At 44.7% G+C, this 72,089-nt stretch overlaps 2 pseudogenes; both read right to left on the minus strand.

Annotated features, from left to right (window-relative positions):
* Nucleotides 1-16,271: 16,271 nt before the first annotated feature.
* LOC132763927 (small ribosomal subunit protein uS19 pseudogene) lies at nucleotides 16,272-16,727 on the minus strand (annotated as a pseudogene).
* A 229-nt stretch (nucleotides 16,728-16,956) lies between these two features.
* On the minus strand, nucleotides 16,957-17,572 carry LOC132763926 (small ribosomal subunit protein uS19-like; annotated as a pseudogene).
* Nucleotides 17,573-72,089: the final 54,517 nt, after the last annotated feature.

The following is a 72,089-nucleotide window of genomic DNA, read 5'->3' on the forward strand; positions in this document are numbered from 1 at the left end:
CAGGGGGAACTTCTGAAGCTTCCTTCTCCCTCTGTTGTTGACTGTTGGTGTGATATTTATAATTTTTTTTCACTGATTAAACAAACAACAACTATACAACTTGCCCCAGACATGCGGAAATAATAACAAAACAATTTCAAAACAATAACAAAACGAATACAAAACGAATCCGAAGCAATTACGAAACGAATTTAAAAATTCGTTTCGTTTTTTAGATGCTCCTGAATGGTTCGTTATCGCTTCGTTATTAAAAAAAATAACAAATTTTTAACGAATTACGAAATTACGAAATGAAACCGCCCAGCCCTAGTATATAAGTCTTCAAAAACAGATCTTTGCCTGACGATGAAAGGAGAGTAGGACAGCCATGGAAAGGAGCTCCAAAGAGTGGGAGAAGACACCAAGAAGGCCCTCTTTCTTTTGTCCTTACCAAGTAAGACTGTAGTTGGATCCACACTGCTGTATAATGTAGTTTGAACTGCATGGAACTGCATTATATGAATCCACACTGACCCATAATCCAATGGCATTATATTTATATATTTATTTGTTTGTTTGTTTACATTTATATGCCTCCCTTCTCACTCCGAAGGGGACTCAGAGTGGTTTACAAGATATTTTTAAGGAAGGATTCAAAAGTCTCAGAAGTTTCGAAAAGTTTAGAACAATTTTTTTTGTGAAAATCGGAATTGACTTCCGAATTGAACCACCAGCGCCCCCTACATCCGAAACGAATTTTGAACCATTTTTTTATTGAACAAACCTAGTACACCCTCACCAGTAAAAGCTATTTTCAAACTATGTACATCAGATACATTCTCTGTAACTTATTCTGAGGTTATGGCTGTTAGTGCATCAACAGAATATGTCAAGATGTTTTGGAACATGGCACAGAGTGTTTATACATGTTTATTTCGGAACCACTAGAAGCTTACCACAGTTTTTATGTGCAAGCAAACTGTTTTCTTTCGGCCTTATGGTCACTTTATGAGTTTTCCCCATTCAGCAACTCTTCTAAGTAAAAAATAGAACAGATTCACAGGATTTTTATTTGTTGAAGAAGTGAAGAGGTTATGATCTTTCTACAACAGAGGCTGGGAGCCCATATGTCGGTGGGAATGATGACTCTTCTCTAGGTTCTAGGTCACACTTTAAAGGAGCTATCCAAAGTCATGGGTAATTTTTGACAGTCAACAATTTTGAGTTGATGGATTGGTATTATTAACACCAAACTTTCAAAACTCTGGATGCCAGTAAGATCCTGTTAGCATCTGGAGTTAAATAGGGTTTTCTATGTGTGCATGTTGTGTGCTTTCAAGTCATTTTCAGTTTATGGTGAGCCTAATGCTTTTAATAATATAATATATTATATTATAATACTAGCCATCCCCTGCCACGCATTGCTGTGGCCCACATGGGGATTCTGTGTGGGTTGTTGTTGTTCATTCGTTCAATCATCTCCAACTCTTCGTGACCTCATGGACCAGCCCACGCCAGAGCTCCCTGTCGGCCGTCACCACCCCCAGCTCCTTCAAGGTCAGTCCAGTCACTTCAAGGATGCCAGTCACTTCTGTGTGGGTGGTTTGTCCCAATTCTATCGTTGGTGGGGTTCGGAATGCTCTGTGATTGTAGGTGAACTATAAATCCCAAGAACTACAACTCCCAAATGTCAAGATTCTATTTTCCCCAAACTCCACTAGTGTTTACATTTCGGCATATTGAGTATTCGGGTAGAGTTTGGTCCAGATCCATCATTGTTTGAGTCCGCAGTCATCTTTGGATGTAGGTGAACTACAACTCCAAAACCAAAGGACACTACCCACCAAACCCTTCCAGCACTCAGAGAGAAATTTCAAGAATAATCGGCATTTCACAAGGACGTGTGGGTCACATTATTGCTTTGCTTGGCTATTGGAAGATCTGTGCACAATGGGTACCCAGGATGCTGATGCCTGAAATGGAACTTCATAGACTGGATCTCACCACCATATGACATCCTCCATACAGTCCAGATTTAGCACCGTCTGACTTCCATTTGTTCCCGATAATGAAAGAAGACCTGTGGGGGCTTCTTCTTTCTTAACTTAGGCGATCCCTCGTTGGACGAGTAAGATGGTCTTCCTTGATGACTATTTTTGTGGGTTTGTAGGTGGCTGTGGAGCCCTATTCTTGACCCGCATCTTCTCACACAGTGAAGGCATTGGTTTCCAGGTGGAAGGTGGTCCCGGTCGGGGTTGGCTTGACGTGCCTTCCTCCTGGCACGTTTCTCTCTTTCACCCTCCACTCATGCATCCTCGAATTCTGCAGCACTGCTGGTCACAGCTAACCTCCAGCTGGAGCGGTCAAGGGCCAGGGCTTCCCAGTTCTCAGTGTCTATGCCAGAGTTTTTAAGGTTGGCTTTGAGCCCATCTTTCAATCTCTTTTCCTGTCCACCAACATTCTGTTTTCCGTTCTTAAGTTCAGAGTAGAGCAACTGCTTTGGGAGACAGTGGTCAGGCATCCGGACAACGTGGCTGGTCCAGCGGAGTTGATGGCAGAGGACCATCGCTTCAGTGCTGGTGGTCTTTGCTTCTTCCAGCACGCTGACATTTGCCCGCTTGTCTTCCCAAGATATTTGCAGGATTTTCCGGAGGCAGCGCTGATGGAAACGTTCCAGGAGTTGCATGTGACGTCTGTAGACAGTCCACGTTTTGCAAGCATAGAGCAGGGTTGGGAGGACAATAGCTTTATAGACAAGCACCTTGTTATCCCTACGGATGTCCCGGTCCTCAAACACTCTCTGCTTCATTCGGGAAAATGCTGCACTCTCAGAGCTCAGGCGGTGTTGTATTTCGGTGTCGATGTTGATTTTGGTGGAGAGGTGGCTGCCAAGGTAGCGGAAATGGTCAACATTTTTAATGTTACACCATTAAGTTGTATCTCTGGCATTGGGGAGGGGATGGCTGGTGACTGCTGGAACAGCACTTTGGTTTTCCCGATGTTCAGAGACAGGCCAAGCTTCGTGTATGCTTCTGCGAAGGTGTTTAGAGTGGCTTGTAGATCTTCTTCTGAATGCGCACAGACAACATTGTTATCAGCATACTTGAGTTCTATAACAGATGTTGTAACCTTGATTTTGGCTTTCAGTCTGCTGAGGTTAAACAGCTTGCCATCTGTTCGATAGATGATTTCCACTCCGGTGGGAAGCTTCCCGTCAACAAGGTGAAGTATCATAGCGATGAAGATGGAGAATAAAGTTGGGGCAATAACACATCCCTGTTTGACACCCGATTCCAACTTAAATGGGTCACTTTGGGAGCCATTGCTGTCCAAGACTGTTGCCATCATGTCATCAAGGAGGAGCTGAAGGATGTTCACAAATTTGGGCACCCGGTTTTTTGGAGGATGGTCCAGACAGCGCTGCGGTTCACTTTGTCGAATGCCTTTGCAAGGTCAATGAATGCCATTTACAGAGGTTGATTTTGTTCTCTGCATTTTTCTTGGAGCTGTGGGGGCATCATTATACATCTAATGTAGACGTTGAGAGAACTGTGAGACGCTGGTTGCGGAAACAGAGTGTCAACTTCTTCTGTGATGGCTTCAGAAAACTTGTTCATCATTGGCAGAAATGTATCCAATTGTCTGGTGATTATGTGGGAAAGTCAATAGTGGTAGTTAAAGAGCACATTCTAAGGATTATTTCTGTGTTTGATTTATTAAAATATTCCCATCCAAACTCTCTCTCAGCAAGCGAGAGTCCAAAAGTGGCAGGCTCAAACCCAGAACCTCAATCAATGGCTGATACCAAATGAGAGACTCCCCCCTGGGCACACAGAAGACTGGGCGACTTGGAAGGCACTGAACAGACTGCGCTCCGGCAACACAAGATGCAGAGCCAACCTTAAGAAATGAGGCTACAAAGTTGAATCCACAACATGTGAGTGTGGAGAAGAGCAAACCACTGACCACCTGCTGCAATGCAACCTGAGCCCTGCCCAGGGGCAGCTCAACCCATTATGCAAAGTAAGCATTTGCAGTATAGTTGATTTTGCCCAGGGGCGCTCTTGAGGCGCTCTTGGGGGAAAATAGACTTTGACATATGCGAGTTGTAGTTACTGGGATGTATAGTTCACCTAAAATCAAAGAGCATTCTGAACTCCACCAATGATGGAATTGAATCAAATATGGCACACAGAATTCCCATGACGAACAGAAAATATATATCACTGATTGGTTGGCAGGGGGGGGGGGGGGCGGGTGCCAAAATACTGTTTGCTTACCATTGAAAATTACCTAGGGTTGCCTCTGGCCCTGCCACATGCACAATGGAGGACCTTCTTGTGGCAACACCAGAGGCACTCCACATGGCCAAATATTGGTCAAAGAACATTTAATCAACTACCAAGCTTACAAACTTTGTGTTTTGATTGTTTGTTTGTTTTGCTCTTTTGGAAATGCAGCTTGGGTGTTATCCTGGACTCATCGCTGAGCCTGGAACCTCAGGTTTCAGCGGTGACCAGGGGACCATTTGCACAGTTAAAGCTTGTGTGTCAGCTGCACCCGTACCTTGGGAAGTCTGACTTGGCCACGGTAGTCCACGCTCTGGTTACATCCGGCTTAGACTACTGCAATGCTCTCTACATGGGGCTGCCTTTGAAGACTGCTCGGAAGCTTCAACTAGTCCAACCCTCGGCAGCCATGATACTAACAGGAGCGGCACTCAGGGAGCACACAACTCCTCTGTTGCGCCAGCTCCACTGGCTGCCAATTTGCTACCGGGCACAATTCAAAGTGCTGGCGTTGGCCTATAAAGCCTTAAACGGTTCTGGCCCAAGGTACCTATCCGAACGCATCTCCGCCTATGAACCCACGAGGGCTCTAAGATCTTCTGAGGAGGCCCTGCTCTCAATCCCGCCTGCAACTCAGGCACGGTTGGCGGGGACGAGGGACAGGGCTTTCTCGGTAGTGGCCCCTCGGCTGTGGAACGCCCTACCCACAGACATCAGATCAGCTCCCTCATTAATGGCATTTCGGAAGAAAGTAAAAACCTGGTTATTCGAACAGGCATTTGAATAGGCAGTGCAATGAATTACAATGAATTATAGGAAATCGGTACAACGGATGATGAGCTTGGATTATGATTTTAGTTATGAGACGCCAGTGTGTTGTTATTGATGTTATTGATGGTTATTGATGTTAATTGCTTATTGTATTATTGTGTTAACTGTCTTTTAAATGGCTGTAAGATGTTTGTATTGATTTTTTTTTTGCCGCTACTTGTTGTTAACCGCTCTGAGTCGCCTAATTGGCTGAGAAGAGCGGTATACAAAGAAAGTAAATAAAATAAATAAATGTAATACAATTGTCTGGCTGCCCCTGACACGATAAATAAATAAATATCCAAACCCAAGTAATGATGGTGGAGGCATTACTTTTCATTCAACCCTCGTACAAGCCTACAAAGCATATTTCGCCATTTTGCCCATCTCGATTTAAAAGCAATCTCCCACCTTCATTTAACACTGATTCCCACGTCACAGCCTGTACTACAAGGAGTTTCCACATCATTAAATATTAAATCCAGTTTATCCTAATCGCTTAAGCAAAGGTACAATATTCAAAGTTAAGCTCATGCTTAAACTGCTCATTAAAAACAAGTGGATTTGAACGTGTCTAACTTGGGCAGGTTTGCGCTTTGCTAGGACCCTTTCCCCCCCCCCCCCCCCCTTTTAAACAAGGAAGGCTTGGGGAGTAGAAAGCTAGCCTTTGTGCAAAGGTCAGCAAATATGGCATTTGCAGCTTACAATCAATGCTCCCTTTGAAAAGAAGGAAGAATGAAAAATTAACTGCGTCCTGCCAGGTAAATGACATCAAAGAATTAGGCAAGTTGCCTCTCACTGTTAAGACCAGTAATCTTCCAATAATAGTCACCGAGCCATCAGGGTCAGAATGGACCACCAAGTGATCCTTTTAATAGGCAAGGTCACCAAGCACTACCCTTTCCTTTAAATTAGACTGCATTCAAAGCCACCTCTGAAAAAGCAGGCTTACATTGTTCAGGAGATTCAGGCAGATGGTATGACATTTCTGCTCTCCTGTAGTTATTAATATAACAACAGATGGGATCTTTGAGTCCATCTTTTGCTGCGATTCCTCTACCAATGGTTTCCCTCCTTCTTTTTGGACCATTGTGGTTAGACAAAGCGGAAGGCAGTCGATGTCAAACTTCATTTCAATTGGGTCTACATCAGTAACGGAGACTGGGCATGTAACACAGACCAATTGTTTGTGCTGACCTAGCTGGGAGAAAGAGAACATGTATTTCAACAATTGGGAAAGAAATGTTGGCTGACGTTATGGTTTGCTCAGATGTTGGCGCAATTTTTATCAAAGTTCTATCAAAGTACAAATATATCCACCAGCTTTGATGTGGTGTCTCTATTTACCATGGTCCCAGTAGCAGACACCATTGCACTAATCAACCAGAGGTTCCCAGAAGACATCACAGCTCTGTTTCACCATTTCCTCACCACCAGCTACTTTCTGTGGGACAATGAATTCTATGAACAGAAAGATGGAGTAGCTAAGGGGAGCCCTCTCAGCCCGGTCATAGCTAACTTCTACATGGAACACTTTGAAAAACAAGCCCTGGAAACAGCAACCAAAAAGCCCACGATATGGTTCAGATATGTGGATGACACCTTCACCATTTGGAGCCATGGAGAAGAAGAACTCAACAGGTTCCTGGACCATCTTAACAGCATCCACCCAAACATCCAATTCACCATGGAAAAAGAAAATGAAGGAAGACTGCCTTTTCTAGATGTTCTAGTCATCCGCAAACCAGATCAACAATTGGGTCACACCGTCTACAGAAAACCCACACACACAGATAGATATCTACATCAAAACTCCAACCATCACCCAAGTCAAAAAAGAAGCACCATTAAAGTCTTGGCAGACCGTGCAAAAAGAATCTGCGAACCCCACCTCCTCCAAGATGAACTGAACCACCTCAACTGGGCTCTCCAGGCCAATGGAGACTCCACCTCAGACATCAGAAGAGTGGCAAGACCAAGAACAAGCCACGAGAGTAAAGATGAAGATCCACCCCGAGGAAAAGTGTTCCTGCCATACATCAAGGGAACCACTGACCACAGAGGGAAGCTGATGAGGAAACACAACATACAAACTATCTACAGAACCACCAAGAAAATCCAACAAATGCTACGTTCAGCAAAGGACAAGAGGGATCCTCTCACCTCTGCAGGAGTCTACCGTATACAGTGCAGCTGTGGACAAGTCTACATAGGGACCACCAAACGCAGCATTGCCCAAACACGAATCAAGGAACATGAAAGGCACTGCAGACTACTCCAACCAGAGAAGTCAGCCATAGCAGAGCACCTGATGAACCAACCTGGACACAGCATATTATTTGAGAACACAGAAATGCTGGACCACTCTCACAACCACCATGTCAGACTACACAGAGAAGCCATTGAAATCCACAAGCATGTGGACAATTTCAACAGAAAGGAGGAAACCATGAAAATGAACAAAATCTGGCTACCAGTATTAAAAAAACTCTAAAATTAGAACAGCACAACAACAGAGAGGAAACAAATAAGGACATCTAATCACCTCTCAACAAAAGATTGCTCCAGGCACTCCCAGGCAATCAATGCTAATCAAGGTGGTCAGTTGAAACATTCACACCTAGCTCCAGCAGACAAGAGTCCTTTGTCTCACCCTGGTCATTCCACAGATATATAAACCCTTTTTCCTAGTTCCAACAGACCTCACTACCTCTGAGGATGCTTGCCATAGATGCAGGCGAAATGTCAGGAGAAATGCCTCTAGAGCATGGCCATATAGCCCCCCCCCCCCCCCAAAAAAAAACCCTACAACAACCCAGTATATCCACCTTGTTTGGATTTCTAATACATAGAGCGGTTAGCCAAGATCTCACGTTCTGCCTGTGCATACTTATTCAGTGGTTGTGCTACAAGAACCTTCTGATGAATGGTAACATGATCCAACCAAGTACACATCTCTCACTGTGCTTGCTTATTGTCCTTTTATGCAACAGGTTGTTTCTGATGGAACACTGAAAGCACTAAAATGGTTTCCACCAGAATTGTATGTGAAATGGTGATACTTGGGGGATTTCACTTATGTAACTGTGAACAATGACCAATCTCGATAAAATAATGAAGAGCAGAGACATCACATTGGCAACAAAGATCCACCTAGTAAAAGCAATGGTATTCCCCGTAGTCACCTATGGATGTGAGAGCTGGACCATAGGGAAGGCTGAGCGAAGGAAGAGAGATGCTTTTGAACTGTGGTGTTGGAGGAAAGTTCTGAAAGTGCCTTTGACCGCGAGAAGATCCAACCAGTCCATGCTTCAGGTAATAATGCCTGACTGCTCACTGGAGCGGAGGATATTAGAGGCAAAGATGAAGTCCTTTGGCCACATCATGAGAAGACAGGAAAGCTTGGAGAAAACAATGATGCTGGGGAAAATGGAAGGAAAAAGGAAGAGGGGCCGACCAAGGGCAAGATGGATGGATGGCATCCTTGAAGTGACTGGCCTGACTCTGAAGGAACTGGGGGTGGTGACAGCCGACAGGGAGCTCTGGCCCAGGCTGGTCCATGATGTCACGAAGAGTTGGAAGTGACTGAACTAATCAACAACAACAACAACAACAACAACACTCAGTATCTATTATGAATAATAATTCTGAGAGTGCCTTGGACTGCAAGAAGATCCAACCAGTCCATACTTCAGGAAATAAAACTTGACTGCTCATTGGAGGGAAGGATAGTAGAGGCAAAGATGAAGTCCTTTGGCCACATCATGAGAACACAGGAAACCTTGGAGAAGACAATGATGCTGGGGAAAATGGAAGGAAAAAGGAAGAAGGGCCAACCAAGAGCTCAATGGATGGAGGGTATCCTTGAAGTGACTGACTTGACCTTGAAGGAGCTGGGGGTGGTGACAGCTGACAGGGAGCTCCGCCATGGGCTGGTTCATGAGGTCGCAAAGAGTTGGAAGCAACTGAACGAATGAACAACAACAAACTGTGAACTGAATACCTCCATTGCACTATGACCAAAGACATCTAACTGTATGCGTTAAAGAATTCACACATTTGTATGACACTAATTACACCCATGTTTCCAACCATTGTTGTTGTTTATTCATTCAGTCGCTTTCGATTCTTTGTGACCTCATGGACCAGCCCACGCCAGAGCACCCTGTCGGCCGTCATCACCCTCAGCTCCTTCAGAATCAAGCCAGTCACTTCAAGGATACCATCCATCCATCTTGCCCTTGGTCGGCCCCTCTTCCTTTTTCCTTCCATCTTCTCCAGCATAATTGTCTTCTCTAAGCTTTCCTGTCTTCTCATTATGTGGCCAAAGGACTTCAACTTTGCCTCTACTATCCTTCCCTCCAATTAGCAGTCGGGCTTTATTTCCTGAAGTATGGACTGGTTGGATCTTCTCGCAGTCCGAGGCACTCTCAGAACTTTCTTCCAACACCACAGTTCCAAAGTGTCTATCTTCCTTCGCTCAGCCTTCCCTATGGTCCACCTCTCACATCCGTAGGTGACTATGGGGAATATCATTGCTTTAACTATGCGGATCTTTGTTGCCAATATGATGTCAGTCTTTCAAAATTAAGCCATTTGTATTTTTAATTCAATATTGCCCAATCCCTACTTCTCTATGCATCAACTATGACTTTGTTGTGTGCAGATACTTTGCACTTTCTCATTTTCCCATTCTCTTCCTTTTTATTTGTTTCATGAATCATCAAGCCATTGCCAGTGAGCATTCAATAAAAGGGCTATCTTTTTCAGACCCCCCCCCCTCCCAATCTCAGTGATATTTGGGTTTCACCTTTCTGAATACTTATGGGAAAAAGTATGCAGACTCCTGCAGAGGTGAGAGGATCCCTTTTGTCCTTTGCTGAACGTAGCATTTCTTGGATTTTCTTGGTGGGTTTCACCTTTCTGCATACTTATGGGAAAAAATAAGTCTTTTGTTATGAAATCACATTAACCGTGCCATGTGTTTCATAATCCTCAAGGATCTAATCCCACTATGGGAAGCTTTCCCTCCAGCAGATTTTACATTTGATGTCACACTTCACAATGGTGTTTACTGCATGCTTTAGCAGTCTCATTTCTGCTAATAACCTCCCAACATCCAGGAACCATGAAGATTATTCGTGATTCAATATTTTACTTCGGGATTGTTCAGGTTGAATCAGAACCAAAACTTATTTTAATCCTAGTCAAGGAGATCTATATTTATTCCGAGATCTCTATCATTTGCACTGGTTGCAAATGATTGGGGGGCTTTGACAATCCCTATGTAATCTTTACACTGTTGCTGCAATTGTGAGTATATAGGGAGTAGGGTAAACCTAGACGCATTTCATGTCCCGGCTTTTGGTGGGGGACCTGCTCCATTTTTGGGAGCATCCCGAAATCAGGGGGGCAGATTTCTTGGGTGCCAAAAGATCAGTTTTCTATTGGCCCATTATGGTGGGCCAATACTGTTGTGTTGTTGCTGTTCATTCGTTCAGTCGTCTCCGACTCTTCGTGACCTCATGGACCAGCCCACGCCAGAGCTCTCTGTCAGCCGTCACCACCCCCAGCTCCTTCAAGGTCAGTCCAGTCACTTCAAGGATGCCATCCATCCATCTTGCCCTTGGTCGGCCCCTCTTCCTTTTGCCTTCCACTTTCCCCAGCATAATTGTCTTCTCTAGGCTTTGCTGTCTCCTCATGATGTGGCCAAAGGACTTCAACTTTGTCTCTAGTCTCCTTCCCTCCAATGAGCAGTCGGGCTTTATTTCCTGGAGGATGGACTGGTTGGATCTTCTCGCAGTCCAAGGCACTCTCAGAACTTTCCTCCAACACCACAGCTCAAAAGCATCGATCTTCCTTGGCTCAGCCTTCCCTAAGGTCCAGCTCTCGCATCCGTAGGTGACTACAGGGAATACCATGGCTTGGACTAGGCGGATCTTTGTTGCCAGTCTGATGTCTCTACTCTTCACTATTTTATCGAGATTGGACATTATTCTCCTCCTGAGAAGTAAGCGTCTTCTGATTTCCTGGCCGCAGTCTGCATCTGCAGTAATCTTTGCGCCTAGAAATACAAAGTCTGACACGGCCTCCACATTTTCTCCCTCTATTTCCCAGTTGTCAATCATTCTTGTTGCCACAATCTTGGTTTTTTTTAATGTTTAGCTGCAACCCGGCTTTTGCGCTTTCTTCTTTCACCTTGATTAGAAGGCTCCTCAGCTCCTCCTCGCTTTTGGCCATCAGAGTGGTGTCATCTGCATATCTGAGGTTGTTAATGTTTCTTCCAGCAATTTTCACCCCAGCTTTGCATTCATCCAGCCCCGCACATCCTCGCATGATGTGTTCTGCATACAAGTTAAAAAGGTTGGGTGAGAGTATGCAGCCTTGCCGTAAGCCTTTCCCAATCTTGAACCAGTCTGTTGTTCCGTGGTCAGTTTTTACTGTTGCTACTTGGTCCTTGTACAGATTCCTCAGGAGAGAGGGAAGGGTTGTGTTATGGGGTATAGAATAATATACAAGGTTTAGAGCAGGGGTCCACAAACTTTTAAAACAGAGGGCCAGGTCATAGTCCCTCAAACTGTTAGAAGGCCGGATTATAATTTGAAAAAAAAAATGAATGAATTCCTATGCACACTGCACGTATATTATTTGTAGTGCACAAAACACTTTAGAACAATACAATAATTAAAATTAAGAACAATTTTAACAAATATGAACTTACTAGCTGTCCCCTGCCATGTGTTGCTGTGGCCCAATCTGTTGATCTGGAAAATAAAGTAATGAGAAAGTGTTGGTTTTTAATATATGTCATTTCTTTATGTTTGTGAGCAAACAGTATTCCTTGCTGTTTCTTTGTCAATGTTGATGTGGGGAGTGTCTGGTTTGCCCATCCTGGAACATGCAACATATCATTGTTCTTCTTTAAGGGTCCCTTTCAAATCTATGATACTATATCTGTGTGAGTGTGAATCATATCTATCTATATGGATATCTGTAAATATCTATGGCTGGATGGTTCTTTGTCAGAAGGGCTTTGATTATATTTTCTTGCCCCGTTGAAGGGAGTTGGACTGGATGGCCTTAAGTATTTTCTGTTGGTCATGGGGGTTCTGTGTGGGAAGTTTGGTCCAATTTGGTCGTTCATGGGGTTGAGAATGCTCTTTAATTATAGGTGAACTGTGAATCCCAGTGACTACAACTCCCAAATGTCAAGGTCTATTTTCCCCAAACTCCATCTGTGTTCATATTTAGATGTATTGAGTGCTTGTGCCAAGTTTGGTCTAGATCCATCATTGTTTGAGTCCACAGTGCTCTCTGGATGTAGGTGAACCACAACTCCCAAACTCAAGGTCAATGCCCACCAAACCCTTCCAGTATTTTCTGTTCGTCATGGGAGTCCTGTGTGGCAAGTTTGGTTCAATTCCATCATTGATGAAGTTCAGAATGCTCTTTGATTGTAGGTGAACTATAAATCCCAGCAACTACAACTCCCAAATGACAAAATAATATTTTTTTGAGTGATGGTCACTCCTTGTGTTGCGAGACGTTTTGTTGCCAAATTTGGTGTGATTTTGTTCGTTGGATTACTTTGTTTTTAAGGTACTCATTATGCACAGAGCATTTATATGTATATAGATTAGTATTTCATTGGGAAGTGTGGGCCTGCTTTTGGCTGATGAGAAAGGATTGTTGTTGTTGTTATTGTGTGCTTTCAAGTTGTTTCAGACTTAGGTTGACCCTGAGTGAGGGCCGGGTAAATGACCTTGGAGGGCTGTATTCGGCCCCCGGGCCGTAGTTTGAGGACCCCTGGTTTAGAGGCAGGCCATTTCTCCAAACATCAAAAAAATCTGCGGAAGCCATATACGACTATTTATACCTAAGACTGACGTGATCTTGGAAATTGACCCTTTTAAGATAGACAGGCATGAGAACAGAGAACTGGAACGCATGATCAATGAACAGGCGGGAGGTTTATTTTGAGTGGCAGTTTGTATGCAGGGCCTTTTATAAATCTTGTAACCGTAGCCAAAATCTCAGTCCTGACACTGAATGTCCTGTATAGTTTGCTTTTGCCATTTGTTAAGCAATAAAGTACTATTTGCAAAACAGCGAGACTTGGTTTGGAACAAAACAGACCCTGACATGTTTTTAACTGTGATCATAAATTCCACCTTGGGCAAAAATGGAAAGGACACAAATAAAAATGTGAAATAGACCCAGATTGAGTTGCCATCCTTACTAAAAGAATTTTGAAAGCACGCCTATTTTCCACTCCTGCTGGTGTATGTGACTTTGGGTGTGCTTGTGTGTGGCTGGCTGTACCCCTCCTTGTTACACCCTGCATGTCGCTTCCTCCTTTTCTCTCCCTCAGCTATAAGATGCACACTGACTTCTTACATTGTGCAAACTTGCAATTTCACACTGCATTTGTTGCCATGACTACATTAAAAGAAAAGGCCCCCAAAGTGGAAGGTGGGTAGCATCAGCCACTTTGATTTGTGTGTTGCCTGGACAGAGTCAGACACAAGGGTTGCATTAGGAATGGAAGCCGTAATGGACTATTGCAAGTCTCCCGAGAGCTTTCAAGAGGCGCCTCAAAGCCCCTTGCCTACTTTTTCCAAGTGATGTCTGCCAACATCCCTGTCCCTTGAGGACAGCCGTCACTGACTTTCACCCATAACAGGATGCTCATCATGGCAGCAGCGCTGGCAATACACATATTTATCTTGATGGGAGGAATGATGACCACTGGGGATGCAGAAGTCAAGGCAATGATCTTATACATGTCATTGTATTGTTGAGACTTGAGCTTGCTTGGAAGTTCTAGTAGGAGAGCCCCATTTCTATGTGCAGTATAACAAACATTAGGACTGAATAATAATAATAATAATAATAATAATAATAATAATAATAATAATAATAATAATAATAATAATAATAAATGGTCCAAATCCTCTGTCTTCACAAAATGCATCACTCCGAGAGGAACGGTACATTTGCAATACTCAAAACGAGCATGAAGAACCAAGGATCCTTTATTGAGAAATGTCAACGTTCTTCCCAAAGGCCCATTACTTGAGAGAGATGAAGCGAGACAAGTGGGTGGCCCTGATTCCTGGCCTGCCATGTTTCACCAGCTTGTAGATGATGGAGAACTCCCCCAGGTGGTGGCTGATCATCAAAACGAACATGAAGAACCAAGGACCCTTTATTGAGACACATCCATGTCCTTTCCAAAGGGCCATTACTTGAGAGAGATGAAGTGAGACAAGTGGGTGGCCCTGATTCCTGGCCTGCCATGTTTCACCAGCTTGTAGATGATGGAGAACTCCCTCAGGTGGTGGTCGATCATCAAAACGAACATGAAGAACCAAGGACCCTTTATTGAGACACATCCATGTCCTTTCCAAAGGCCCATTACTTGAGAGAGATGAAGTGAGCTGAGTAGGTGGCCCCAATCCCTGGTGTGCCATGCTTCACCAACTTGTAGGTGATGGAGAAACCCTCCCCCCCCCCCACCAGATAGTGACCAATCATCTCGGGCTTAATCTCCACCTGGTTGAAGTTCTCCCCCAGGTGCTGGCTGATCATCAAAACGAACATGAAGAACCAAGGACCCTTTATTGAGACACATCCATGTCCTTTCCAAAGGCCCATTACTTGAGAGAGATGAAGTGAGCTGAGTAGGTGGCCCCAATCCCTGGTGTGCCATGCTTCACCAACTTGTAGGTGATGGAGAAACCCTCCCCCCCCCCCACCAGATAGTGACCAATCATCTCGGGCTTAATCTCCACCTGGTTGAAGTTCTCCCCCAGGTGCTGGCTGATCATCAAAACGAACATGAAGAACCAAGGACCCTTTATTGAGACACATCCATGTCCTCTCCAAATGCCCATTACTTGAGAGAGATGAAGTGAGATGAGTAGGTGGCCCCGATCCCTGGTCTGCCATGCTTCACCAGCTTCTAGGGGGAGAACCCCCCTAGATAGTGACCGAACATCTCGGGCTTGATCTCCACCTGGTTGAATTTCTTCCCATTGTAGATGCCCACCATGCTGGTCACCATCTTGGGGAGGGTGATCATGTCTTGCAGTTGGGTCTTGGCCACCTTGGGCTTCTCCATCAGCAGGGCCTCCTTCTTGGACTTGCACAGGCACTTCAGCCTCGGGTTTCTCCATCGGCGGGAACTCCTTCTTGGCCTTGCACAAGTGCTTCAACAGGGAGTTCTGCTTGCGGCACAGGCCCCAGTTCAGCCTTTGGCACTGGCAGGTGTTGTACAGCCATATTTGCTGCTCATAGGACATGTTGAGGAGCTGATCCAGATCAACGCTTCAGTTTATGAACTTCCAGAAGGCTGAGCGAAGGAAGATAGATGCTTTTGAACTGTGGTGCTGGAGGAAAGTTCTGAGAGTACCTTGGACTGTGAGAAGATCCAACCAGTCCATCCTCCAGGAAATAAAGCCCGACTGCTCATTGGAGGGAAGGATACTAGAGACAAAGTTGAAGTACTTTGGTCACATCATGAGGAGACAGCAAAGCCTAGAGAAGACAATTATGCTGGGGAAAGTGGAAGGCAAAAGGAAGAGGGGCTGACCAAGGGCAAGATGGATGGATGGCATCCTTGAAGTGACTGAACTGACCTTGTAGGACCTGGGATGGTGACGGCCGACAGGGAGCTCTGGAGTGGGCTGGTCCATGAGGTCATGAAGAGTTGGAGACGACTGAACGAATGAACAACAAGAAGGTCTACTTCTTCTTCTGCTCCACTTCCACCATCTTGGTTTCAGTTCTCTCAGGGAAAGCACCATTTCTAGTAGGAGAACCCCATTTCTATGTGCAGTGTAACAAACATTAGGTCTGAATAATAATAATAATAATAATAATAATAGGTCAAAACCCTCCATCTACACCAAAAGCATCACTCCAAGAGGAGCAGTACTTTTGCAACACTCAAAATGAGCATGAAGAACCAAGGCAACACATCAACGTTATTCCCAAAGGTGCATTACCTGAGAGGGATGAAGCAAGATGAGTGGGTGGCCCCAATCCCTAGTATACCGTACTTCTCCAGCTTGTAGGTAATGGAGAACTTCCACAGGTAGTGGCCAATCATCTTGGGCTTGATCTCCACCTGATTGAAGGTCTTCCCATCGTAGACATCCACCATGCTGCCCACCATCTTGGGGAGGATGATTACTTGAGAGAGATGAAGTAAGATGAGTAGGTGGCCCCAATCCCTGGTCTGCTGTGCTTCACCAGCTTGTAGGTGATAGAGAACCTCCCTAGATAGTGACCGATCATCTCGGGCTTGACCTCCACCTGGTTGAAGTTCTTCCCATTGTAGATGCCCACCATCCTGCCCACCATCTCGGGGAGGGTGATCATGTCTTGCAGTTGGGTCTTGGCCACTTTGGGCTTCTCCATCAGCGGAGCCTCCTTCTTGGCCTTGCACAGGTGCTTCAACAGGGAGTGCTGCTTGCGGCACAGGCCCCAGTTCAGCCTTTGGCGCTGACGGGCGTTGTACAGCTGTATTTGCTGCTCATAGGACATGTTGAGGAGCTGATCCAGATCAACGCTTCAGTTTATGAACTTTCAGAAGCTCTACTTCTTCTTCTGCTCCACTTCCACCATCTTGGCTTCAGTTTTCTCAGGGAAAGCACAATTTCTAGTAGGAGAACACCATTTCTATGTGCAGTGTAACAAACATTAGATTTGAATAATAATAATAATAATAATAATAATAATAATAATAATAATAATAGGTCAAAACCCTCCATCTACACCAAATGCATCACTCCAAGAGGAGCAGTACTTTTGCAATACTCAAAATGAGCATGAAGAACCAAGGCAACACATCAACGTTATTCCCAAAGGTGCATTACCTGAGAGGGATGAAGCAAGATGAGTGGGTGGCCCCAATCCCTAGCCTGCCGTACTTCTCCAGCTTGTAGGTGATGGAGAACTCTCACAGGTAGTGGCCAATCATCTCAGGCTTGTCTCCACCTGATTGAAGGTCTTCCCATTGTAGACGCCCACCATGCTGTCCACCATGTTATGGAGGATGATCATGTCTTGCAGGTGGGTCTTGACCACCTTGAGCTTCTTCATCAGTGGGGCCTCCTTCTTGGCCTTGTAGAGCAGTGGTTCTCAACCTTGGGTCCCCAGATATTTTTGGCCTACAACTCCCAGAAATCCCAGCCAGTTTACCAGCTGTTAGGATTTCTGGGAATTGTAAGCCAAAAACATCTGGGGACCCCAGGTTGAGAACCATTGTTGTAGAGAGTGCTGCTTGCGGCGCAGGCCCCAGTTCAGCCTTTGGCGCTGGCAAGTGTTGTACTGGCAAGTATTTGCTGCTCATAGGACATGTCAAAGAGCTGATCCAGATCAACACCCAAGTATGTGAACTTCCAGAAGGTCTGCTTCTTCTTCTGCTCCACTTCCGCCATCTTGGTTTCCGTCTTCTCAGTGAAAAGCGCCATTTCTATGTAAACTTCATTCTTGGAGACTATGATCCCGTGGTCATGTTAAAAGCAGCCATTTTGTAAGCAATTGTTGCTCGAATAAAATCAATAGTTAAATCCTGAGGTTTAAACTGTCCAATTTTACACGCACACACAAACTTTTAAAATGAATTTAACAACCTTATTTGCATTTAAAGTCCTTTTAGCAATGCTGTTTATATTTGTTTTACTACCGCCGCTGTATTTTAGCTCTTTTACTAACGAGATGGTTTTAGTGTTAGCATTAGCGAGCTTTTCCTGGATTATGTCCTCTAGTATGTATTGTTTTGTATTTGTTATTAATTGCAATGACCATGGGCATGAAGGAAATAAAATCCAACTTGACTCGAGCCAAACTCTCAAAGCCAATTGTTTCCGTCTTGGTATTAGGAACTTTATGGATTATGTCTTCTGCTCTGGACTCTATTGTATTTGCTATAATTACAAAGGCCATTGGCTCAATGGACATGACTTGATTTGACTTGGCCTGAAGTTGTGAATCACATCTGCTAAGATTTTTATTATTATTATTTATCGTGACAGGCAACCGAACAGTTGTATTACATTTTTGACAGAACAAACAAACAAACATACAAAAGCACATAGTTTGCAAGCTTGGTAGTTGATTAAATGTCCTTTGACCAGTATCTGGCCACTTGGAGTGCCTCTGGTGTTGCCGCAAGGAGGTCCTTCATTGTGCATGAGGTTGCATTGCAGCAGGTGGTTAGTGGTTTGCTCTTCTCCACACTCGCATGTCGTGGATTCCACTTTGTAGCCTCATTTCTGAAGGTTGCCTCTGCATCTCGTGGTGCCAGAGCGCAGTCTGTTCAGCACCCTCCAAGTTGCCCAGTCTTCTGTGTGCCCAGGGGGGAGTCTCTCATTGGGTATCAGCCATTGATTGAGGTTCTGAGTTTGAGCCTGCCACTTTTGGACTCTCGCTTCCTGAGATGTTCCAGCGATTGTCTCTGTAGATCTTAGAAAACTATTTCTTGATTTAAGTCATTGATGTGCTGGCTGATACCCAAACAAGGGATGAGCTGGAGATGTCACTGCCTTGGTCCTTTCACTATTGGCTGCTACTTCCCGGCGGATGTCAGGTGGTGCAATATCGGCTAAGCAGTGTAATTTCCCCAGTGGTGTAGGGTGCAGACAACCCGTTATAATGCGGCATGTCTCATTAAGAGCCACATCCACTGTTTTAGTGTGGTGAGATATGTTCCACACTGGGCATGCATACTCAGCAGCAAAGTAACATAGCACAAGGGCAGATGTCTTCACTGTGTCTGGTTGTGATCCCCAGGTTGTGCCAGCCAGCTTTCGTATGATATTGTTTCTAGCACCCACTTTTTGCTTGATATTCAGGCAGTGCTTCTTGTAGGTCAGGGCACGGTCCAGAGTGACTCCCAGGTATTTGGGTGCGCTGCAATGCTCCAGTGGGATTCCTTTCCAGGTAATCCTCAGAGCTCGGGATGCTTGTCTGTTCTCGAGATGAAAAGCATATGTCTGTGTTTTAGATGGATTAGGGATCAGCTGGTTTTCCCTGTAGTAGGCAGTAAGAGCACCTAGAGCTTCAGAGAGTTTCTGTTCAACCATCTCAAAGTTCCCTGCTTGAGCAGTAATGGCACGATCATCAGCATAAATGAAACTCTCTGTCCCTTCTGGCAGTGGTTGGTCATTTATTTATTTATTTATTTATTTAGCAATTTTGTATTCGGGTCTTCTCCCCTCTATCGGGGGACTCGGGCCAGTTTCCAACAATAAAATCACAAAACAATCATTAAAAACATCATATAACATATTCAATTAAAACGTTATAATAGCAAAATGCAATCACATAATAACAATGGTCAGTCATCATAGCGAATTCGTTGTCCATCATTTATCGTCATCTATCCGATCACAGACATATTGATTCACTTGTCGAAAGCCAAACCCCATAGCCAGGTTTTCACCCATTTTCTGAACGACAGAATGGAGGGGGCAGTTCTGATCTCCAGTGGGAGAGAGTTCCAGAGTCGAGGGGCCACCACCGAGAAGGCCCTGTCCCTCGTCCCCACCAGACGCGTCTGAGAGGCTGGTGGGACCGAGAGCAGGGCCCCTCCAGACGATCTTAACAATCTAGATGGTTCATAGGGGAGAATACGTTCTGACAGGTAAACTGGGCCGGAGTCGTTTAGGGCTTTATAGGTTAACACAAGCACTTTGAATTGTGCTCGGAAGCTAATTGGCAGCCAGTGGTGCTGGCGCAACAGAGGAGTAGTATGCTCCCTGTACCCTGCTAATGTTAGCATTCTGGCTGCCGCACGTTGGACTAGTTGGAGCTTCCGGGATATCTTCATAGGCAACTCTACGTAGAGAGCGTTGCAGTAATCATTTGTGTAGATGTTGAACATGGATGGAGCAAGCACGCTCCCCTGAGGCAGGCCGTTCTTCTGTTTCCGCCATCTGCTTCTCTGGCTCTGGAACTCAACAAAAAAGCTCCTGTTTTGTAGCAGGTTTCCTATGAGGCGGGTGAGGTGGTAGTCCTTTGTGATATTATACCTTTTTCTCAGGAGGAGGCGGTGGTTTACAGTATCATAAGCCGCTGACAGGTCTATGAAGACAGCTCCTGTGATCTGCTGAGGCATCTGCTGAGATGCTTTACCTGCATTGTTCTCCCCGGCAAACGATCCATCAGGAAAGATGATGGAATGCTGACCACTGTCCGGGTCTCCGCCCCCGCCTCCTTTTTTCAATCGCTGTCCGGGAAAAGGCCGGCAGCCCTTAAATGAAAACTTTATGGCGAAGAGCATCTGACACTTTTTCATTATGAAGATGCATGGGGTGGCTGGGAGCTAATGAATGTCAACGCTCAAAAGGATAATCTCTGCTTCTCTCTGATACAATTTAACATCGTATTTCCCTAATTTGAGCCTGATTTAGTCACAGGGGTATTTGGATGCCTCTTCTATGGTACCGATAGTTAATTAAACAGATGTTGCAGAGGGAATCATTAATTTTAGTGCCACAGATGGGAGAGGAATGACTTTGTGAAGTTAATGTTTCAGCAAAACAATGGGCTTCTGTCATCAGTTGGTATAAACCAAGTAAATTAAGAGGAGAACCAGAGAATGTGTGTGTGGTTTTAGCGGGGAGGTGGCGAGCAGGTTTGCTGGACGATCAATTATTCATTTGGAGGATTATATCTTTCATTTCAGTTAATCACACCAGAAAGGAAAGGGGTCGAGGAGGAGAAATGACAAAGCAGGAAGCTGACACAACCTGGAACCAAGAGTGGGACAAGAAACAAAGGCCAAGAATATGCAAATGGATGATATATTTATTTATTACTAGCCGTCCCCTGCCATGTGTTGCTGTGGCCCAATCTGTGTATATGAGAACCAATGAACGAAATCACACCAAATTTGGCAACAAAACATCTCACAACACAAGGAGTGACCACCAACACTCAAAAATTATGATTTTGTCATTTGGGAGTTGTAGTTGCTGGGATTTATAGTTCACCTACAATCAAAGAACATTCTGAACCCCACCAACGTTGGAATTGAACCAAACTTGACACACAGTTCTCCCCTGACCAACAGAAAATACTGGAAGGGTTTGCTGGGTTGTGTCCTTTGGTTTTGGAGTTGTAGTTCACCTACATTGGGGGAGATCACTGTGGACTCAAACAACAATGGATCTGGACCAAACTCTACACGAATACTCAATATGCCCAAATGTGAACACTGGTGGAGTTTGGGGAAAATTGAATCTTGACATTTGCGAGCTGTAGTTGCTGGGATTTATAGTTCACCTACAATCACAGAGCATTTTGAACCCCACCAATGATAGAATTGGGCCAAACCTCATACACAGAACCCCCATGTGGGCCACAGCAATGCGCGGCAGGGGATGGCTAATACACACACACACACACACATATATGGTTCTGTGCATGCGCTGTAATGTATATTTTGGACTGCCACTGGACTCCCAGGCAGCATATTCCACTGATAAATTTACTCATAGGAAGGTCTTCCTGATGTTTAGGTGGAATTTCTCTTCCTGGAATTTGAACCCATTGCTCAGTAGAACACAAATTTTCCTCTTCCTCAATGTGACCTTTCAGATATTTCAACACGCTCACTTTCAGCTTCTTTTCTCTCCAGGTTAAACATTATTATTATTTGAAACACAACAAGATGAGTCCACAGCAGACATTCTGCTGGCTGTTGAATTGGATCACACGTTGGACCCTTCCCAAGTGTCTAGGACTGTGTGATGTATCGGCAAATAATGCGTGCAGATCCCAGTAAGGTGGCCTTTTGCAGCTGGCCGATGGTAATTTTGTCAGCGCCGATTGTGTTTAAGTGCAGGCCAAGGTCTTTAGGCACTGCACCCAGTGTGCCGATCACCACTGGGACCACCTTTACTGGCTTGTGCCAGAGTCTTTGCAGTTCGATCTTTAATTATTATTATTATTATTATTATTATTATTATTATTATTATTATTTATATGTTGCCCTATCTCCCCAAAGGGACTCAACTCCCTAAGCCACTCCTCATTGTTATATTTGGTTGGCAGCATGGCTTTTTTTGCCTACTTCAAGCTATGCAATGTTTGAACCTGTTGGCTATGGTGTTCTACTTGGCTAATTAGCAAAGCACTGCTTTTTATGTCAGGACTGGCAGGGTGCAGGCACTTAGCATCAATTTGCTCTTTTTGAAAGCTTTCCGTGGCACTGAAAAGTGAAAAAATTCACCTATTTCCCTATCCTTGCCAAGCGGCTTTAGGGAAGATGTGTAGTGCTTTCTTGTCTTAAAATGATGTCCTGGGGTAAGAAAGTCAACCACTTGGGAAAATCCTTCAGGAGCCTCTGATCTCTTCATAGGCAGATCAGGCAATATGATGGCTTTTGTACACTGCCTCGAGTCACAAGAAGAGGTGGGTATTATTATTATTATCATTATTATTGTGGTTGTTGTTGTTGTATTGGATCACACGTCGGACACAGTCCTAGACACATGTGTCTACTGTGTGATGCATCGACGCCTGAGCTTCAAGCAACAGTGATGAGTCCAGGAAGACTCCCAAACTGCGGACCTGTGACTTCAGGGGGAGTGTGACCCTGTCCAACACAGGTTGCTACTCTATACCCCGATCCGGTTTACGATCGACCAGGAGGACCTCTGTCTTGTCGGGATTGATCTTCAGCTTGTTTTTCCTCATCCAGACAGCCATAGCGGTCAGACACTCATCCAGCACTTGAGGGGCTTCCTTGGAATTAGGTGGAAAGGAGTAGTAGAGTTGTGTGTCATCTGCGTAGAGATGGCAACCAACTCCAAAACTCTGGATGACCTCACCCAGCGGTTTCATGTAGATGTTAAAAATAGGCCTGTCCGTTTTCGTTCGTTAATTCGTTTTTTCGTAATTTATTCATTATTTTTAGCATATCCGACGCGATATCAAAACATATTTTCAAACCCGGAAGGGTTTGAAAATATCGAAACAGCAGCCCCATTTTTTTTTACGAGCTTCAGCTCGTGTCGTTAATGGGTGAGGCTGCTGTGCTGCTGGTGCCTGGGAGCCAATCTGGCGCTCCCAAGCACCCCAGCAGTAAATGGGGCGGGCGGGGCGAAGGGGCGGCGCGAGCAACACAGCTGGGAGGAGGAAGAGGAGGAGGAGGGCGCAGGAGCCAGAGCCGATTGGATGGCGCGCGCGCGCACGCGCCATCTGATCAGCTCCGGCTCCTGCTCCCTCCTCCTCCTCCTCCTCCTCCTGGCACTTCCTGCAACACAGCTGGGAGGAGGAGGAGGAGGAGGAGGAGGAGGAGGGAGCAGGAGCCGGAGCTGATCGGATGGCGCTCGTGCAGGAAGTGCCAGGAGGAGGAGGAGGAGGAGGAGGGAGCAGGAGCTGATCGGATGGCGCTCTTGCTGTGAGTTTTCAGGCTCTTTTGCCTGTGAGTTTTCAGGGCTGTATGTATGACCATGTTCCAGAAGCATTCTCTCCTGACATTTTGCCCACATCTATGGCAGGCATCCTCAGAGGTCTGTTGGAAACTAGGCAAATGGAGTTTCAGTTTATCTTAGGCCTGTTTGATCAAGAAAAAATTTGTTTCTAAAATGTTTTGTAAATATTTACGAATTTTCGTAAATAACAAAACATTTTTTTGGAAAGTTTTGTAAATATTTTAAATATCGAAACAAAAAAACACCCCAATTACAAATCGATTTTAGAAACAAATTTTTTCTTGATCAAACAGGCCTAGTTAAAAAGCATGGGAGATAGAATGGAACCTTGCGGGACCCCACAGGTCAAAGGCCAGGGGTCCGAATAGGTGTCTCCCAACTTCACCAACTGGAAACAACCCTCCAGGAAAGAACAAAGCCATGATAGAACCGTGCCACCAAGGCCAATCCCGGAGAGTCGTCCCAGAAGGATACCATGATTGATGGTATCGAAAGCCACTGAGATGTCCAAGAGAACCAACAGAGTCACACTCCCCCTGTCCAGCTCTCTGCGGAGGTCATCCACCAAGGCGACCAAAGCCGTCTCAGTGCCGTGACCAGGTCTGAAGCCAGACTGTGACTGATCCAGGTAATTGATGTCATCCAGAAACCAACGCACTACAAGTCATGCTTTGATTTCCACCGACAAATAGAGTTTCTTCAACTTCCTTGGAAGCTTCATCTTCTCCCCAATCTTTTCTCCTTCCTTCGGATTAATTCTTCCTGCAGGAGCCATTGGGAGTATTTGTGCATTTCTTGTTTGCTTATTTATTTGTTTGGAGAATGTCAAATAGCTGCAATGCCCGGATAGTAATTATTCTCTTGGCAGTTCTGATAGCCCATAAATCTTTCATGAAGCATTTCTCATCCTTTTCTTTAAAGAGACCTGGAAATCTTGTTCTGTCTGCAGTTTAAAGCGAACTCGCCTAATTTGACGAACATACAAACTGAAACAGAGTCAGTTACTGTTCAGATTTGCTCTGAATTTTTCAAATGCAGCCTGAGATTTTTATTTTCAAACAAGGGATGCAATTCCCCCCTAATTGAAGGAATCAACAAGTCATTTTACTAGTTCTCATTGGGACAAACTCACAATGTGGAGCTGGGTTGTTGTAGGTTTTTCCGGGCTATATGGCCATGTTCTAGAGGCATTTTCGCCTGACATTTTACCTGCATCTATGGCAAGCATCCTCAGAGGTAGTGAGGTCTGTTGGAACTAGGAAAAAAGGGTTTATATATCTGTGGAATGACCAGGGTGGGACAAAGGACTTTTGTCTGCTGGAGCTAGGTGTGAATGTTTCAACTGACCACCTTAATTAGTATTTGATGGCTTGGCAGTGCCTGGGGGAATCTTTTGTTGAGAGGTGATTAGATGTGCCTGATTGTTTACTCTCTGTTATTTTGCTGTTGTAATTTTAGAGTTTTTAATATTAGTAGCCAAAAATCTCTGGTCAGTTGAAACATTGACACCTAGCTCCAGTAGACCAGAGTCCTTTGTCCCACCATGGTCATTCCACAGATATATAAACCCCTTTTTCCTAGTTCCAACAGACCTCACTACCTCTGAGGATGCTTGCCATAGATGCAGGCGAAACGTCAGGAGAAAATGCCTCTAGAACATGGCCATATAGCCCGGAAAAACCTACAACAACCCAGTGATTCCGGCCATGAAAGCCGTCGACATCACAATGTGAAGCTTAGTTTGTGCAAAATTTATACATCCACAAAAACAGAATTTTCTGCACAGAAAGTAATATTTCTGGACAGAATGTGAAAACAGCAATGGACGAGGAAGGGTCAAAAAGTTTTGCCTTCTGTGTCATAAAAATGTTATGAATGAACCTATAACAGCAGAAGTTGCTCTGTATCATAACCTGAAATATCCTCTACCCAAAACGACCATTCAACATCGTCACCATCAATTTGCACACATTTGTGCCACAGTTTAACCCAGGCATTGAAACCATTTTGGAAATATTTATTTATTTACTATATTTTTATACCGCCATTCATGGCGGTTTACAGAACGGCACAATTCGATGCCCAACTATATATATAAAAATGCTCTGTGCATAATGAGTGCCTTAAAAACAAAAGAACCAATGAACGAAATCACACCAAATTTGGCAACAAAACGTCTCACAACACAAGGAGTGATCATCACTCAAAAATTATAATTTTGTCATTTGGGAGTTGTAGTTGCTGGGATTTATAGTTCACCTACAATCGAAGAGCATTCTGAACTCCATCAACGATAGAATTGAACCAAATTTGGCACACAGAACTCCCCTGACCAACAGAAAATACTGGAAGGGTTTGGTGGGCATTGACCTTGAGTTTGGGAGTTGTGGTTCACCTACATCTAGAGAGCACTGTGGACTCAAACAATGATGGATCTGGACCAAACTTGGCACAAGCGCTTAATACACCCAAATATGTAGACAGATGGAGTTTGGGGGAAATAGATCTTGACATTTGAGAGTTGTAATCACTGGGATTCACAGTTCACCTACAATCAAAGAGCATTCTGAACCCCACGAATGACAGAATCGGGGAAAACTTCCCACACAGAACCCCCATGACCAACAGAAAATACTTAAGACCAACAATCCAACTCCCTTCATCAGGGCAAGAAAACGTAATCAAAGCCCTCCTGACAAAGAGCCATCCAGACATAGATATATATTTAGATAGATAGATAGATAGATAGATAGATAGATAGATAGATAGGATTCACACATCCACAGATATAGTATCATAGATTTGAAAGGGACCCTTAAAGAAGGACTATGATATGTTACATATGCCAGAGTTGGCAAACCAGACAATCTCCACATCAACACTGACAAAGAAACAGCAAGAAAAACTGTTTACCCGCAAGCATAAAGAAATTACATATATTAGAAACCAACACTTTTTGATTACTTTATTTTCCAGATCAACAGACTGGGCCACAGCAACACGTGGCAGGGGACAGCTAGTAACAATATAAAAATAGCTAAAACATTTAAACATAGATAAAAATTCACTACATAATAACATCAATAAAAACATCATAAAACAATAAATCCTCCGCATTTCATTACCATTGTTAGTGGAGTTCAGAGTGCTCTTTGATTGTAAGTGAACTATAAATCCCGGCAACTACAATTCCCAAATGTCAAGGACTGTTTTCTCCAAATTCCACCAGAGTTCACATTTGGGTATATCAAACATTTGTGCCAAATTTGGTCCAGTGAATTTGGTCCATCCTGCATATCAGATATTTACCTTACAATTCATAACAGCAGCAAAATGACACTTGTGAAATAACAACAAAAATAATTTTATGTTTGCGGGGACAGCACAACATGAGAAACTGTTTTAAGGGGTCCCGGCATTAGGAAGGTTGAGATATGCTCTATTAATTAATTATTATTATTATTAACTTTATTTGTACCCGTTAGCATCTCCCGAAGGACTCGATGCAGCTTACATAGGCCAAGGCCTCAAAACACAACACAACAATACAACACCTAAAGCAAATTAAAAAAAGTTAAAACAATATTAACAACAAGCAATAAACAATAGATCAAGACACTATAAAACTGGGCCGTGCCAGAGTAATGGGTACAAGATTAAAAGTGCTGATGTGACAGGAGGTATGTAAGGATTATAGGGTAAGTGCAGTGTTCAGCAATCTTAGTTCTAATAAAGTGCTTCTGGGACTTGTTATTGGAGATTCCTAATCTGGGAAGGCACATCGGAACAGCCAGGTCTTCAAGTTCTTTCTGAAGACTGCCAATGTAGGGGCCTGTCTAAGATCTTTTGGGAGGGTGTTCCAGAGTCGGGGGGCCACCACAGAAAAGGCCCTGTCTCGAGTCCCCACCAAACGCACCTGCAACGCAGGCGGAATCACGAGCAGGGCCTCTCCGGATGAACGAAGTGAACGTGTGGGTTCATAGACGGAGATGCGGTCACGCAGGTAGGTTGGTCCCAAATTGTTTAGGGCTTTGAAGGTAAGCACCTGCACCTTAAATTGGGCTCGGAAAATAAACGGCAGCCAGTGGAGCTCCTTGAACAGGAGGGTTGACCTCTCTCTGTAAGGAGCGCCAGTTAACATCCTGGCTGCTGCCCGTTGGACCAGTTGGAATTTCCGAGCCATTTTCAAGGGCAGCCCCACGTAGAGCGCATTACAGTAATCCAATTTAGAGGTGACCAAGGCATGGACAACCCCGGCCAGATCAGCCTTCGCGAGGTACGGTCACAGCTGGCGCACGAGTCTCAATTGTGCAAAAGCCCTCCCGGATACCGCCAACGCCTGAGCCTCAAGCGTGAGCGATGAATCCAAGAGGACTCCCAGACTGCGGACCTGAGGCTTCAGGGGGAGTGTTACCCCGTCCAACACAGGTTGCCACCCTATACCCTGATCCGGTTTGCGATCGACCAGGAGGACCTCTGTCTTGTCGGGATTGATCTTCAGCTTGTTCCTCCTCATCCAGATAGACACAGCGGCCAGGCACTCGTCCAGCACTCGAGGGGCCTCCTTGGAATTAGGTGGAAAAGAGTAGTAGAGTTGTGTGTCATCTGCGTAGAGGTGGCACCCAACTCCAAAACTCCAGATGTCCTCTCCCAGCGGTTTCATGTAGATGTTAAAAAGCATGGGAGACAGAATAGAGCCTTGCGGGACCCCACAGGTCAAAGGCCAGGGGTCCGAGCAGGCATCTCCCAGCTTCACCATCTGGGATCGTCCCTCCAGGAAGGACCGGAGCCACGACAAAACCGTGCCACCGAGACCCATCCCAGAGAGTCGACCCAGAAGGATACCATGATCGATGGTATCGAAAGCCGCTGAGATAGCATGCATAAATAGTCCAGCAGCTGTGAAAGAAAGAAAAGTTAGAACAATTGAGGCATTATTTTTTGGCCCATCCTCATAGCTATGCCTCCAGTTCTCTCTCTCTTCCTCCCTCTTTCCTTTTCTGCCTCCTTTTCTCTCTTTCCTCTTTGTGCATTAAATACACAGAAAGCAAGACAGGATGAGACCTTTGCACTGTAACCGTGCTACAGATCGGAAACAGACTGTTTTGTTCATCTCGATTACCCTTCCACAGATTCAGTGAGACAAGAGGAAGAAAAATAAAGTTCCAGTGCCCTCATCAGTAATTCATGCAGGTTGGACTTCTGCGATTTCCGCTGCTGAGAGCATCGTTCTGATTCTTACAGATCTAAAGATACTCATCTTTACTTTTTAAAAAAGCAATCACATCTCAAGCAAGGATTATAATATTTCCTCCATGAGGTTTTCCAGTTCCATTGGTTCATTTACATATATTCCCCTCTTTACATTGTTGTATCTATTAGGGCTGGGCAACCACGGAAAAATTTGTTTCTAAACTCGATTCGTTTTTAGGGGTTTTTGTGTTTCGATTATTAAAAGAATTCCAATTTTTTTCTTTAAAAAAGTTCAAAATTTACAAAATTTCGGAAATTACGAAACAATTATGAAACAATTACGAATTGATTCGTTAATGGCGGACACGACCGCACAATATGCTAAAAAACCCTCCAAATGGGACAGGGGGAACTTCTGAAGCTTCCCTCTCCCTCTGTTGTTGACTGTTGGTGTGATAATTTATTTTTTTATCACTGATAAAACAAACAACAACTATAAAACTTGCACCAGACATGCGGAAATAATAACGAAACGATTTCAAAACGATTTCGAAACAATTTCGAAACGATTTTGAAACAATTACGAAACAATTACGAAATAAATTGAAAAATTCGTTTCGATTTTTAGTTGCTCCTGCATGGCTCAATATCGGATCGTAAGCTAATTTAAATACGAATCAATAACGAATTACGAAATTAACGAACGAAACCGCCCAGCCCTAATACACACACAAAACACATATACATATACATAGCAACATAGTATATAAACAGAAATGTAATGTTTGTTTGTGGGATTAACATAACTCAAAAACCACTGGAAGAATTGACACCAAGTTTGGACACAATACACCTACTAACCCAAGGAGTGACCATCACTCAAAAAAATGGATTTTGTCATTTTGGAGTTGTAGTTGCTGGGATTTGTAATTCAACTACAACCAAAGAACAATCTGAACCCCACCAATGATAAAATTGGGCCAAACTTCCCACACAGAACTCCCACGACCAATAGAAAATTCTGGAAGAGTTTGGTGGGCATTGGCATTGAGTTTGGAACTTGTAGTTCACCAACATCCACATAGCACTGTGGACTCAAACAATGATGGATCTGGACCAAACTTGGCACAAATAATCCATATGCCTAAATGTGATCACAGATGGAGTGTGGGGCTAAAAGACCTTGACATTTGAGAGTTGTAGTTACTGGGATTTATAGTTCACCTACAATCAAAGAGCATTCTGAACCCAACCAACGATATAATTGGGCCAAACCTCCCATATAGAGCACCCATGACCATCTGAAAATACTGTGTTTTCTGATGGTCTTTGGCAAGCGCTCTGACACCCCTTTGTGACCCCTTCCCAAGGGCTCGACCCCCAGGTTGAGGAATACTGCCATAAGGTCATCCAGTCCAACTCCCTTCACCAGGGCAAGAAAACATAATCAGAGCCCTCCTGACAAAGAGCCATCCAACCATAGATATAGACAGATATATATGATTCACACACACAGAGAGACATATGTATATGACTGATATAATATCATAGATTTGAAAGGGACCCCTAAAGAAGGACGATAACATGCCTCATGTTCCAGAGTGGGCAAACCAGATAATCCCTACATCAACACTGACAAAAAAAAACAAAAACAACAAAAATACCCACAAGCATAAAGAAATTACATATATTAGAAAACAACAATTTCTCATTACATCACCAGAGTGGGCCACAGCAACACATGGCAGGGGACAGCTAGTATATTTATAAAGCTTTGCCAAGAGGATGAAAAGGTAGAGGAACTTATTATTTATTAACTTTATTTGTACCCCGCTACCATCTCCCCAAGGGTGCGGCTTACATGAGGCCGAGCCCAAACACAACAATTCAAGCAATAAAACATCAATACAAGCAATTTAAAAACATAGACAATAAAATACACAACATTATCAAAAAAGTAACACATAATTAAAACAGTGGGAAGGCCAAATGTAGAGTTAAAATTGGAAATAATGCTGGGACATGAACGAAAGGTGAGACTGATGTTTGTGGGGGCATACAAGCAGACTCGGAGAAATGTAAAGTGCTTTAGAGGACAAAGTGCTATGGGATCATTATTCCAGGAAGGCACACTGGAACAGCCACGTCTTCAAGCTCCTCCTGAAGACTGCCAGAGTTGGAGCCTGTCTGATATCTTTAGGGAGTGAGTTCCAGAGTTGAGGGGCCACCACCGAAAAGGCCCTCTCCCTCGTCCCCACCAAATGCACATGCAATGCTGGTGGGATCGAGAGCAGGGCCTCTCCAGAAGATAGAAGGGATTGTGTGAGTTCGTATACAGAGATGCAATCACGTAGGTCAGGGGTCCCCAAACTATGGCCCGCGGGCCACTTCCGGCCCGCCAAGGGCACCTATCCGGCCCGCGGGGGAGGAGGGCCCCCCCCACACAGCCCCCCTCCCTTGGCAGGCTCATGTTGCCCATCGGGGGCGATGCGCAGCGTGAGCCAGCCAAGGGAAGCTGCTCCGCAGGGTCTACTCACGCGTAAACACCTCGTGAGGTGCTTTACGCACGAGTAGACCCCGCAGAGCAGAGCCAGCCAAGGGAGGCTGCTCCGCGGGGGTCTACTTGCGTGTAAAGCACCTCGCGAGGTGTTTACGCGCGAGTACGCGGTGCGGTGCTGCTCCTCCCTTGGCAGGCTCAGGCTGCCCATCACAGCCAATGCGCAGTGTGAGCCAGCCAAGGGAGGCTGCTCCGCGTGGTCTACTCGCGTGTAAAGCACCTCGCGAGATGCTGTACATGTGAGCGCGCAGTGCTGCTCCATGCAGCCATGCCGGCCACAGTATCTCCTTTGAACTGGGTTTTCCACACTGCCATATATTCCAGTTCAAAGCAGATATTGTGGGGTTTTTTTTTTTTGCCTTGATATTCTGGGGTAGAGGGCTGTGTGGAAGGGTCCCCAGAATATCAAGGAAGAAAACCCCACAATATCTGCTTTGAACTGGGTTATCTGAATCCACACTGCCATATATTCCAGTTCAAAGCAGATATTGGGGGGGGGGGGGGTTTGCCTTGATATTCTGGGATAGAGGGCTGTGTGGAAGGGTCCCCAGAATATCAAGGAAGAAAACCCCACAATATCTGCTTTGAACTGGGTTATCTGAATCCACACTGCCATATATTCCAGTTCAAAGCAGATATTGTGGGTTTTTTTTTTTTTTGCCTTGATATTCTGGGATAGAGGGCTGTGTGGAAGGGTCCCCAGAATATCAAGGAAGAAAACCCCACAATATCTGCTTTGAACTGGGATATATGGTAGTGTGGATTCAGATAACCCAGTTCAAATCAGATTTTATGTGGGATTTTATTCAGTTGCGTGGAGGGGCTCTGAGTTGCAAAAAGCTGAACTTTTTGAAGACTGCTAACATGTATTGGAGCACCCGGTGGCACAGTGGGTTAAACCACTGAGCTACTAAACTTGTTGACCAAAAGGTTGCAGGTTCGAATCTGGGGAGCAGCATAAGCTTCCGATGTCAGCCCCAGCTTCTGCCAACCTAGCAGTTCAAAAACATGCAAATGTGAGTAGATCAATAGGTACCGCTCCGGCGGGAAGGTAACGGTGCTCCATGCTGGCCACATGACCTTGGAGGTGTCTACGGACAACGCCGGCTCTTCAACTTAGAAATGAAGATGAGCACCACCCCCCAGAGTTGGACACGATTGGACTTCATGTCAGAGGAAAACCTTTAACTAGGAAAATTTTGGAAGATCTGGGGTGGGAGAAAGAACTCTTGTCTGTTGGAGGTAGGTATGAATGTTTCAATTGGCCACCTTGATTACCATTTCATAGCCTGACAGTTTTTAGGGAGAATCCTTTGTTGAGAGGTGATTAGCTGGCCCTGATTGTTTCTTGTCTGGAGTTCCCCTGTGTTTGAGTGTTGTTCTTTATTTACATTTATAATTTTAGAGTTTTTTTTAATACTGGTAGCCAGATTTTGTTCAGACTAGAAATAGGAAGATTTCCCATTCTCTGCTCCTGGAATTATTGCCTAAAGAGGGCTAGAAAGAACCCCCTCTTAGGGCCTTTCCACACAGCAAAATAAAATATGTGCCATGTGCATAGGAATATTTTATTGATTTTTTTAAATAAAAAAACTATAGTCCGGCCCTCCAACGGTCTGAGGGACAGTGAACTGGCCCCCGGTTTAAAAAGTTTGAGGACCCCTGACGTAGGTAGTAGGCTTGTTTGATCAAGAAAAAAATTGGTTCTAAACTTGCTTCATTTCCAGGGGGCACCAGCGTTTCGAATTTCAGAGGACTTCCAAAATTTAAGATTTCAAAATTTCCGAAATTTCGTTAATTACGAATCAATTTGTTAATGGTGGACGCGATTGCGCAATGCGCAAAAAACACCTCCAAAGGGGACAGGGGGGACTTCTGAAGCATCCCTCTCCCTCTGTTGCTGACTGTTGGTGATAAAACTTACAACTAACAGAAACCAAATTCAAATAAATTCAGGATGAAATTAAAATACATTAAGTTAGTAAAAATACAAATTAAAATCACTTAAAATTAATTAAATAATTAAATAATAAAATAAATAATTAAATAAATAATTGAATAAATAATTAAATAATTAAATAAGTAATAAGATAATAAAATATCTCCAGGAGGAGGAGGAGGAGGAGGAGGATGGGGAGGAAAGGCAACGCTGGCACCTTTTCTCTCCTTCTTTCCCGTCTTAATAATTACGAAATAATTACGAAAATTTGGAAAAATTGTTTCGATTCTTAATTACTCCTCACACTATTCCTGCATGGCTCGATATTGGATCATAAGCTAATTTAAATACGAATTAATAACAACTTTAGAAACTAACGAACACGATCAAACAAGCCTAGTAGGTAGGCGAGTCCCAAACCGTTCAGGGCTTTGTAGGTAAGAACCTGAACCTTGAATTGGGTCCGGTAGATGAATGGCAGCCAGTGGAGCTCCTTGAACAGGAGAGATGACCACTCCCTGTAAGGAGCCCCAGTTAACAACCTGGCTGCCGCCCGTTGGATCATCTAAAATTTCCGGGCTGTTTTCAAGGGCAGCCCCACGTAGAGTGCATTGCAGTAACCCAGCCTAGAGGTGACTAAGGCGTGGACCACCTTGGCCAGATCTGAGAAGATGAGAAGATGAAGAACCAATTTTGATCTTGGTTTTTGGGTAGCACTGCAGAAGAATTATTTTTATGTTGTGTTTCACAATGTGCTTCTATCACACACTAACAATTGCTGCAGTTGCATGTACAACTCTATCCATTTATCTGTTCATCTACCTACCTAGCTCTCTGTCCAACCTATCTATCTATTTTGCACTGTTTGATCAAAGCGCAGACATAAATAAATCAGGGAAGGCACTGTGCAAACACAGTGTTTGTATATAACCTTTCAGAAACCATAATCATATTGATGAACAAAACCTGGAAAGAAGCTGCTTTAGAAGCAAGATCAGGTAGGTCAAGGGAAAATATGATAGGGAGAATTTTCGATGCATCTCAGATTCCTGCCAGGCCTCATGGTGGTTGAAAATAGTCTTTAAAATGTTTCATTTCAGGGAGTATTCCGGACAGCAGGACAGAGATGAGCAGATCGCCTGATGATCACTAAAAGAGGCCCGGTCTTAGATAACAGTGGCCTGAATAGCTCCTTAAATTCAGACTAAAACCATAGTCTCAGTGAAGTCGAGCATACCCCCCCCCCCCCAAACAAGGGATGGTAACTTATAGTTCTGCAAAGGACAAGGGTACCAGACTGCACAATAGGGGTTAAGTCTTGGTCAATTTGCCAAGACACTAACAACAATGAGGACCCCACGAGACTTTGGGAACGGCTAGACCTTGGGGTCTCTGCCTCTCTCGAGAGCTGTAGTTTCCCAAGGACAAAAGACCAACTTGATCTTGGCGTTGCAGGAATCCGTCCTTTGGCTCAGTGGAAATAATCAGACACCTTTTTGAGACTTTTGGACTTTCTTCAATTCTTTTTTGGCTCCTACACACTCTTGGACATCTCAGCGGCTTTCGATACCATCGATCATGGTATCCTTCTGGGACGACTCTCTGGGATGGGTCTCGGGGGCATGGTTTTGTTGTGGCTTCGGTCCTTCCTGGAGGGTCGATCCCAGATGGTGAAGCTGGGAGACGCCTGCTCGGACCCCTGGCCTTTGGCCTGTGGGGTCCCCCAAGGCTCTATTTTGTCTCCCATGCTTTTTAACATCTACATGAAACAGCTGGGAGAGGTCATCCGGAGTTTTGGAGTTGGGTGCCATCTCTACGCAGATGACGCACAACTCTACTACTCCTTTCCACCTAATTCCAAGGAGGCCTCTCGGGTGCTGGACGAGTGCCTGGCCGCTGTGTCTATCTGGATGAGGAGGAACAAGCTGAAGATCAGACAAGACAGAGGTCCTCCTGGTCGATCGCAAACCGGACCGGGGTATATGTTGGCAACTTGTGTTGGACGGGGTTATACTCCCCCTGAAGTCACAGGTCCGCAGTTTGGGAGTCCTCCTGGATTCATCACTTATGCTTGAGGTTCAGGTGTCGGCGGTGTCCGGGAGGGCTTTTGCACAACTGAGACTTGTGCGCTAACTGCGACCGTACCTCGCAAAGGTTGACTTGGCCGGGGTGGTCCATGCCTTGGTCACCTCTAGATTGGATTACTGTAATGCGCTCTACGTGGGGCTGCCCTTGAAAACGGCTCGGAAATTCCAACTGGTTCAACTGGCGGCAGCCAGGATGTTAACTGGTGCTCCTTACAGAGAGAGGTCAACCCTTCTGTTTAAGGAGCTTCATTGGCTGCTGTTTACCTACCGAACCCAATTCAAGGTGCAGGTGCTTACCTACAAAGCCCTAAACGGTTTGGGACCTGCCTACCTGCATGACCGCATCTCCGTGTATGAACCCACGCGATCCCCTTCGTTCATCCGGAGAGGCCCTGCTTACGATCCCACCTGCGTCACAGGCGCGTTTGGTGGGGACGAGGGACAGGGCCTTCTCTGTGGTTGCCCCCTGACTCTTGAACACCCTCCCCAAAGATATTAGACTAGCACCCACGTTGGCAGTCTTCAGGAAGAATCTGAAGACCTGGCTATTCCGATGTGCCTTTCCGGAATAGGATAATCTCCAGCACTATGTTCCAGAAGCACTTTATTAGAGTTTAAGACTCATTCATTGACTCATTCACCGGCTCATTGTTTCTGCTTTGTCCCGCATCCCTCCTCCTGATTTGCCAGGGCGCTGAGGCGCAGAGAGTTCTCCCATTGGCTCCTGTACAGCGGAGGAGCTCTGCGATTGGCTCTGGTGCAGGGGGGCGGCCGCGCCTCCTCCCAGCTGGAATCACGTCAGCCAATCACCAGTGGGCCGGGCGGAGGAAGGTGGGAATTTTAAACTTTCAAACCTGGAAACTCTTATAAAAATGCCTCTAATCTCTGTACTTGTATGCTTTGTAGGCGAATTATTGCTACATAGCATCCTTTTCAGCTGAATCGCTAATAAATGCCTCGGTGCCACTTCTTCAACTTTGGTGAGCTTTATTTTGAATTTTAATCTAAATAAAATGGCTGAAATCAGGCTTCTCTGGCTCGCCAAAGTAGCGGACCCTCTTTGGTGCAGTCTTCGGGTCCCTCCTCCTGGGGAGGACCCTTCCAAAGTTTCTACCGGCTTCATCAGTTCAGAGGCAACTGGCCAGAATTCTGAGTATTGAAACCTCCTCCTGAGAGTAAACCATAATAATAATATACTTTTTGGGTTGCATGGCCATGTTCTAGAAGCATTCTCTCCTGACATTTCACCTGCATCAGTGGCAAACATCCTCAGAGATTGTGAAAAATGAAGGAAAAGGGTCAGGAGAGAATGCTTCTATAACATGGCCATACAACCTGAAAAACCTACAACAACCCATTGATCTGAATTGACTAAAGCATGTGATGTAAAGTAGAGGAACATAGCCAAGATCTTGAATGATATGTTGACATGTTAGTAAAACCCATTGTTTGAATGGACCTGTTCTCATTGGGACCAACAATGGCTTTCAAGAAGAATTCATCCCTTATGAACCCTTGAAACAGTAGGTTTTGAAACCAAGTCACCCCCCCCCCCCAACTAAGAATAATGCTAAAGTAATAATTTAGTCTTATCTCATTTTCCAACGAGAAGTATCATGAGCTACAGGTACAACATACTCATAAAAGCCACATAATATAATCAATACAGTACAAAAGCCCATTTCTGAAAGCAATAACAAAATACAACCAACACTTAACACCAAGCAAAACACAATCCTAGAGCAGTGATAGTAAATGATGCCATACATTAAAAGTAACAACAGTTAGGGATGAGTCAGGCACTTGTTTAGTCAGCTTTTCAGCAAGAACTTCTCAAGATCTAGAGAGTCTGTAGAGACAAGTTGGAAAGAACTTTAAGGACAACTAAATGAGACACTAGAGAAAGGAATAATAGCTGAAAGTATTCTTTAAAGCAGTGGTTCCCAATTTGTGCTCTGTGGACCACCAGTGGTCTGCAAGAACGAAAACGTGGTACCCTGTCTTACCATTACTACACCCAGGGGCGGCTCAACCCATTACGCAAAGTAAGCATTTGCAGTAGAGTTGATTTTGCCCAGAGGCGCTCTTGAGGTGCTCTTGGGGGAAAATAGACCTTGACATATGCGAGTTGTAGTTACTGGGATGTATAGTTCACCTACAATCAAAGAGCATTCTGAACTCCACCAATGATGGAATTGAACCAAATATAGCACACAGAACTCCCATGATGAACAGAAAATATATATCAGTGATTGGTTGGGGTGGGGTGGGGGCACCAAAATACTGTTTGCTTACCATTGAAAATTACCTAGGGCCGCCTGACTACACCATTGCCTCAAAACCATGTGGCAATGAGAATGACTGGTCTCATGAAACCCTCTTATAGCAATGGTTCCCAACCTTTTTTGATCAGGGACCACTTTGACCAAGGACCACTTGACCAGGAAACATTTTAATCAGGGAGCACTTGGACCAGGAACCACTTTGACCAGAGACCACTTTGACCAGGGACCAGTTTGACAAGGGACCAGTTTGACAGGGACCGCTTTGACCAGGGACCACTTGGACCAGGGACCATTTAATCAGGAAGCACTTTGACCATGGAACACTTGACCAGGGACCATTTAGACCAGGAATCACTTAGACCAGGGACCACTGTGACCAGGGACCACTTGACCAGGGACTGCTTTGATGAGGGACTGCTTTGACCAAGGACTGCTTTGACCAGGGACCGCTTTGACCAGGGACCACTTGACCAGGGACCACTTGGACCAGGGACCGCTTTGACCAGGGACCACTTGACCAGGGACCACTTGGACCAGGGACCACTTGACCAGGGACCACTTGGACCAGGGACCACTTGACCAGGGATCACTTAGACCAGGGACCACTGTGACCAGGGACCACTTGACCAGGGACTGCTTTGATGAGGGACTGCTTTGACCAAGGACTGCTTTGACCAGGGACCGCTTTGACCAGGGACCACTTGACCAGGGACCACTTGGACCAGGGACCACTTGACCAGGGACCACTTGGACCAGGGACCACTTGACCAGGGACCACTTGGACCAGGGACCACTTGACCAGGGATCACTTAGACCAGGGACCACTGTGACCAGGGACCACTTGACCAGGGACTGCTTTGATGAGGGACTGCTTTGACCAAGGACTGCTTTGACCAGGGACCGCTTTGACCAGGGACCACTTGGACCAGGGACCACTTAGACCAGGGACCACTTAGACCAGGGACCACTTGACCAGGGACCGCTTGACCAGGGACTGCTTTGACCAGGGACCGCTTTGACCAAGGACTACTTTGACCAGGGACTGCTTTGACCAGGAACCACTTTGACCAGGGACCACTTGATCACGAACCACTTTGACCAGAGACCACTTGACCAGGGACCACTTTGACCAGGGACCGCTTTGACCAGGAACCGCTTTGACCAGAGACCATTCTCCAACATTAGTACTAAAAGGGTTACAAATCAGTTTTTGGTCAACTTTAGATCCAGTTTGGTTATTTGGGGTGCTGATTCAGAAAGTTGCATTGGATAGACCACATCAGCTGTAGCTTCTGATACAGAACATATGCCATGGACAGCAACAGGGTAGGAGTTTCAGGTGGTGCAAAAGGAGCAGAAATAAATAATAAATAAAATAAATAAATAAAGAAGGAGGAGGCTAGTGGACCAAATTTGTGTCCTCACGGCCCACTGGTGGTCCATGGTCCATACACTAAGAACCTAAGACTAAGAACCACTGCTCTTATAGTTTTGAAGCAACAGGGATGCCATTGGGGGAAAGGCTGATGACCCACAAACATTCCTACTACCACATCAGCTCTAGATTATTAAATATGGTTTTCTGTGAATGAGTAGATGGCAACTACTGGATGGAATATGTTCTGTATCAGAAACTAGAGCTGATGTGGCCTACCCAATGCAATTTTCTGAATCAGCAGTTGCTCTACTCTGAACTGCTTTGGGAGATGGTGGTTGGGCATCCGGACAATGTGGCCGGTCCAGCAGAGTTGATGGCGGAGGACCATCGCTTCAATGCTGGTGGTCTTTGCTTCTTCCAGCATGCTGACATTTGTCCGCTTGTCTTCCCAAGAGATTTGCAGGATTTTCCAGAGGCAGCGGTGATGGAATCATTCTAGGAGTTGCATGTGGCGTCTGTGGATTGTCCACGTCTCGCAGGCGCATAACAGGGTTGGGAGGACAATATTATTTATTTACTTACTTACTTCATTTATATACCACTTTTCTCAGCCCTTTTATTGCTTTATAATCAAGCACCTTAGTATCCCTACAGATGTCCTGGTCCTCAAACACTCTCTGCTTCATTCAGAAAAATGCTGCACTCGCAGAGCTCAGGTGGTGTTGTATTTCGGTGTCAATGTTGACTTTGGTGGAGAAGTGGCTGCCAAGGGAGTGGAAATTGTCAACATTTTCTAATGTTACACCATTAAGCTGTATCTCTGTATCTCTGGCATTGGAGAGGGGTTGGCTGGTGACTGCTGGAAGAGCACTTGGCTTTTCTTGATGTTTAATTGTGCCGTCACACCCAGACGCTATAACGTTAAAACTAAGATGTGCTTCTCTCTTTATCTGGGAGAACTGCTGGGGAGCTTTCTCTTGGTTTTCTCGATGTTCAAGATGGGCCGAGCTTCTCGTATGCTTCTGCGAAGGTGATTAGAGTGGCTTGAAGGTCTTCTTCTGAATGTGCACAGACAATGTTGTCATCAGCATACTGGGTTTATATAACAGATGTTGTTGTAACCTTGGTTTTGGCTTTCAGTCTGCTGAGGTTAAATAGCTTGGCATCTGTCTGATGGATGATTTCCACTCCGGTGGGAAGCTTCCCATCAACAAGATGAAGTATCACAGTGATGAAGATGGAGAATAAAGTTGGGGCAATAACACATCCCTGTTTGACTCTAAATAAAAGTTACATGCGTCAAAAATACTTTTTCACCTTTCATTGCATCCAGTTTTGTTTTCAGTGTAGATTTGGATAAGTCAATTTTTAAAAGACTGAGCCAGTTCCTTACACAACCATAAATCCCACCCCGCAAAGCATAGGCGCCAAGCAATGTACTTGCTGATTGCTGGCGATTCAATCTTGTTAACTGCAGTTGATTGATTCATGTATGGTATTATCTCTTCTCTCTGGATGCATCCCTTTATCTTTCTAATCCTACCTTGCAAAGCAGATCCCCGCCCTGCCGGACTCAAGCAATTAAATATCTAACATCTTCACTATGCTCTCCTCATAGCAGTCGGCTCCTGTCACTGGAAGCCGGTGCCACAATATGCTCGTTCATCTTTGAGGCTATACAAAACCCTGACTTTGTTTTTGAGTGATGTTGCTGAAGTTTGTAATAATTACGTGCCTTTGGAATACAAATATGTTCAGCTTGCAATATAGGTTGGGCAGATTATCGACTGAGCATATTTCTCTCTGATTTCAGTTTAGGATGCAAAATGAATCAACATTCATGCATCCCATGCTCTATACTGCCTTGGTTAGACCACACCTGGAATATTGTGTCCAATTCTGGGCACCACAATTGAAGGGAGATGTTGACAAGCTGGAATGTGTCCCGAGGAGGGCGACTAAAATGATCAAGGTTTCTGGAGTACAAGCCCTATGAAGAGCGGCTTAAAGACCTGGGTATGTTTAGCCTGTAGAAATGAAGGCTGAGAGGAGACATGATGATGGTTTCATAAAGTTCAAGTAGACAGAACATATTGTAAAAACAAAAAATAACTTTCTGGCCTTGCATCGTACATTTTAGTGCATATATTAAGACACAAATAGATGTGAAGGGAAGTCATAGGGAGGAGGGAGCACCACAAGCACTCATGCACTTTCTGGGCCTGCACGCCGTGCATGCATGCACTCTTTTTCCAAGGCAAAGAGGCAAGTTTTCATTCTTACTCTAGAGAAGGCACCCAGCTGCATGCTTTTTTGGGCCTGCACACCACACACACACACACACTCCTTCCAAAACTAGGAGTTAAGTTCTCATTCTTACTCTAGGGGAGGCACTCGGCCTCAAGCAGGCTCATGTACTTTCTGGGCCTGCACGTCACACACACACACACACACACACACACACTTTCCAAAACTAGGAGTTAAGTTCTCATTCTGACTCTAGAGGAGGTGCTCGGCCTCAGGCAGGCTCATGTGCTTCCTGGGCCTGCACTCCGTGCATGCATGCACTCTCTTTCCAAGACAAAGAGGCAAGTTCTCGTTCTTACTCTAGAGAAGGTGCTAGGCTGCATGCTTTTTTGGGCCTGCACGCCACACATACTTTCCAAAACTAGGAGTTAAGTTCTCATTCTTACTCTAGAGGAGGTGCGCAGCTCAGGCAGGTTCATGCACTTTCTGGGCCTGGATTCCACATACACACACACGCGCGCGCACACACACTTTCCAAAACTAGGAGTTAAGTTCTCATTCTTACTCTAGAGGAGGCTCTTAGCCTCAGGCAGGTTAATGTGCTTTCTGGGCCTGCACGCCACACACACACACACACACATACACACTTTCCAAAACTAGAAGTTCTCATTCTTACTCAAGAGGAGGTGCTTGGCCTCAGGCAGGCTCATGCACTTTCTGGGCGTGCATGCCACACACACACACACACTCTTTCCAGAACTAGGAGTTAAGTTCTCATTCTTACTCTAGAGGAGGCGCATGGCCTCAGGCAGGCTCATGTGCTTCCTGGGCCTGCACACCATGCATGCATGCACTCTCTTTCCAAGGCAAAGAGGCAAGTTCTCATTCTTACTCTAGAGAAGGTGCTAGGCTGCATGCTTTTTTGGGCCTGCATGCCACACACACACACACTCTCTCTTTCCAAAACTAGGAGTTAAGTTCTCATTCTTACTCTAGAGGAGGTGCACAGCCTCAGGCAGGCTCGTGCACTTTCTGGGCCTGCACGCTGTGCATGCATGCACTCTCTTTCCAAGGCAAAGAGGCAAGTTCTCATTCTTACTCTAGAGAAGGTGCTCAGCTGCATGCTTTTTGGGCCTGCACACCACACATACATACATACACACACACACACTCTTTCCAAAACTAGGAGTTAAGTTCTCATTCTTACTCTAGAGGAGGTGCGCAGCCTCAGGCAGGCTCATGCACTTTCTGGGCCTGGATTCCACACACACACACACACACTTTCCAAAACTAGGAGTGAAGTTCTCATTCTTACTCTAGAGGAGGCTCTCAGCCTCAGGCAGGTTCATGCGCTTTCTGGGCCTGCACGCCACAAACACACACACACACACTTTCCAAAACTAGGAGTTAAGTTCTCATTCTTACTCAAGAGGAGGTGCTTGGCCTCAGGCAGGCTCATGCGCTTTCTGGGCCTGCATGCCACACACACACACACACACTCTTTCCAAAACTAGGAGTTAAGTTCTCATTCTTACTCTAGAGGAGGTGCGCAGCCTCAGGCAGGCTCATGTGCTTCCTGGGCCTGCACACCGTGCATGCATGCACTCTCTTTCCAAGGCAAAAAGGCAAGTTCTCGTTCTTACTCTAGAGAAGGTGCTAGGCTGCATGCTTTTTGGGGCCTGCATGCCACACACACACACTTTCCAAAACTAGGAGTTAAGTTCTCATTCTTACTCTAGAGGAGGCTCTCGGCCTCAGGCAGGTTCATGCGCTTTCTGGGCCTGGATTTCACACACACACACACACACATACACACACTTTCCAAAACTAGGAGTTAAGTTCTCATTCTTACTCTAGAGGAGGCTCTCGGCCTCAGGCAGGTTCATGCGTTTTCTGGGCCTGCACGCCGCACATGCATGCACTCTCTTTCCAAGGCAAAGAGGCAAGTTCTCATTCTTACTCTAGAGGAGGCACTCAACTGCATGCTTTCTGGGCCTGCACACCATACACACACTCTTTTTTCACAAAAAGCAGGCAAGGAGCGAGGATCAGCTCCCGCTTGCTTTAGTGTCAAGTCGATTTTTGTACTGGGAGGGGTCTTCCCGTTACGTGTTCCCAAAGGTAACAAAACTAACAAAAGAAGGGATGAAACTAAGGAAAACAGTTCCACACACAACTCTACCAGCCAGTAGAGCCATCTTTTGCAAGAAGTAATTGATTCTCTTCCTCGTTTACAGCTCTAATTAAACACACACTGAATTAAATTCGAATGCATTGGAAACAATTAGCTTTCTTTTTTGTCTTGCTCTCCAGAGTCTATAACATGAAGCAGCCAGGTGTCATGTTCAATATCAACTATTCTTGGTGGGAAGAAAATACCTTGGAAGAACTCTTTGGCAGCATCTCCCATCTTTATAGAGTCATGGGTCTATAAAACACACCCAGTGTTTTGACAATTTTAATCTATTACATCTGGCCCTGCCATAAATCTCTTGTGTGTTATTGCTTATACGTTTAGTTATATTTTTATATTGTTTCATTTGCTTGTTTTGCTTTGTTGCTGTACGGTTGTATTTGTATTTGATGGGCTTGGCCTCATGTATTTATTTATTTACTTTATTTATATACTGCTTTTCTCAGCCCTCAGGCGACTCAAAGCGGTGAACAACATCAATACAAAACATCACGAGACAAGTATAGGGCAATTAAAAACAATTGTAACATAAATCATTAAACATCTGTATAACAATCATTAGCGCCTCAACAGTAAAATCAGAATCCAGTCTCATCATCCATTATTCCATATTCCTATGTCCAATTACACTGTTTAATCAAATGCTTGTTTGAACAGCCAGGTCTTCACTTTCCTCCGAAACGCCAGCAGGGAGGGGGCCGATCTGATATCTGCAGGCAGGGCGTTCCACAGCCGAGGGGCCACCACTGAGAAGGCCCTGTCTTTTGTCCCCGCCAAGCGTGCCTGTGATGCAGGCGGGACAGAGAGCAAGGCCTCCCCAGATGATCTTAGTATCCTAGCTGATTCATAGAAGGAGATGCGTTTGGAGAGACAAGTAGGACCAGAACCGTTTAGGGCTTTATAGGCTAATGCCAGCACTTTGAATTGTGCCTGGTAGCAAACTGGCAGCCAGTGGAGTTGGTGCAACAGAGGAGTAGTATGCTCCCTGAGTGCCGCTCCTGTTAGCAACCTGGCTGCCGAACGCTGGACCATTTGAAGCTTCCGAGCAGTCTTCAAAGGCAACCCCACGTAGAGAGCATTTATTTATTTATTTATTATTTATTTACGGCGCTTATATGCCGCCCTTCTCACCCCGAAGGGGACTCAGAGCGGCTTACAATATATAGTAATTGCAGTAGTCTATACGGGATGTAACCAGAGTGTGGACTACCGTGGACTACCGTGGCCAAGTCAGACTTCCCAAGGTACGGGCGCAGCTGGGCACAAGCTTTAACTGTGTGAATGCTCCCCTGGTCACCGCTGAAACCTGGGGTTCCAGGCTCAGCAACGAGTCCAATATCACACCCAAACTGCGAACCTGCGTCTTCAGGGGGAGTGTAACCCCGTCCAACACAGGCTGTAACCCTATACCCTGTTCGGCCTTACAACCGACCAGGAGTACCTCTGTCTTGTCTGGATTCAATTTCAATTTGTTCGCCCTCATCCAGACCATCACAGCGGCCAAGCACTGGTTCAGGACCTGGACAGCCTCCTTAGTAGCAGGTGGGAAGGAGTGACGGAGTTGGACGTCATCCGCATACAGGTGATACCGCACCCTGAAACTCCAGATGATCTCCCCCAGCGGCTTCATGTAGATGTTAAACAACATGGGAGACAATATTGATCCTTGTGGAATCCTACAAGACATTGGTTGTGGGGCAGAACAGTTGTCCCCCAGCAACACCTTCTGAGATCGACCCTCTAGGAAGGACTGGAGCCACTACAGAACAGTGCCTCCAAGGCCCATTCCCGCAAGGCATCCCAGAAGGATACCGTGGTTGATGGTATCGAAGGCCGCTGAGAGGTCCAGCAGAACCAACAGGGTCTCACTCCCCCTGTCCAGCTCCCAGAGTAGATCATCCACTAAGGCGACCAAGACTGTTTCAGTTCCATGTCCTGGCCTGCTCAGAGTCCCTTTGGGGAGATGGTGGCAGGGTATAAACAAAGTTTTATTATTAGGTTGTTGTAGGTTTTTTTTCGGGCTATATGGCCATGTTCTAGAGCAGTGGTTCTTAACCTTCCTAATACCACGACCCCTTAATACACTTCCTCATGTTATGGTGACCCCCAACCATAAAATTAATTTTGTTGCTACTTCATAACTGTGATTTTGCTGCTGTTATGAATTCTAATGTAAATACCTGATATGCAGGATGTATTTTCATTCACTAGACCAAATTTGCCACAGATGCCCAATACACCCAAAATTGGATACAGGTAGGATTGGGGGAGGGTATTGATTTTGTCCTGTGGGAGTTGTAGTTGCTGGGATTTATAGTTCACCTACAATCAAAGAGCATTCTGAACTCCACCAATGATGGAATTGAGTCAAACTTGGCACACAGAACTCCCATGACCAACAGAAAATACTGGAAGGCATTGACCTTGAATTTTGAAGTTGTAGTTCAGCTACATTCAGAGAGCACTGTGGACTCAAACAATGATGGATCTGGACCAAACTTGGCACGAATTCTCAATATGCCCAAATGTGAACACTGATAGAGTTTGGGGGAAATATACCTTGACATTTGGGAGTTGTAGTTGCTGGGATTTATAGTTCACCTACAATCAAAGAACATTCTGAACCCTACCAATGATTGAATTGGGCCTAACTTCTCACACAGAATCTCCATGACCAACAGAAAATACTGTGTTTTCTGATGGTCTTTGGTGACCCCTCTGACACCCCCTCGCGACCCCTCCAGGGGTCCCGACCCCCAGGTTGAGAAACACTGTTCTAGAGGCATTCTCTCCTGACGTTTCACCTCCATCTATGGCAAGCATCTTCAGAGGTTGTGATAATATAATAATAATAATAATAATAGTATCTATTATTATTATTATATAATATTATATTATATAATATATTATATAATATATTATATAATATTATATTATTATTATATAATTATAATTATAATAATAATAGTATCTATTATTATTATTATTATTATTATTATTATTATGGGTCACTGACATGGGGAACCTGCTGGAGAAATTGAAAATTCCCTTCCATAAGTACACCAAGATAGCATGTTCTTTCAGATCCTGGAGATCAAATGTAACATCAGTATGCACATGCTTCATGTATTTATCAACTCTCCTAAGCAAGAAAGGAACTAAACAAGAACTTCAGGTGGAAATATATTACAGAATACCAATGTCACAATCATCCATACCATCACATTCCCCATTTTAAATCCAGATAGTGAAAACTTCTGATAGAAAAATATTTTATCTAAAATGTTGTACTCAAGGAGAATTCTATGTATAGTCTGTTTATTCTTGTCTCTTGAGAGCATGATTTAAAGGCAAATAGATGTTTTTGTGCAACTAAAAGCAACACTGCTGAAACTCTGCTGAATTTATGTATGTTTGTGCATTGGCATATCTTTGTCCCTAACAGTTCAAAGACATATTTAGGGTGTGATCCTGGACTCATTGCTGAGCTTGGAACCCCAGGTTTTGGCGGTGACCAGGGGAGTATTTGCACAGTTAAAACTTGTGCACCAGCTGCGCCCATACCTTGGGAAGTCTGACTTAGCCATGGTAGTCCACACTCTGGTTACATCCCATATAGACTACTGCAATGCTCTCTACGTGGGGCTGACTTTGAAGACTGTTCGGAAGCTTCAATTGGTCCAACGGGCCAGGTTGTTTACAGGTTGTTTACAGGAGCGGTACTCCGGGAGCACACAACTCCTCTGTTGCGCGAGCTCCACTGGCTGCCAGTTTGCTACCGGCGCAATTCAAAGTGCTGGCTTTAACCTTTAAAGCCCTCAACAGTTCTGGCCCAGTTTACCTGTCTGAACGCATCTCCTCCTATGAACCATCTAGGTGTTTAAGATCATCTGGAGAGGCCCTGCTCTCAATCCTGCCTTCTTCGCAGATCTGATTGGTGGGAACAAGAGTCAGAGTCTTCTCAGTGGTGGCCCCCTGGCTATGGAATGCCCTTTCTAGGGACATTAGATCGGCCCCCTCCCTCCTGACAATTAGAATGAATGTTAACATCTCGCTGTTTGAGCAGTAAAAATGATTAATTGAGATTCATGGAACGACAGGACGATGCAATGGAAAATGAATTTAATGATGAGATGCTGAGAACTGTATTTTATGATTTTAATTGTTAATTGTTTTTATATGGTTTATACTATATGTAATTGTTTTTGACTGTATTTTATCTTGTAGAGCATTGATTGCCAAATGTAAACCGCCTCAAGTCGCCTCCGGGCTGAGAGGGCGGTATACAAGTATAGTAAATAAATAAATAAATAAAATCAGTTTAACAGCTGACACGCCTAGTTGCCTTGCATGAATGCCATTTTCCCAAAAGGTTATGACTCTTAACAGGTCATACCAAGAGGTTGTGGCATCATTTTTCTCAAACGGCTGTGGCCCTTGAGCACTCCAGTTGGAGGTGAGCTGTGCCCAGCAGCACTGAAGAATATGAAGAGGCACGAATGGAGGGCAAAAGAGATGTGACGGCATGAGTGGCACCACATATATGTAGAACTGGATAGGTTGCAGGACTTGAACTGTTGTATCATGCCTGATTTTGCCTTTTTACCCTGCAAATGTATAGTTGGATTGATTGGTTATTTATAGCTGTCAATCAAAGTTGTTTGCACCAGTTGAATTGCTCCTCCTGCTCAATTGTTTGTCCCCACCTCTTCCTAGAGAGCAGGACAGTGTTTCTTTTTCCATTCCACCATCAAACGTTCTATCAGATGGATGTGAGAGAGAGAGACTTGGCTCTGAAGCCCTTGATTAAGTTACCTCTCAGCACCAATTCTGAGGTTCTTACCCTTGAGACTTATGCTTCATGTTCAGATCAACCTGGACGACGTTGAGAAGTCTCAAGCACCTTCAAACCAGTTCTTTGGCACCAGAGGAAGGCTTTGTGCCTTCAAAATATAGACCATTGGAATTGGGGTTATGATTATTCCGATATTCAGTCATTGAGAAAGAGGGACCTGGAAAGGCTTCTCAGCTGCAAAATTCCTTGGACCCAAGACAACCAGAGACTGTAATGTATATTTTCCTTTACCACTTTGAAACTTCCAGCTTATTGCCTTAAAGGGATAACTCTTTGTGAACAATAAAACCTATTTTGAGTTATCTACAGTGTTTTGGTCCTTGGGAGTTCCAGTTTTCCTAAAGGAGGGCAAGAAGCAATCCCCTGGGGGAAAGATGTCACGTCCATGCCTCTTTCACTAAGAGTTACTAATACTAACTTTAATAAATTCTCCCCTTCTCTTCCATCTTTGCTTGGTGTCAAGATCTCTCAAGCACATTGGAGAATCCTCATGTAGGTGTATCACCTTGCCCAGACACTTAGCATCAACTGAAATCTCATCGATGGAGAGCTTTCGTCATGTCTCTATATCATGAGACCAACAAAGAAATTATTGTAGATCATTCTTTTCTACTTTTTTTGGAAATATTATATTTTTAAGCCTATCAGCAGGGAAAGGATACAGCTCAAACCACAAGCCTCCTGTGAAAATTTGCTGGGCGATAATCTGGGTTCAGAGCAAAGATAAACGGATTGACAGCTACTTGATGGGAAAGCTGATTACTTATTGATGGCATAGATGTGTTTTTTGTTGCTCTTGTATTCTCTTTATTAACAAAAATCCATAATATAGACACAGCTTTAAGCCCATTGGGTGTAAAATAAGCGATTACAGTAAATGCAAGGAGAGAGGATCAGAGGTGAACATCATGGTAGTTACATTTTTGTAAGGAGTTTAGAACATGGGTTTTGTTGAACAGATAGGTAAATCCAGTTGATCCAATGGCTTTGCTCTAGTCAGGACTAGCAATAGGATTTGGGGGCATAGCTTTCTAATAATGCAGTAGTTCCCAACATTTTTTGACCAGGGACCACATTATTTATTACTAGTCGTCCCCTGCCACGCGTTGCTGTGGCACAGTCCGGTGATCTGGAAAATAAAGTAACAAGGAAGCGTTGGTTTCTAATATATGTAATTTCTTTATGCTTGTGGGTAAACAGTATTTCTTGTTGTTTCTTTGCCAGTGTTGATGTGGAGATTGTCTAGTTTGCCTACTCTGGAAAATGCAACATATCATTGTCCTTCTTTAGGGGTCCCTTTCAACTCTAGGATACTATCTCTCTCTCTTTTTCTGTGAATCATATCTATCTATACTTATGGCTGGATGGCTCTTTGTTAGGAGGGCTTTGATTACGTTTTCTTGCCCTGGTGAAGGGACTTAATGGCCTTGAGTATTTTCTGTTGGTCATGGGGGTTCTGTGTGGGACGTTTGCCCCAATTCTGCTGGTCACAGCTGACCTCCAGCTGGAGCGCTCAAGGGCCAGGGCTTCCCAGTTCTCAGTGTCTATGCCAGAGTTTTTAAGGTTGGCTTTGAGCCCATCTTTCAATCTCTTTTCTGTCCACCAACATTCTGTTTTCCATTCTTGAGTTCAGAATAGAGCAACTGCTTTGGGAGATGGTGGTCAAGCATCCGTACAACATGGCCAGTCCAGCGGAGTTGATGGCCGAGGACCATCGCTTCAATACTGGTGGTCTTTGCTTCTTCCAGCACGCTGACATTTTTCTGTTTTTCTTCCTAAGATATTTGAAGGATTTTCCAGAGGCAGCGCTGATGGAATCATTCCAGGAGTTGCATGTGACGTCTATAGACTGTCCACATCTCACTAACATATAGCAGGATTGGGAGGACATTTGCAACTAGGATGGCATGGACAACCCACACTTAGATATGCAGTGATATATGCAGTAGCACAACGGTTAAACGGTTGAACTGTTGAATCTGCTGACTTAAAGTTTGGCAGTTTAAAGCCGCTGATTGGAGTGATCTCCTGCTGTTAGCCCTAGCTCCTGCCAACCTCAGAATTTGAAAACATGCAAATGTGAGTAGATTGATGGTACCGCTTTGGCAATAAAGGTAATAAAGGTGCCCATGCAGCCATGCCAGTAAAACATGACCAGGAGGTGTCTACAGATAACAGACTCCTTGGCTTGGAAATGGAAAAGCACCTCCCCGTGACCAGAGTTGAGCACCACCTCCAGAAAGCTGGAAATGAAAGGGGAAGCCTTTACCTTTGTTCTGTGTATGTGTATGTCATTGTTATTTCCACTGTATTAAAGGCATTGAATGTTTGCCTATCTGTGTCTGTTATAATCCACTCTGAGTCCGCTCAGGGAGATAGTGTGGAATGTAAATAAAGTATTATTATTATTATTATTATTATTATTATTATTATTATTATTATGCTGGTACGACTGTACCAGGAGCTCCAACTTTATTTTCTTTCTGTTATCTGTTTGCAGTCATAGGGCAGGCCACCTGTCCATCATATTTAAGCTTTGGTTCCACCCCTTGTTCAGGGCTCTGGGAGGGAAAGGAGCCATTTTTTGGGCAGTCTCACATAAGGAAACTAAACTATAGGATGTAGAGCAGCTCATCCTGTAGAAAAGCTTCTTTTCTCAAGAACATCCGGAGAAACAGAAATTCCAGGGGAAAGGTCCCAAGGCTCTGGCTGAGAGCTCACAGCCTCTCAGCCTCACAGCAATCAGAGGGAAAACAACCCTGAAGTTTTCAAAGAATTCTCAGAGGGAGGACAGCATTACAGATCCACTGAACTCCAGCTGAAATATCAGCTGGTAGGTCTACTCAATACCCAGACACATTTGGAATCGGTAGTAGGACCCACACCGAAGAGGGATAGATAGAAAGCAGCCTGGGAGAGGTTAAAAAGGGTTTTTTTCTTACAGTGAAAGTACAGTTAATCAAAGTCAGGTACCAGTCCATTGAGGACTAGACTAAGAAAGCCTTAAAGTGTTGTCTGAACCATTGAAGATTTGTTGTTTGTTCCATAATAAAGACTTTGTTGTATCATTAAAGACTCTAAAGACCATCACTTCAGAAAAATCCCTGAGAACCTCTCTTTGAGGCGCGCCTGGCTTCCCACTGGGCTTAAAGTATACGTCCTATAGAAAAGACCGCTGTTACAGGCCCAGCGCGCGACAGAACAATTATTATGTTATTATTATGTTATTGTTGTTATTATTATAATTATTTGAAACACAACAAGATGAGTCCACAGCAGACACTCTGCTGACTGTTGTATTGGATCATACGTCGGACACTTCCCAAGTGTCTAGGACTGTGTGATGAACACAGAGAGTGCTCGCTAATGCTTCCTCTTCATCTTGGAAAGAAGTGACAAGTGGAGTGCCGCAGGGTTCCGTCCTGGGCCCGGTCCTGTTCAACATCTTTATTAATGACTTAGATGAAGGGCTAGAAGGCAGGATCATCAAGTTTGCAGATGACACCAAATTGGGAGGGATAGCCAATAGTCCAGAGGACAGGAACAGAATTCAAAACGATCTTGACAGATTAGAGAGATGGGCCAGAACTAACAAAATGAAGTTCAACAGTGACAAATGTAAGATACTCCACTTTGGCAGAAAAAATGAGATGCAAAGATACTGAATGGGTGATGCCTGGCTCGAGAGCAGTACGTGTGAAAAAGATCTTGGAGTCCTCATGGACAACAAGTTAAACATGAGCCAACAATGTGATGTGGCGGCAAAAAAAGCCAATGGGATTTTGGCCTGCATCAATAGGAGCATAGTGTCTAGATCTAAGGAAGTAATGCTACCCCTCTATACGGCTTTGGTTAGACCACATCTGGAATATTGTGTCCAATTCTGGGCACCACAATTCAAGAGAGATATTGACAAGCTGGAATGTGTCCAGAGGAGGGCGACTAAAATGATCAAGGGTCTGGAGAACAAGCCCTATGAGGAGCGGCTTAGGGAACTGGGCATGTTTAGCCTGAAGAAGAGAAGGCTGAGAGGAGATATGATAGCCATGTATAAATATGTGAGAGGAAGCCACAGGGAGGAGGGAGCAAGCTTGTTTTCTGCTTCCTTGGAGACTAGGACGCGGAACAATGGCTTCAAACTACAAGAGAGGAGATTCCATCTGAACATTAGGAAGAACTTCCTGACTGTGAGAGCCGTTCAGCAGTGGAACTCTCTGCCCCGGAGTGTGGTGGAGGCTCCTTCTTTGGAAGCTTTTAAGCAGAGGCTGGATGGCCATCTGTCAGGGGTGATTTGAATGCAATATTCCTGCTTCTTGGCAGGGGGTTGGACTGGATGGCCCATGAGGTCTCTTCCAACTCTTTGATTCTATGATTCTATGATTCTATCGGTGAATAATGCATGCAGATCCCAGTAAAGTGGCCTTCTGCAGCTGGCAGATGGTAATTTTGTCAGGACCGATTGTGTTTAAGTGCAGGCCAAGGTCTTGAGGCACTGTACCCAGTGTGCTGATCATCACTGGGACCAACTTCACTGGCTTGTGCCAGAGTCTATTATTATTATTATTATTATTATTATTATTAACCATCTTTCACTACCCGAACTGATTTTCAGCTCTCATGTTTGAAAGTGTCAAAGTGCTTCAAGACTGTTTGTTTGTTTATGCTATTTTGAATTCTTCAAAATGGTTTCACCATATGGAAGGTCAGGATCTCCATCCTGAGATCTCATGCTACTGGGTGGGATCTATGGTAAATATTTTAATTAATTTTCAGAGATAAATCCCCAATTATTAGCCAGTATGATGCAATAGTTTAAACATTGGAGTATGACTCTGGAGGCCAGCATGATACAAGTTGGAATAGGGGGAAATAAAGTTGTGCAAAGGCACTCAGAGATATAGCTAGGTAGGTACACTGTTTAAACAGGAGCCTCGAAATCAATCAGTCAAGAAAGAGGCTGCCTTTTTGGTTGGTTTTTGGAAGCCTATCTGGGCACTCAAGAAAGGAGAAGAAGTTTCCCAGTATTTTCAAAACATTCAATTTGGATTAGGGAAGGATTTGTACAAGCACCGTATGGAGGGTCAGGCTCTTCCTCTTTTATTGGTCTGGCGAATTACAGAATGCACAACCAAATAACAAACATCCATCATACTCATGCTTCGATCCATGCCACACACTCACAATTCAAGCTGGTATTTGTGTGTGCGTGCAGGCCTTATGGTGTTTTCTTCAGCCTGCTGCCTACTCCTTGCCAACAGAACCAAGAAAGAAACGAAGCCTAATAATAATAATAATAATAATAATAATAATAATAATAATAATAGTAATAATAATAATAATTTATTCTTATTAATAACTAGTTGTCCCCTGCCACGCGTTGCTGTGGCCCAGTCTGGTGACCTGGAAAATCAAGTAACGAGGAAGTGTTGGTTTATAATGTATGTAATGTCTTTATGCTTGTGGGTCAACAGTATTTCTTGCGGTTGTTGATGTGGAGATTGTCTGGTTTCCCTGCTCTGGAACATGCAACATGGAAATTGTCCTTCTTTAGGGGTCCCTTTCAAATCTATGGGGAGCCCCCGGTGGCGCAGTGGGTTAAAGCACTGAGCTGCTGAGCTTGTTGATTGAAAGGTCACAGGTTCGATTCCGGGGAGCAGCGTGAGCTTCCGCTGTCAGCCCTAGCTTCTGCCAACCTAACAGTTCGAAAACATGCTAAAATGTGAGTAGATCAATAGATACCGCTCCGGCGGGAAGGTAACGGCGCTCCATGCAGTCATGCCGGCCACATGACCTTGGAGGTGTCTACGGACAACGCCGGCTTTTCGGCTTAGAAATGGAGATGAGCACCACACCCCAGTCAGACATGACTGGACTTAATGTCAGGGGACAACCTTTACCTTTTACCTTTTCAAATCTATACTATATCTCTCTGTGTGTGAATCATTTCTATCTATCTAATCTATAGCTGGATGGCTCTTTGTCAGGAGGACTTTGATTACATTTTCTTGGTGAAGGGAAGTTGGACTGGATGGCCTTTAGTATGGGGGTTCTGTGTGGGAAGTTTGCCCCAATTCTGTCGTTGGTGAGGTTCAGAATGCTCTTTGATTGTAGTAAAGGTAGTCCCCTGACATGAAGTCCAGTCATGTCTGACTCTGGGGTGTAGTGCTCATCTCCATTTCTAAGACGAAAAGCCAGCGTTGTCCGTAGACACCTCCAAGGTCATGTGGCCGGCATGACTGCATGGAGCGCCGTTACCTTCCCGCCGGAGCGGTACCTATTGATCTACTCACATTTTGCATGTTTTCGAACTGCTAGGTTGGCAGAAGCTAGGGCTGACAGCGGTAGCTCACGCCGCTCCCCGGAATCGAACCTGCGACCTTTCGATCAACAAGCTCAGCAGCTCAGTGCTTTAACCCACTGTAAGTGAACTATAAATCCCAGTAACTACAACTCCCAAATGTCAATGTCCCTCAAACTCCATCTGTATCCATATTTGGGCTTATGGAACATTCGTGCCAAGTTTGGTCCTGATTCATCATTGTTTGAATCCACAGGGCTCTCTGGATGTAGGTGAACTACAACTCCCAAACTCAAGGTCAATGCCCATCAAACCCTTCTAGTGTTTTCTGTTTGTCATGGGAGTCCTGTGTGCCAAGATTAGTTCAATTCCATTCTTGGTGGAGTTCAGAATGCTCTTTGATTGTAAGTGAACTATAAATCCCAGGAACTACAACTCCCAAATAACAAACTCAGGAGGGAGGCTCTTTGGAGGCAGGCCTCGCTCACCCAGCGCCGCCCCTATTCTCTGCCATGGCTGCGCGGTGCCTTCTCGCCTGTTTGCCAGTTGGGCATGCCTCGGTGCCTCTTGCGCTGGCTGAGGGGAAGAGAATGGGTTTGAACGCATGTGCAGTGCTCTCTTTTAGAATTTAAGGTCTTGCTGTTTCTTGGGAGGAATTCTTTTGAGTGCAGGACATAGATTGCTCTGAATGCTGTGTTCTGTCCAAATTTGGTGTCAATTCCCCCAGTGGTTTTTGAGTTCTGTTAATATCACAAATGAGCATTACATTTTTATTTATATAGATAATAATAACAGGATTGCAGAGAAACAACTGGAAAAGCTGACACTATATCTATATATATAAAAATGCTCTGTGCGTAATGAGTACCTTAAAAACAAAAGAACCAATGAACGAAATCACACCAAATTTGGCAACAAAACGTCTCACAACACAAGGAGTGACCATCACTCAAAACATTATGATTTTGTCATTTTGGGAGTTGTAGTTGCTGGGATTTATAGTTCACCTATGATCAAAGAGCATTCTGAACTCCACCAATGATAGAATTGAACCAAACTTGGCACTCAGGACTCCCCTGACCAATAGAAAACACTAGAAGGGTTTGCTGGGTATTAACCTTGAGTTTTGGAGTTGTAGTTCACCTACATCTAGAGAGCACTGTGGACTCAAACAATGATAGATCTGGACCAAACTTGGCACAAATATTCCATATGCCCAAATGTGAACACAGATGGAGTTTGGGGGAAATGGACCTTGACATTTGGGAGTTGTTGTTGCTGGGATTTATAGTTCACCTACAATCAAAGAGCATTCTGAATTCCACCAGCGATAGAATTGGGCAAAACTTCCCACACAGAACCCCTATGACCAACAGAAAATACTTAAGGCCATCCAGTCCAACTCCCTTTACCAGGAGAAGAAAACATGAACAAAGCCCTCCTGACAAAGAGCCATCCAGCCATATATATATGATTCACACACAGATAGAGATATAGTATCATAGATTTGAAAGGGACCCCTAAAGAAGGACAATTCTATGTTGCATGTTCCAGAGTAGGCAAACCGGACACTCTCCATATCAACACTGGCAAAGAAACAGCAAGAAATACCATTTACTCACAAGCATAAAGAAATTATATATTAGAAACCAACACTTTCTCATTACTTCATTTTCCAGATAGGAGCCCCCCCGGTGGTTCAGTGGGTTAACCCCTGTGCCGGCAGGACTGAAAACTGACAGGTCGCAGGTTCGAATCCGGGGAGAGGTGGATGAGCTCCCTCTGTCAGCTCCAGCTCTCCAAGCGGGGACATGAGAGAAGCCTCCCATAAGGATGATAAAAACATCAAATCATCTGGGTGTCCCCTGGGCAACGTCCTTGCAGACGGCCAATTCTCTCACACCAGAAGCGACTTGCAGTTTCTCAAGTCGCTCCTGACACGGAAAAAAAAATCCATATCACCAGACTGGGCCACAGCAATGCGTGGCAGGGGACGGCTAGTGATGATTTAAAAATTGAACTGCAAAGACTTTGGCACAAACCAGGTACCGCTCTGGTGGGAAGGTAATGGCACTCCATGTAGTCATGCCGGCCACATGACTTTGGAGGTGTCTACGGACAACGCTGGCTCTTCGGCTTAGAAATGGAGATGAGCACCAACACCCAGAGTCTGACACAACTGGACAACTGGACACAACTGTCAGGGGAAAACCTTTACTACCTTTATCTAAGTTTTTTCTTAATGGAAAAGGTGACTTAATTTCATCTGGGAAGACTCTCCAGTTTCGCTCTCCATTTTTTCTGAATTTGTGTCATGTCATCATGTATTGACAAGACAAGGCCATAGTAGTGCATGCCACTCAACACAAGCAGGGGGCTTCTCTCCCACTATGTTTCAACCACCCAAAATTGCAGATGATTTTCTCTGAAATCTCTGGATGACAAATTCCTTGGGTGGAAAAAGAGGAAGAAATAAAGTACACATACACACGCGCAAACACTTTTCTCCCCTATCCTCTAATTAAAGGTTCTGGAGAGAGGGAGTCTTAGTGAAGAGGAAAACAGTATCAGGCCAAAAAAATAGAAGCCGTGATCTGGTTTGGCAGCTGGAAGAATCGATGCTGCAGTGGAAGTCCTTGAAAACAGACAGCTGGCTGACAGTGGCAAACGATGATTCGTTGGGAGGAACAAAATTGCTATGGCATTGAACAGCAGGGGGAAAGCTTTCAATGGGAATAGAGTGTCAGGGCCTTCAAAGGAGCCGGACATTGGCTTTTAGTGCATCAGGAAGCAAGGAACCAAAATCCGAAGCAGAAACATACTGCTTTCAGTTTCCTCTCCCATCTAAATTACAATATCACAATGGCTGGTTGTTGTTGTTCATTCGTTCAGTCGTCTCCGACTCTTCGTGACCTCATGGACCAGCCCACGCCAGAGCTCCCTGTCGGCTGTCACCACCCCCAGCTCCTTCAAGGTCAGTCCAGTCACTTCAAGGATGCCGTCCATCCATCTTGCCCTTGGTCGGCCCCTCTTCCTTTTGCCTTCCACTTTCCCCAGCATCATTGTCTTCTCTAGACTTTGCTGTCTCCTCATGATGTGGCCAAAGTACTTCAACTTTGTCTCTAGTCTCCTTCCCTCCAATGAGCAGTCGGGGTTTATTTCCTGGAGGATGGACTGGTTGGATCTTCTCGCAGTCCAAGGCACTCTCAGCACTTTCCTCCAACACCACAGCTCAAAAGCATTGATCTTCCTTCGCTCAGCCTTCCCTAAGGTCCAGCTCTCACATCCGTAGGTGACTACAGGGAAGACCATGGCTTTGACTAGGCGGATCTTTGTTGCCAGTGTGATGTCTCTACTCTTTACTATTTTGTCGAGACTGGACATTGCTCTCCTCCCAAGAAGGAAGTGTCTTCTGATTTCCTGGCCACAGTCTGCATCTGCAGTAATCTTTGCACCTAGAAATACAAAGTCTGTCACGGCCTCCACATTTTCTCCCTCTATTTGCCAGTTGTCAATCATTCTTGTTGCCATAATCTTGGTTTTTTTGATGTTTAGCTGCAACCCGGCTTTTGCGCTTTCTTCTTTCACCTTGATTAGAAGGCTCCTCAGCTCCTCCTCGCTTTCGGCCATCAGGGTGGTGTCATCTGCATATCTCAGGTTGTTGATGTTTCTTCCAGCAATTTTCACCCCAGCTTTGCATTCATCCAGCCCCGCACATCGCATGATGTGTTCTGCATACAAGTTAAAAGGGCCACTGTACGGAAGTTGGAGCAGTCTTTCGCATTTCCCTTTTTTGGTATAGGGATATAAGTTGATTTTTTCCAGTCTGATGGCCATTCTTGTGTTTTCCATATTTGCTGGCATATGGCATGCACAATGGCTGGTATCCTGTTAATATATATCTCATCCAAAGATTCAGCACATAGCTGAGTGAGGATTCGAACCCTGCTTACACCACGACACCATGCTGGCCATAATTTGTCCTTTTAGGGGTTGTGGTTAGCACAGCAGATTAAACAGTCAGCTACAGCAAATCTTGCCAACAAGCAGGTAGGCAGTTCAAGCTGCGGGTGGAGTGAGCTCCTGCTGTCAGCCCTTATCAAGCAGTTCAAAAACAGCAATGTGAGTAAATAAATAGGTACCACTGTGGTAGGTTTACCTGTCCAAACGTATTCTCCCCTATGAACCATCTAGGTCAGTGGTTCTTAACCTTCCTAATACCACGACACCTTAATACACTTCCTCATGTTATGGTGACCCCCAACCATAAAATTAATTTTGTTGCTACTTCATAACTGTGATTTTGCTGCTGTTATGAATTCTAATGTAAATACCTGATATGCAGGATGTATTTTCATTCACTGGACCAAATTTGGCACAGATACCCAATACACCCAAAATTGGATACTGGTAGGATTGGGGGAGGGTATTGATTTTGTCCTGTGGGAGTTGTAGTTGCTGGGATTTATAGTTCACCTACAATCAAAGAGCATTCTGAACTCCACCAATGATGGAATTGAGTCAAACTTGGCACACAGAACTCCCATGACCAACAGAAAATACTGGAAGGCATTGACCTTGAATTTTGAAGTTGTAGTTCACCTACATTCAGAGAGCACTGTGGACTCAAACAATGATGGATCTGGACCAAACTTGGCACGAATTCTCAATATGCCCAAATGTGAACACTGATAGAATTTGGGGAAAATATACCTTGACATTTGGGAGTTGTAGTTGCTGGGATTTATAGTTCACCTACAATCAAAGAGCATCCTGAACCCTACCAATGATTGAATTGGGCCTAACTTCTCACACAGAATCTCCATGACCAACAGAAAATACTGTGTTTTCTGATGGTCTTTGGTGACCCCTCTGACACCCCCTCGCGACCCCTCCAGGGGTCCCGACCCCCAGGTTGAGAAACACTGATCTAGGTTGTTAAGATCATCTGGAGAGGTCCTGCTCTCGGTCCCACCGACCTCTCAGGTGCGTCTGGTGGGGACGAGGGACAGGGCCTTCTCGGTGGTGGCCCCTCGACTTTGGAACTCTCTCCCACTGGAGATCAAAACTGCCCTCTCCATTCTGTTGTTCTGAAAATGGGTGAAAACCTGGCTATGGGCTTTGGCTTTCGACCAGTGAATCAATATTTCTGTGATCGGATAGATGACGATGAATGATGGACAACAAATTTACTATGACGACTGACCATTGTTATTATGTGATTGCATTTTGCTGTTATAACATTTTAATTGAATATGTTATATGATTTTTTAATGATTGTTTTGTGATTTTATTGTTGGAAACCGGCCCGAGTCCCCCGATAGAAGACCGGTATACAAAACTGCTAAATAAATAAATAAATAAATAAATAGGTAAACTTAATTTACTTACTTAGGCAATCCCTCGTTGTCCAAGTGGGATTATCTTCCAAGATCCGTGTCCTGGCGTTGAGTACGTAGGTGACTGTGGAGCCCTATTTATGATCTAATAATAATAATAATGGGTTGTTGTAGGTTTTTTCGGGCTATATGGCCATGGTCAAGAGGCATTCTCTCCTGACGTTTCGCCTGCATCTATGGCAAGCATCTTCAGAGATACTGAGGTCTGTTGGAACTAGGAAAAGGGGTTTATATATCTGTGGAATGACCAGTGTGAGACAAAGGACTCTTGTCTGATGGAGCTAGGTGTGAATGTTTCAACTGACCACCTTAATTAGCATATAATGGCCTGAGAGTGCCTGGAGCAAACTTTTGTTGAGAGGTGATTAGATGTCCTTGTTTGTTTCCTCTCTGTTGTTGTGCTGTTGTAATTTTAGAGATTTTTTTAATACTGGTAGCCAGATTTTGTTCATTTTCATGCTTTCCTCCTTTCTGTTGAAATTGAAATACACAAGCATGTGGACAATGCTGGGAGGCGGGTTCCAACCGTTCAGGGCTTTAAAAGGGAAAAGTTTTGTTTTTCCATGGCAATGAGGCATGGAGTGCCACATGGTCACAAAAAGCAGGTGAGAAGTCAGGGTCGGCTCCCACTTGCTTTCGTGTCAACCTGATTTTTGTACCAGGTGGGTCCTTACTGTTATGTCCTCCTGAAAGTAATAAAAACAATGAAAGAATAGGTTCTTGTAGGTTTTTTCGGGCTATAGGGCCATGTTCTAGAGGCATTTCTCCTGACGTTTAGCCTGCATCTATGGCAAGCATCCTCAGAGGTAGTGAGGTCTGTTGGAAACAGGAAAATGGGTTTATATATCTGTGGAATGACTGGGGTGGGGCAAAGAGCTCTCTGCTGAAGCTAGGTGTGAATGTTTCAGCTGACCACCTTCATTAGCATTTGAAGGCTTTCCTGAGCCTGGGAAAATGTTCTGTTGAGAGGTGTTAAGATGTGCCTGGTTGTTTCCTCTCTGCTGTTTTGCTGTTGTAATTTTAGAGTTTTTTAATACTGGTAGCCAGATTTTGTTCATTTTCATAGTCTCCTCCTTTCTGTTGAAATTGTCCACATGCTTGTGGATTTCAATGGCTTCTCTGTGTATTCTGACATGGTGGTTGTTGGAGTGGTCCAGCATTTCTGTGTTCTCAAATAATATGCTGTGTCCAGTCTGGTTCATCAGGTGCTCTGCTATGGATACTCTACCTCAGACATCAGAAGAGTTGCAAGACCAAGAACAAGCCACGAGAGTAAAGATGAAGATCCACCCAGAGGAAAAGTGTTCTTGCCATACATCAAGGGAACCACTGACCGCAGAGGAAAGCTGATGAGGAAACACAACATACAAACTATCTACAGACCCACCAAGAAAATCCAACAAATGCTACGTTCAGCAAAGGACAAGAGGGATCCTCTCGCTTCTGCAGGAGTCTACCGTGTACCATGCAGCTGTGGACAAGTCTACAGAGGGACCACCAAACGCAGCATTGCCCAAACACGAATCAAGGAACATGAAAGGCACTGCAGACTACTTCAACCAGAGAAGTCAGCCATAGCAGAGCACCTGATGAACCAGCCTGGACACAGCATATTATTTGAGAACACAGAAATGCTGAACCACACCAACAACCACCATGTCAGACTACACCGAGAAGCCATTGAAATCCACAAGCATGTGGACAATTTCAACAGAAAGGAGGAAACCATGAAAATGAACAAAATCTGGCTACCAGTATTAAAAAAACTCTAAAATTACAACAGCAAAACAGCAGAGAGGAAACAACCAGGCACATCTTAACACTAGGCTTGGGCGGTTTCATTCATTAATTTCGTAATTTGTTATTAATTTGTATTTAAATTAGCTTTTGATCCAATATTGAGCCATCCAGGACTACTGTGAGGAGTAATTAAAAATTGAAACAGTTTTTCCAATTTATTTCGTATTGTTTCGAAATTGTTTCGTAATTATTTCCGTATGTCTGGTGCAAGTTTTATAGTCGTTGTTTGTTTTATCAGTGATAAAAAATAAATTATCACACCAACAGTCAACAACAGAGGGAGAGGGAAGCTTCAGAAGTTCCCCCTGTCCCATTTGGAGGGGTTTTTAGCATATTGCGCAATCGCGTCCGCCATTAACGAATCGATTCGTAATTTTACGAAATTTCGTATATTTCGAACTTTTTTAAAGGAAAATTTCGGAATTCTTTTAAAAAATGAAATGCAAGGGCCCCCTAAAAACTAAACGAGTTTAGAAAAAAAAATTCGGTGGTTACCCAAGCCTACTTAACACCTCTCAACAGAACAGTTTCCCAGGCTCAGGAAGGCCTTTAAATGCTAATGAAGGTGGTCAGCTGAAACATTCACACCTAGCTTCAGCAGAGAGCTCTTTGCCCCACCAAGTCATTCCACAGATATATAAACCCATTTTCCTATTTCCAACAGACCTCACTACCTCTGAGGATGCTTGCCATAGATGCAGGTGAAACGTCAGGAGAGAATGCCTCTAGAACATGGCCCAATAGCCCGAAAAAACCTACAAGAACCTAGTGATTCCAGCCATGAAAGCCTTCGACAATACAATGAAAGAATAGATGAAACAAAGGAGAGCAGTTCTGCTCACAACCCTAGTGAGCATTAATATTCTGTCCAGAATTCAGAACATTTTAGTCTGAGAGCACATCTCTCAGCAGCTTGGCACAACCTTTACTGCTATTGTGCAGTGTTATAGAATCAGGGAAGCTGTGGATTTACAAGTTCTTTAACCTTCTCTGCCAAATAATGTGGTGTCTTATTAAATTGCAACTTCCAGAATCCAATAGAATTGAGCCATGGCAGTTAAAAATGTCATTTTTCCTACATTGTGGAAACAGCTAAAGGGGAACCAGGTTGAGGAAGGATAGCACACAGAACACGTGAAGATACATCCCGGATTGATTACTGCAACGCGCTCTACGTGGGGTTGCCCTTGAAGACTGCCCAGAAGCTTCAGATGGTCCAGCGCTCGGCAGCCAGGTTGCTAACTAGAGTGGCACTCAGGGAGCATACCACTCCTCTGCTGAGCCAGCTCCACTGGCTGCCAATCCGCTACTGGGCACAATTCAAGGTGCTGGCTTTAGCCTATAAAGCCCTAAACGGTTCTGGCCCCGCTTACCTCTCCGAACGCATCTCCACCTATGAACCGACTAGAACATTAATATCGTCTGGGGAGGCCCTGCTCTCGATCCCGCCTGCGTCACAGGCGCGCCTGGCAGGGACGAGAGACAGGGCCTTCTCAGTGGTGGCCCCTCGGCTATGGAATGCCTTGCCGGCAGACATCAGACAGGCACCTTCGTTGCTGATGTTTCGGAGAATGGTCAAGACCTGGCTTTACGAACAAGCGTTTGGCTAAGCAATGCAACTAATTAAGGAAGACAGTAATTGGAACATAGGAACGGCACAACGACTATGAGAACGGATCTGATTTCAACTGAGGCGTTATATATGTTGTCTGTTGATTTGTCCTGTCTGATTGTTAATTGTTGTGGATCGACGTCCTCGATCCTGTTGTTGTATTGCTGTGTTTTAATTGCACTGTAAACCTCATTGAGTCGCCTGTCAAGGGCTGAAAAATGCGGTATAAAAATGAAGCAAATAAATAAATAAATAAATAAGATAGGCTCTGTTGGAGTACAGCATTTGGGATCTCTCCATTCTCTGAAGGAGACCAAGAAGAACTTCATGGAATCAAGGCCCAGCAGTATTTCCCAATTTATCAAATACTTTGCAGGATTCTACTTGAGTGACACTAGAAAGGTTTATCTTTTGGAACATTCAGTCTCTGAGGACTCCCAACGCAGATCCATGATCCAAACTGAGGATGACAGCAAAAGAATCTCCTGGAAGAATTCAATGCCTACCAAAGAGATGATTAAGGAAACATTTTGGCCCACCTACCTCAAGGGGATTCTCCTTCCCGGGCAAATGAGAACAAGACCTTTATAATACACTAGCTGTGCCCTGCCACGCGTTGCTGTGGCCTATAGTAAAACTTATCAAAGTTGAGGTAGATATCTGGACTATTATGAAAGAGAGGTACCTACCTATTCCTTCCCCCTTTTCCTTCCCCTTTCTCTCCTTTCTTCCTTCTCTACCTCTTTCTTTCTTTCTTTCTTTCTTTCCTTCTTTCACTACTTGGTTTCATCCTTCTCTCTTTCCTTCATTCCCTCCCCCTTTCTTCCTTTGCCTTTCTTCCCTCCCTGTTTGCTTCCTTCTTTCACTTTTTATTTCCTTTTATTTCACCACCATCATAACAATAACAATAATGCAATGCATTGCCTCTGGGACCTGACACCTCTCCCATTCTCCCTAAAAGGGTCTCATAGGAATAATAGCATAATAATAATAATAATAGAAATAACAACCTTTACCCGCCACGTGTTGCTGTGGCCAATCTTCCCTCTTTCTCTCCTTCTTTCCCTCCTTCCTTCCTTCCTTCCTTGCTTCCCATCTTTCCTTCTCCTCTTCTTTCTCTATCTCTTTCCTTCCTTCCCCCTTTTTCTTTCTTTTCTGCTGTCTCTCTTTTCTTTCCTTCCATCTTTCCTTTTCTTTCCTTTTCTTCTTCCTTCTTCCTCTAACTTTCCTTCCTTCCCCCGTTTTCTTTACCTCCCTTTCTCTTTCTTCCTTCTTTCCTTCCTTCCTGTCTTTCCTGGATTTTGACAGGGCGGGAAGGGGCGGGGTGGGGTTTGGAGGTGGCGTGAAGTAAAAAGAGGTAAGATTGGGGCAGGGGAGTGATGGAGTGTGGGGTTGCATGTGTGTGTGCGGCGGCGGGGGGAGTGATGGAGCGTGGGGTTGCGTGTGTGTGTGCAGCGGCGGGGGGAGTGATGGAGTGTGGGGTTGCGTGTGGGTGTGCGGCGGCGGGGGAGTGGGGTTGCGTGTGTGTGTGCGGCGGCGGGGGGTGTGATGGAGCGTGGGGTTGCGTGTGTGTATGCGGCAGGGTGTGTGTGTGTGCGGGAAGCGGTGCGGCGGGGCTTGGAGTGGGCATGGTTTCCGCAGAGGGAACGTTGGCCAGAAGGACATGTGCACGCGCCAGGGAACTTGCGGCTGGGCGCCAATGCGCATGCTCAGTTGTTTTGCTGTTTTGTGAGTGTGTTGTTGTGTTGTTTTTCATTTTGAGTAGATATGTTTGTACCTTGTGGGTTGTGTTATGGGCATGGGAATTTTGGTTAAGTTTCGTTGGTTTTTTTTTAATTTTGTTCTTTTGCCATTTTGTGAGTGTGTTGTTGTGTTGTTTTCATTTTGAGTAGATATGTTTGTACCTTGTGGTTTGTGTTATGGGCACGGGGATTTTGGTTAAGTTTCGTTGGGGGGTTTTTGAGTTGTTTCTCCGTTGGATGCCCCTAACAAATTTATATATATAGATAGAGTTTGTCACCCAAAAGCAGTGAAATCTGCTTGCTATATGTGTCTGGGCATGGCAGCGAAATGCCTGCTGATATATTTGTGGGATTAAATGAACAAACAAATTAAATAGGCATTTGGCTCAGCTTCCCCAATATGGCAGCAAAGACTTTGCAAAATTACATTTTTCTTTTAATTACAGGGGGTTTTTTTGGCCTCACTTTGATTAAAAAACAAAACAGACAGTAAAACACAATTGATTGAATGGTAGTGGTTGGTTGCAACTAAGGTTGAAACCAATGAATCAACTGTGTTGGATGGGATTGCACTCCCCCTGAAGTCACAGGTCTGCAGTTTGGGTGTCCTCCTGGACTCATCACTTACACTTATAGAATCATAGAATCAAAGAGTTGGAAGAGACCTCATGGGCCATCCCGTCCAACCCCCTGCCAAGAAGCAGGAATATTGCATTCAAATCACCCCTGACAGATGGCCATCCAGCCTACTTGAAGCTCAGGTGTCGGCAGTGGCCGGGAGGGCCTTTGCACAACTAAGACACGTACGCCAACTGCAACCGTACCTCGTGAAGGCAGATCTGGCCAGGGTGGTCCATGCCTTAGTCACCTCCAGATTGGATTACTGTAATGCACTCTACATGGGGCTACCCTTGAAAATGGCCCGGAAATTTCAACTAGTCCAATGGGCAGTGGCCAGGTTGTTAACTGGTGCCCCTTACAGGGAGAGGTCAAACCTCCTGTTCAAGGAGCTCCATTGGCTGCCGTTCATTTACCAGTCCCAATTCAAGGTGCAGGTGCTTATCTACAAAGCCCTAAATGGTTCGGGACCCGCCTACCTGCGTGATCGCATCTCTGTGTACGAACCCACACGATTTCTTCATTCATCTGGAGAGGCCCTGCTCACGCTCCCGTCTCCATCGCAAGCACAATTGGTGGGGATGAGGGATAGGGCCTTCTCGGTGGTGGCCCCTCAACTCTGGAACTCGCTTTCCAAGGATATTAGACATGCCCCAACTCTGGCAGTCTTTAAAAGGAGCCTGAAAACGTGGTTGTTCCAGTGTGCCTTCCCAGAATAAGGAACCCTAAGCAGCATGTCCCTAATCGCACTTTACTAATGATCTAGGATTGTCTGCTCGCTCCATTTTTCTCCAAATACCCATCCTAGTTATATGTCACCTTGTCATGCCCAGGATTTTAACATTTTAATTATTACATTTGGCCCTGCCATAGGTTTTTAATGCGTCGTGGTGTTACTGTTATTGTTTATTGCTTTGTTTATGAGTTATTTATTGTCTGTTTTGCTGTGTTGTTTTATTGATGTAGTTGGGCTCGGCCTCTTGTAAGCCTCACCAAGTTCTGGGAGATGGTAGTGGGATATAAATAAAGGATTATTATTATTATTATTATTATTATTATTATTATTATTATTATTATTATTATTGAATGCTGGTTCAACACATAGGTAAATTATAGAAGAGTTGGAAGGGATCACAAGGCCATGTAATCCAATCCCCTGCCATGCAGGAAAATCTCTCAGGCAAGCTTGAGCAATTTGTGACACCCCCCCCCCCCCCCCGCTTCCATTTCTTGTACTTGTCCCTTTTATATCTTAGCCCTTATGGTGCTTTCTTCAGCCTGCTGCCTACTCCTTGCCAACAGAACCAAGAAATAAAGAGACGATGCCTTATAATATATAATAATTAGCATAATTATAATAATAACAAATGTAGACTCACATAGAATCATAGAATCAAAGAGTTGAAAGAGACCTCATGGGCCATCCAGTCCAACCCCCTGCCAAGAAGCAGGAATATTGCATTCAAAGCACCCCCAACAGATGGCCATCCAGACTCTCTTTAAAAGCTTCCAAGGAAGGAGCCTCCACCACACTCCAGGGCAGAGAGTTCCACTGATGAATGGCTCTCACAGTCAGGAAGTTCTTCCTTGTGTTCAGATTGAATCTCCTCTCTTGGAGTTTGAAGCCATTGTTCCGCGTCCTAGTCTCCAAGGAAGCAGAAAACAAGCTTGCTCCCTCCTCCCTGTGGCTTCCTCTCACATATTTATACATGGCTATCATATCTCCTCTCAGCCTTCTCTTCTTCAGGCTAAACATGCCCAGCTCCTTAAGCCACTCTTCATAGGGCTTGTTCTCCAGACCCTTGATCATTTTAGTCGCCCTCCTCTGGATACATTCCAGCTTGTCAATATCTCTCTTGAATTGTGGTGCCCAGAATTGGACACAATATTCCAGGTGTGGTCTGACCAAAGCAGAATAGAGGAGTAGCATTACTTCCCTAGATCTAGACACTATGCTCCTATTGATGCAGGCCAAAATCCCATTGGCTTTTTTGCCACCACATCACATTGTTGGCTCATGTTCAACTTGTTGTCCACGAGGACTCCAAGATCTTTTCCCACACGTACTGCTCTCCAAGGAAACAGATGAAACAATAGATCCCATCCTCAGCTGCTGCAAGAAGATCGCACAGACAGACTACAAGCAGAGGCACAACACCATTGTTCAGATTACTCATTGGAACTTGTGCCACAAATACCATCTGCCTGTGACAACTAGCTGGAGGGATCACAAGCTGTTCAGGGACTTCCAAGTTGCCCATTCTTGGTTTGCCCCTGGAGGAAGACCCCTCTCTTGCAGGGGGCCATCCAGTTGGGATTTCCTGCTCTAGCTGCCCAGAGGGATACCCTTGCTGTTGCTGGGGGGATGCCAAGAGGAGTGGTAGTTCTCATAAAGCTTTTCCTTGATTTGAGTCTACTGGGAGGAGGCTGGTAGCCATGTAGGGAGTGGCTTTCACAGGGTTCAACCTTATTTCTCTCACATTTAGCAGCAACTTCCCGGCACACATCCGGGGGAGGGGGGGGGAGCAATGCCACCTAGCTTGAAGAGTTTATAAACGGATGTAGGTTTAAGACATCCTGTGATTATTCTGCATTTTCGTTCAATGCTATGTTCACCTGTTTTGCATGGGCAAACTTTGCAGGCTCCCAAACAAAGGATAAGGGCACCCGTTGAAAGCCAGGACATGAAACAGGATGTGCAGTCATGCCTGGGGGCTATAACTCTTAGTGAAAGAGGAATGGATGTGACATCTTTCCTCCAGGGGATTGCTTCTTGCCCTCCTTTAGGAAACTGGAACTCCCAAGGACCAAAACACTGTAGATAACTCAAAATAGATTTTATTGTTCACAAAGAGTTATCCCTTTAAGGCAATAAGCTGGAAGTTTCAAAGGGGTAAAGGAAAATATACATTACAGTCTCTGGTTGTCTTGGGTCCAAGGAGTTTTGCAGCTGAGAAGCTTTTCCAGGTCCCTCTTTCTCAATGGCTGTGAATATCGGAATAATCACAACCCCAATTCCAATGGCCTATACTTTGAAGGTACAAAGCCTTCCTTGGGTGCCAAAGAACTGGTTTGAAGGCACTTGAGACTTCTCAACATCGTCCTGGTTGATCTGAACATGAAGCATAAGTCTCAAGGGTAAGAACCTCAGAATTGGTACTGAGAGGTCACTTAATCAAGCCTTCCCCTGGTGCCAAAGAACTGGTTTGGAGGCACTTGAGACTTAGCAACGTCTTCCAGGTTGATCTGAACATGAAGCATAAGTCTCAAGGGTAAGAACCTCAGAATTGGTGCTGAGAGGTAACTTAATCAAGAGCTTCAGAGCCAAGTCTCTCTCGCACATCCATCTGATAGAAAGTTTGATGGTGGAATGGAAAAGGAAACACTGTCCTGCTCTCTAGGAATGGTGGGGTCAAACAATTGAGCAGGAGGAGCAGTTCAACTGGTGCAAACAACATTGATTGACAGCTATAAAAACCAATCAATCCAACTATACATTTACAGGGTAAAAACGAAAAATCAGGCATGATACAACAGTTCAAATCTTGTAACTTACAGTTCTACATATAGGTGGTGCCACTCGCGCAGTCACACAGGACCAAGGTTTACCCCAAATGCACAACCCTAATGCTCACCACTCTACGGCTCATTCTCCAAACTCACTGCTGTTGAATTATGATGAAGAAGAATGGAAATCCAAACAGAAGAGACAAATGGAGGTGAATGATGACATTTTTCTTCTCCGTCTAGAGAACTGCACTGGGATGGGAAATAATCCCCATTACTTGGCCACTTTCCCTCTTCCTTGGCTATTTAACGGCTACCACAAGTGCTCCGCCAAGGCTTATTTTGGATGAAAAGCAACAGGAAGTGATACATAGTCATACATAATTTTCAGCCATCATCTTCCACTATCTCTGCCATGTCCCATGTTGGTTGGTCCTCAGGCTGGTTGCGTTGGGTGGGTGCTGTAGCATGTTAGGTTTAGGATGGCACTAAGTGGGTAGAAGCTGATGTCTAGGATTGCAGGAAGAGAAATAGTTCACGGAGGGGTTTTGCGTCATGCATTTGGAGCTGTCGTGAACCCTGTATAATTATGGAGAGAAGGGTGTAATTTATCCAATCTGTTTTAATGAAATACTGCAGCTCCAGCATGTGCTTTATTTAACTGACAATAATATGTGTCTTAAGTGTGTTATGAGTTCACATAAACATTCATATGAAAATTAGACTGAATCTGAATACAATATAAACGTCTAATCACAAGCGACTGATAGAACAGCATGTTGAAAAGATCAGAGCCATAAAAGGCTGCAATAAAGAGAGCGGTTTAATATTGGGTGAAAGCTCCAACCGTATGGTCTCTGACAGCAGTGCGGTTCTTTGACAAAGACGACCAAAAGTAATAAAGCCCAAATCCTCTTGGTGACTTCACATTTGGAGCTCTGAGAAGATACTCTCCTTCTAGCTCACAAATTTTCTACCTTTAGTTATTTATTTATTTATTTATTTATTTACAGTATTTATATTCCGCCCTTCTCACCCCGCAGGGGAGTCACCAGCCATCCCCTCCCCAATGCCAGAGATACAACTTAATGGTGTAACATTAGTAAATGTTGACCATTTCCGCTACCTTGGCAGCCACCTCTCCACCAAAGTCAACATCGACACCGAAATACAACACCGCCTGAGCTCTGCGAGTGCAGCATTTTTCCAAATGAAGCAGAGAGTGTTTGAAGACCAGGACATCCATAGGGATACCAAGGTGCTTGTCTATAAAGCTATTGTCCTCCCAACCCTGCTATATGCCTGCGAAACATGGACTGTCTACAGACGTCATACGCAACTTCTGGAACGATTCCATCAGCGCTGCCTCCGGAAAATCCTGCAAATCTCTTGGGAAGACAAGCGGACAAACGTCAGCATGCTGGAAGAAGCAAAGACCACTAGCATTGAAGCGATGGTCCTCTGCCATCAACTCCGCTGGACCAGCCACGTTGTCCGGATGCCTGACCATTGTCTCCCAAAGCAGTTGCTCTACTCCGAACTCAAGAATGGAAAACGGAATGTTGATGGGCAGGAAAAGAGATTTAAAGATGGCCTTAAAGCCAACCTTAAAAACTCTGACATAGACACTGAGAACTGGGAAGCCCTGGCCCTTGACCGCTCCAGCTGGAGGTCAGCTGTGACCAGCAGTGCTGCAGAATTTGAGGATGCATGAGTGGAGGGTGAAAGAGAGAAACGTGCCAGGAGGAAAGCGCGTCAAGCCAACCCCGACCGGGACCGCCTTCCACCTGGAAACCAATGCCTTCACTGTGGGAGAAGATGCAGGTCAAGAATAGGGCTCCACAGTCACCTACAAATCCACAAAAATAGTCATCAAGGAAGACCATCTTACTCGTCCAACGAGGGATCGCCTAAGTAAGTAACAATGCACATATACATGGCCAACATTCAGTGCCATTTAGACATGCAACATATATAGTCAGACACAGAGGCAATTTAGCATTCCAGCTTTCCGGCTTTATGAGGTAATGCTCAATTCCGTCCACAGGGGGAGCTGCTGCTTCACCATCCACTTGTGACACTGAGTCCTTGACAGAGTACTTCCTCATTCTTACGCACACTGCTGGAAGGTTTTATGCTGTCGTAAATTAGTTAAATTAATATGAATTCTTGTCCCGGCATTGAATGTTTGCCGTATATATGCTGTGCTCTGTATGAGTCCCTTTCGGGGTGAGAAGGGTGGAATATAAATGTTTTAAATAAATCAGTAAATAATTAAAATAAGCCTCCCCACATAAAGCAGTACCTAAATTTCCTACTTGACAGATGCCCGGAAAAAAACCCTGCAGCAGCAATCTTATTAGTATTTCATTGGGAAGTGTGGACCTGTTTTTGGCTGATGAGATAGGATTGTTGTTGTTGTGTGCTTTCAAGTCATTTCAGGATCAAGGGTCTGGAGAACAACTCCTATGAGGAGCGGCTTAAGGAGCTGGGCATGTTTAGCCTGAAGAAGAGAAGGCTGAGAGGAGATATGATAGCCATGTATAAATATGTGAGAGGAAGCCACAGGGAGGAGGGAGCAAGCTTGTTTTCTGCTTCCTTGGAGACTAGGACACAATGGAACAATGGCTTCAAACTACAAGAAAGGAGATTCCATCTGAACATGAGGAAGAACTTCCTGACTGTGAGAGATGTTCAGCAGTGGAACTCTCTGCCCCGGAGTGTGGTGGAGGCTCCTTCTTTGGAAGCTTTTAAACAGAGTCTGGATGGCTATCTGTCAGGGGTGATTTGAAAGCAATATTCCTGCTTCTTGACAGGGGGTTGGACTGGATGGCCCATGAGGTCTCTT

This window comes from Anolis sagrei, chromosome 11, assembly GCF_037176765.1.
Source record: "Anolis sagrei isolate rAnoSag1 chromosome 11, rAnoSag1.mat, whole genome shotgun sequence".
NCBI lineage: Eukaryota > Metazoa > Chordata > Lepidosauria > Squamata > Dactyloidae > Anolis > Anolis sagrei.